General features: G+C 44.9%; 1 protein-coding gene across 4 annotated transcripts; it reads right to left on the bottom strand.

Moving 5' to 3' along the window:
- Nucleotides 1-25540: 25540 nt before the first annotated feature.
- On the bottom strand, nt 25541-62611 carry fgfr2 (fibroblast growth factor receptor 2). Of its 4 annotated transcripts, none has more exons than XM_062401712.1 (18): nt 61988-62611; nt 59706-59959; nt 52018-52275; nt 51604-51678; nt 47985-48154; nt 45640-45763; nt 41925-42115; nt 41462-41600; nt 38639-38838; nt 37830-37969; nt 35675-35796; nt 34721-34831; nt 34120-34310; nt 33234-33356; nt 32073-32143; nt 29335-29472; nt 28710-28815; nt 25541-27298 (listed from the first exon to the last, which is right to left on the bottom strand). In XM_062401712.1, exons 2-18 carry the CDS (start codon nt 59881-59883, stop codon nt 27134-27136), a joined length of 2502 nt encoding a protein of 833 aa, XP_062257696.1. In that variant the 5' UTR covers nt 59884-59959; nt 61988-62611; the 3' UTR covers nt 25541-27133. The 4 variants fall into 4 exon arrangements, with proteins under 4 accessions (XP_062257696.1, XP_062257693.1, XP_062257695.1 ...); XM_062401709.1 differs by lacking the exon at nt 41462-41600 and adding an exon at nt 40570-40714 and having other exon boundaries at nt 61988-62610; XM_062401711.1 differs by lacking the exon at nt 41462-41600 and adding an exon at nt 40570-40714 and having other exon boundaries at nt 38645-38838; nt 61988-62610.
- Nucleotides 62612-65732: the final 3121 nt, after the last annotated feature.

Below are 65732 nucleotides of genomic sequence, written 5' to 3'. Positions count from 1 at the left end.
TTACAAATAACAACACCACTTTAACATTGGTAAGCATGTAGCTATTACTTTACACTGCATATTTATTACCTATTCAAGGAAGTGTTTCTATGTTATTACCGGTGATTTTGCATTTTGAACTGCAACTATAAATCACTCCGAACCTTTTTAAGCTGACAGTAGATGATAACATCTATGAATTATAAAACTATATCATTTAACTTTTCAATAAAGTTACCAGAGAGATAAATGTTTATTCAGATATATTTTAACATTTTTACCTGTTTTATTTCCTATAGAAACAGTTCTCATTGATCAAAGTAGTGAGACAGAGTCACCTGAAATAGAATGAAATTACCTCTTATACAATAAATGATAAATCTCTATAGATAATATAATGTATAGGCTACCTTCTAAACTTACTGTATCGCAAACTTTTGATTAAAACACTACTCTCGATGAAAAAAGACAAGCAATCATACATTACAACGCAATATTCAAATACACGATAAAGTTGTAACGTAAAAGATGTTTAGAAAAAGTGGAATATCATATACTCTACTAGGGAAAACATTTTCTGATTGAAGGCGCATTACCACGCCAAGATTATTGTAAATAGCCGGACATAAAAGAGTTGACAGCATAATGGCATTTGTGAAAGTATTCAAAAGTATTGAATCAATTTAAGAGAAATACGAATGCCTTGAAAAATGGTCCACAGCAGCTTAAATGTGTTAAAGCTTCTACAAACACTGGTGGGGACATTAAACTGAAACAGGCCTAGTGGGTCTGGTATATTAATATACAGTAACTGTTATGTCTTCAGACTGGGCCTGCTGATTCAGTTTGGGGGGGGGGCTGCAGTTGGATGAGTGTACGTGAGTTGTGTGCTCTGAGGTGTTTGAGATGACTTCATCAATACATCAAGACATTGAAACTCAAAGTGTGTTCCTCCTTCTTACTCTTCCTCTCACTCTGAACGTCCTTGTCACAGTCCCTCACAATCTCAGGGTGCTAGATTGGTGTGAAATGTCTTTCTTTGGAAAACACTGTGTGCTTGTGTGTGCCCATGTGTGCTCATGCAGTATCTGTGAGTGTGTGTGTGGGTGTGTGTGTGTGTGTGTGTGTCCTTGTGTCTGGAGTTTTTCCCCTCTGCGACTCCACAGTCCAGAATAGCTGTCAACACCCGGACATAAAGCAGAAGTCAATTGCCCCATGTGACCCAAACAGACCTAAAGAGATGATTAACTGGAGTCACCATCCATACACACATCAACACACTCACACACACATGCACGCACACACACACTGGCCCAGTTTCAATGAGATTGTGTCCATCATCATTTAGGTAAACAATCAGAATCAGATTGCTTTTAGACTAAACATTTGAGCTTGTGTGCACAGGTTAGTGCGGAAGTTATGTGATCTCCCTGATTGTGAATAACCTCCAGCTAATAATTGTCGGTTTAATTCTTCACTTCGCATGTTTGTTCCTGCTACAACACAAAGTCTTTGAAGTGGTACAGTAAGAACCCTGCAGCTCGCAGCTTGTTATGATATATGGTTTATTAGATGGAGCGCTGCAGTGCATTCTCTGAGGCGTCTGATATATTGTCCAGGTTATCATGAGCAATGACGGATTACTGCAGAGGCAAGGTGGGCACCAGCCAATGGGGGCCTTTGACCTTAACTCATTGAATAATCTTTTTTTCAAATATTGGAGTAAATCAGATTTTTAAATGTTGCATGGTTATGAAACAGTTTGAATGTTTAGTAATTTAGCCGATTAAATCCTGTGAAGTCACAATGACATAGGTTAAAGGGCAAATGTGTTGCAAAGTGCAAAGCCTAAACTCCAAAAAAGAAAATGTAGATAAACAAAATGCACTTTATTACAATATTTTCCCTAAAAAGCACAGTCAGCAGCAGTGGCTGTGATAAAGGGTTGCCCGTTTGGAGACAACTTGCCTGCCAATGCCTGCACTGCTGGTCCAAATGAGAACTGCACCAGGAAGTTGGCTGCGTCTTCCCACATCACCTGAAGAGGAAACAGATACATCACAGGTGTGAGTCTTCCCAAATCACCTGAAGAGGAAACAGATACATCACAGGTGTGAGTCACAAGGACTACTCCTTGTGACTCACAGTGTATTTGCTGTCAGTTGAAGCAATGATATCGTCAATCAAATTTCATCAAAATTAAACTCCTCATAACGCCCCAGGAAGTTAACGGTTCATTCGCCTCCTCGCTCCCACAGAATGGAAGTGAAAGGGAAGTGGGTTCGACCAAGCTACATTTGTGGTTGTGGTGAGTTTGTGTCCAGGGCTTGTGGTCATGATAATCCGTCCATGATTACCAGAGGCACAACAGCATCTATGTGAGACGCCATTGTCTGCTAGTTGGAAAAACATCTTGGCCACATCAGACTTCTGATACTTTGGAGTAATTATTGTGTGCACGCATAGTGTTCTTGGTACGTCAAGTGATTTGCTGCTCATCAAAGAATTACACAGAATCATTTGGGCATTTTTCTGTAACTATTTGTGCCTTTTCCTTTTGTTCACTCTGAGCGCTGCAATTTTGTTTTATCCGGGCAACTACATTCTAGAAATCTGGAAAGGCAAACTGGTCTTCGAGTGATTTTTATTAAATGTTTTTCCAAAAAAAAAATCTAAAAATGTTATTTTGATCAGCAAAGTCTTTGACTTTTTTTTTCTCAAAGTACAATAAGAGAATGAAACCACTCCGATGTATGAAAAATGTAAATATAAAGCAGCAGCCAGCAGGTTGTCAACTTAGCTCTTAGCATAAAGACACTGTGCTTCATAGGACCTGCTGCACTGTGTAGGATTGTATGGATGATGTTGGTAGACTTGTTTTCTAACCCTCAGACAGAGCCAAGCTGTTCCCCCTTATTTTCCGAATTAATGCCAAACTAAACTCCATATTTTCCCTACAGACATATGTGGTATCAATATTCTCATCCAACTCTCAGCAAGAAAAAAAATATTATTGCACTTCCCACAATGTTAAACGAGCCTATTGTAATAAAATCTGGGCACAGAAAGCTAAAGATGTTAGCTGAGAAAATACTCGTCGTAAGTGGGAAAATATGTTTTTTCATGATTTAGGACAAAGGATCGTTTATTAAAGTAATGACAGTTACTCAGACACAATTCAATTCAATGCAATGTTGAGTGTCCCCGTTCCCCTCCAGCGCTTGTGCTCAGTGGGAAGGAGAAAGTATGGCTCCTCTCTAGGTGAGCGTTTGCTGCTCTAGCTACATGTGTAGTCTTGCAGGATGACTTCATGCCATCGCTGGGTGTTGTCATAACGTCTATTTGCTTGGGAGCCTGACGGGCTTTTCAGATTGTCTCTGCTGTCGGACTTATACAGGAACACTGGAGAGAGCGGGAGGGAGAGAGAGAAAGCCTCCGCTCCCAGGAAGATACACTTGCTGCGGGGCAGAATTAAAGATCATGAATAAACCACTTGGAGGAGCTTCACTCTAGTTGTTCTTTTTTTAGCAGATTTTCAGTCTGGCAGGGTAATTATCCCACCCCGCAGTGTATGTGTGCAGCAGCTATTCAGTGTTAATCTTTTCTGTTTGTCCTCCAACAAGTCAGAACACCTCAGTGTGTGTGTGTCTGCGTGTGTGTATATGGGTGCTAACAAGGGCTCCTCAGAGGAGTTGAGTAACAGTGCATCATGCAGTAGTTAGCAGGTGGGCTGTTGAATGCTTTTTTTCATTGTAACAAATGAATCCTCCCAGTTCATCTTTGAGCTGGAGGTGATTAACATGTCTTGAGCGTTAGGCCGCAGGTTTCCCCTTTTTATTAGTTTTCCAGCATTTAAAATGGTAAATATGCACCTTCATGCTGCATTTTAGTTTTGTGGCAGTTTATGATTACTGCTCCTGTTACTGTTGAGCGAGGTGAGTCATCCTGTGCCTACTTGTTGAAGAACCAGATGAAAGCCATGACGTGATGTGAAAGGAAAAGGCAGTAAAACAACATCTTCTTGTATTTGGTAACCGCTACAGAACAGCTACAGCTGTTGTGAAGTGAGGAAAGTAGGTTACGGAGGAGTTAAACCCTGTTTGTTCAGTCACGGCTTAACGCAGTGTTCACTTTTATATCCAACAGTTTGAGAATACAATTAGGTCTGACACCCGCCCGTCCACAGTCCAATCAGTGTCGAGGATGGGTGGACACGTCCATGTATAACGACATGATGTAAGTATTTCATATAAATCCTTTGTTTGCTCCCTAATTTGCATAATGAAACAATTGCTGTATCCAATGTAAGACATAGACCTTGGTTCAGACCATGGTTCAGAGTTTCAGGTGTGAAAAAGTTAAGTTATAGTCGGCTGGTCCAACACCATCCTTTAAATAAAAAAGTATGGTATGAGCAAAACTCCATTATTTATTTCAATTCACGTAATCCTTTTTGACATAATCTGGTTCTGCATTGACCAATCTATGACTCATAGTAGAAATTCGGTTGCAACTTGTGCTTTTACGGCCAACAAGGGGCAGTAACTCTTGCTGGATTAGAACTGTTTCAGGTGAGAGGACAATCTAATCTTCCATCCCTCCCCTCCAATCACAGCGAGCTGCCAACAAGTCAATAAAGCAGCCGGGCCTTTCCTGACTACACCCCCGGGTGAGAGTGATCTACTGTGCAGGCTAGTATAAATGTTTTTCTGTCTCTCTCCCTCTCTACTTTTCTCCCTCACCTCCTCCTGTCTGTTATTATCATCATCAGCCAGGTACGTTTGACTCATGCCGAGGGACGTGCACATTCATAAGTGTGTACACGGCCCGGCTGGGAGCAGCATCTGGCCACTGATCTGCAACATGCCTGACTTCTGTCACTTTCTGTCACAATGGCCTCAACAATGGTCGGCCTGAATGTTAACCATCACTGCAGGCCAGGACACGGCAGCACAACTGAGTCTGAGCATTGAGCAACATCACTGTGCTGCAAATCCACAGACTTCCTGTCTGTCGTCTCCAAGAACCTAAAAGGAAACAGTCCTTTGCTTTGACTTGTCGGCTTCAGGAACTACTCACATCATCTGGGTAATCTCACACAATAGAAAAGGCAGGAAACAAATCCACTGTTTTCAATGCATCTTCCATTAACTCAGGATATGGTGAGATAAGTCATTTTCAGACATGAACTCCACAAAGTGTCTGTACGATTGGGTCAAGACGTTCACATATGACCAAGGTGGCAGTAGATCCTCCAGTCAGACATGTTCAGAAAATACAGAAATCTCCGGAGCGTTCAGGCAAGGGTGACGCAGCATGCAGAGGCATGACATGACAGACCACTTCGCCTGCAGAGATCCGATTTTTTGTTTTCAGCATTTCGACACCAGCATTGGCCCTTATCTCCAAAAACTCTCCAATCTTGTTGTTTATCCAAGTTGACATTCTCTTCTATTTGAACGACACCCTTTCAAGATATTTGAGTTCTTTCACAATTTTTTTTCCTTTTTCAGTTTTGCGTCTGTCGAGCATCAGAACCCTCATCGAGGATTCACTTGCTCGCAGTGAATCCTCCAGAGGATCTCCATGTTGTGTTCTTTCACATGCTCACTAGGATATTATCCAGAGTTTACACTTGGGGGTTTGTGGGAAAAAATCTGGATAAATGTCCGCAGCAACTGACTTGAACATTTGTCTTCTCACTTACAGCCCCTCTGGATTATTTCAGGAGCTCAAGAGTTCCGTGCATGTCTGAAAGCAGCTTCAGAGAGATACTGTAAATATTAACTGAGTCATTGTTGGAGAGGAGATTCTCTGCCCTCAGTCACCCTTTAGAGGAGATGGCTTCAAACTGATGGAATCCGAAATGAAACAACCCCAAAAACCCAATCAGATCAAACAGTGGGGAAGCACGCAGGCCTGAGTGTTCAAGCACACGATCCTGCAGAGAGTTTCCAAACCGCCTGCAGAAGTATGAGCGATGAGCCCACGCTCATAAACTACACTGTTATCAATTTGTGCAGCTGGTTTGGAGCATCTTGACAACACGGGCGGGCGTAAATCACAATGAGAGAGAGAGACCGTGTGTTTTGTGGGATCAGTAAAAGTTTCATTTGCCAGCATAAGCCTTCATGTGGATTGGCTCTCTTCTGGGTGCACCAGATCTCTCGGGGCAAAACTGCTGTTTGTCAAATGAGAGACTTCCACTGTGGGTTAACTGGAAACATCAGGCCTCTGGTCAGAGCTGCGAGAGGCAGGGAAGCTGCTCCCTGGAAGACAAAACAAATCTGTGTCCAGAGAGTGAAAGGGTATTCACTTCACAGGAGGAATATGCGTAGGTTATACTTGAATGTCTGAAGGCGGCAAAGTTGTGAAGTGAATAAAGCGTTCCACCAATCAGGCTGTTGTTGGTTTAACTTAACTCAACCCAGCCGTCACCTCCTTATCAAGATTAAAGATCATGTTTCCGTGTTCACAGGCAGCTTGACCTCTTTGTCTTCACTTACCGATGAACATCTTCCTCCCCTGACCCCTTGCATATGGCCAACAACCCAGTGTCTGTGATTTGGAGGCACAACATTTTTTCAAGTTCACTTAAAGACACAAGCTGGGGCACTCTGAAACATGTTATTGTGCTTGTGTGTGTCACTGCAGAGTGCAGCCATGTTTGCCTCAGGCCTGAAAGGACAATACGAAGGAATGCAACGAGAGGCCACACCTTGACACACACCACTGTCTGCTGGCCAACCGCGGGCAGTGTGCACACAAACACTCTGCCAACAACTTGCATGACACTGGTGATGGAACACTTGACTCAACGAATCACAACAGCAGCAGAGTGTTTTAATTAAGTCACCGGTTCATCCTGATTCAGCAAAAGACAAGGAAGAAGCAAGTGTTAACTGCTGCCTTTAAATACACATGTGTAAAAGTGGTTTTGTGATCTCACCGTATTAGGTAATGGACATCTTATTATACTCTCTGTGTAAATATTATATATAATATATTAAAGAAGTTATATAAAATATATATATATATATATAATTCCTTTAATACATGTATACATTTTTTTGTTTTCATTGTGATCTTACAGGCTACTACAGCAGCAAGGTATCCTATTTAATTTATAAGTGCCTTCAGTTACCTAAATGTGACATTGTTGCTGATAATCCTTATGCATTAAACAGTAAACATATTTTTCAATAAAAGAATATCTAATAATTTTTGTATAATCTTGATAGGTTACCTTTTTGTAAATAGTACCCCCCAACGGAGCGTGTATATATATATATATATTAATGCTGCCTGTTTCTGCTTGTTGTTTGGAACATACCACAAGTCAGTGTTTAAGATGTGTATCATGCTCCAGGGTTATTGGACGTTTCTGTTTTGGTAACCTTTGACACAAATTTTCTATTTTAGAAATTCTCTACAGACATTTATGTTGCCCAGAGGATGAATTATATGACTTTGATTGATGGTTCTCTGACTTTTGCTATAGCTCCATCAAGGCTGAATTATATTATATTTTTTGTGGAATATATCAATAACTAGCCCATCAGATATATAGCCATGACATATTGTAGTATTTCAAGCTTTCCCTCAGTATCAATTAGTGTTACTTAATTTTCCATTTAGCTCCATCATCAGGTCAAAGATTTGCTTTGTCAAAACATTCACATCAACCTCAGCTACACTCCGAGCCATTTAGTAAATGATACGTTGCTAACATGCTTGATTAAGATGGAGAAAATGGAGAATATATATGCTATAGGCTCAGAAAAGAGCTAAGAGGTATCAAAGCCTCATAGAGCCTTTAGCCTCAGTAGAGCTGGTTCACCAGGAGACCAGGCGAGCCAATCCACATGAAGTACACTGTTTTAAGATTTAAACAACTTTGTATTTCACACCAGACGAATGCAGCAGGAGATTCTCAGCAGTTTTGTTGCGAGTGGTGACCAAATAGGCAGGAGGCAGCACAAAATGTATAAAATCCGCTGTGGCAAATACGTGTATTTGTTTACAGCACATCAACACCAGCTCTGTAATCTCGTTGCCTTACCAAGTTGACGTCTCCTTGTGTATTGCACCTCTTTTTTCTCTTTTTTCGCCCTGAGATATTTATTAGCTCAACATGTTTTTTTTTTATTGGACAGAACAATAAAGAGGCAGACAGATATGAAAATATCACATGCAACACACAATTCAGTTATGTGATTAGGGCCAACGCCACTCAGCTATCAGGATGCTACAGGAGCAGCACACATGGAGAGATGTGTCCTGATGTGTATTTTCTATCTTCTCTCCTCTCCCTGTCAGTTCAGCATGTGATCTAAAAACTTTGAATTCATTATCTTCCATGCTACAAACATTTGTGTCAGCTCACTCACATTCATGTGATTAGTCAGAGCCATTTTTATGTGAACCTATATAGAGTTTTGTTATTCGACAACGTCCAGCTTAGCAGATGTTTGATAAGACAGTGAGACAGTTATCTCTGAACAGGTGTTCTTGCTCAAGCATGTGAGGTCATGGAGTCATTAACAACGTTCACTAGCAAAGATGGTGTCTCTCTTCCAGGTTCCTTCTCCTCATCCTTCATCCCTGGCTTCTCCATCTGGAGCTCTTTGTGGAACCCATCTTCTACCCATTACCACATCATTTATCAATAGTAATACTTAACACTGTTTGTCTTTTCTTTCGCAAGGCAAACTTTATGATACTACCACTAACACATCCTCACTGCACACTCACACATAAACACACACACACACACACACACACACACACACACGGACCTGATCACTGTCACCCGATCCATCAACCAACTTATTTTCATGTCTGTCACAAAGCCTTTATTAGCTCTGCTGCTCTCTCTCGACCTCGCGGCCCATCCTGAAAAGCTCTGATTGTCATTTAATTTGTGGGTGACTCTGGGAGCACATTGTTTACCCCTCGGCTTCAGAGAGGGGATCCATCCAGCCACCCAGTCAGGTGCTTATCTGATGCAATGGGCCATTGACCACCTTTTACCCCCACAATGAATCAACTCTCTGTTAGCTGAGTAGAGAACCTCCAACTAACCAACCTACTGCTGCTTCAGGTTCACTAGAGCTTCACTTGTTGCCTGGCTCCTGTTTCAGACAGCATCTGTATATAATGCTACAGGGATCAGGTTCAACTGCTAATAAAATGGGACGCTACGATTCATTGGAACTGCACCGATGCGTGTTCTGAGTGACGCAGCATCAACTGCACGACAGCACTTAGCGTGATCAACCCTCCGACGCAGCACAGACAGGGTGACGTCAGCTGCAGAGAGGATGAGACAATGTCCATTGTTGCCAAATAAACTCGATTTCATAAACCATCCTGTTGAAGAGATCCCACAGGCTCATCTTAAAAACGCTATGGTGAACCTGATGAATGGCTCTTCATCTGGGCTGTAAATATTTATCCGTTGCACAAATCCAAATTCCATTATGGGAATAAACATAAACAGTTCTCTGTCTTAAGCAGGCCTATATGAAATTAAACAATTTGATGCTGACAGAGGGTTCAGCTAAGTGCCACCATATGGTCAACGGTGGTTCTCAGGGCTGCATTGTTAGTTCTGTGCGTAGTCGGTGTCTGACAACATCTTGGCTCCCAGCGGCCCCCCGTCTCCAAACAGGCTGCATGTGTTGCTCCACGCAGCCACCAGCGCCGGCCGGCCTAAAACCCCCCCGAACACAGGAAAGGTTTGTAATTTGTCACGACTGTGTCAGAAATGAACTGATGTGTTTGGGTTTGTGGAAGACAACCATTGAAAGCTGGGAGATGTGTGTGGGGGGGGGGGGGGGGTGATCACGGAGTCGGTTTGTTGTGGGAGTTAGTGATACAACACATGGCTCACTCATGCTTAGATGACGTCCACGTCTGTGACTAGGTTTATGTAACGGGCAAATAACCACAGGCCCCAGGGAACAGAGGAGCGTGGACTTTTTTTTTTTTTTTAGCAAGCCAATTATTTCTCTTTTCAATGGTGTGCAGCATTTTCCTATAAATAAATGAAATTATGCAACTCTATGACCAATGGATATAACACAGCTGTGGTTCAAGCTATAGCCTCTTATTCAAAGTTTGACCTTGTCTCTTTAAGTTTTCGTGACTCTGTCTAATAAAATGTAAATGGATTATTTATGCAACAACATTGATGTCTTTACTTTTTCACGAGTTGCTGGATATTAGAGGCACCGACAAGGTGTGTGAAGAAAAGTTGTGTTAGTATGTTCATGCTATACCTTGATAAAGTGGGTAGAAGCTCAGCTAAATGCCTGTGACAACCATTTTCACCCAGAATCAGACACAATTCAAACACTGTGCAACTAGATCAGCATGTCAAACACACAAACCAACAATACTGTTCAGATGATGTGCTATAGATAGATGATAGATGGATACTTTATACCATTGGTAACATCTACAGTGATTATTAATCATAAATCATAATTATTTTCATTTTTTATATAAATACTTTACATACTGTTATACACTATTTGAATTGAGGATGTGAACTACGTCGGAAATGTAGTAAGAACTACTGGGGAAAAAAACACAAAAAGTTTGCATGACATGTGAAGATGAACCCAGACTGAGTCCTTTCAAGACCCAAGTGCATAAGTATACATCGGTTTAGCTCTGCAGAGGAGGCAGGGGGACGTGGTCCAGGCCACATGCTACCATTTGTGTGATAAGGAGCTCATTAGTCACCACTCGGTCCATTACTGGTTCCGGGCCTTGTGGCACCAAACTGTCTGCACCCATAGCTCCTAAGAGGGTGGGGGTCTCGATGTCAGTCCCCTGTGCTCCCCTGAGCCTGGGCAGATAGCATCACGAGCAGCAGCAGCAGCAGTTAGACCCTGAAACCTAACCACCTCCTCTAACCCCCCGCCCCCCCCGACTTAATTAGACCATCATTTTACTGTATGCCATGTGGGGAGAGGGGGGTTTGGGTGAACAGGGGTTGAACAGTGGTTCCAAAAGTCCCATTAAAGGCTTTCAGCAGCTTTGCACGGATCAAAATGTCACTCATTAAGCCACAAATGTTTTTTATTTCTGCAGACATCAGCATTCCTCAAAATGATCAGTAGTTTTAGATCAATAACCATCAATTCCCACAATGGCTCTGCAACAAACTCTTCATAAACCCAAAATGTGTTTTCGCCATCAATTTGAAAAAGTGTTTAATGGCTTCCCCCCCACAGCAACACACTGAGGTGAGCCATACCGCTGCACGAATGTAAAAATGGGTAAATGGATTACCATGTCGTCCTTCATACTGTTTTCACTGGAGCCCGCCCAGTCGGCTTATTACCAGAAACAATGTGTCCAGTGTGTAAGCATTTCCTCGTCAGCGCTCGGGCAGCAGGAAGATAAATACTTGCACGCACATTCTGTTTATTTTTCACATTTTCTCACATTGGGCCACATTAAACCGAACACACAACTGGAGGTATGCGCACACATGGGTTTCCTGCGCACGCAGTGAAAACTGCCTCCTGTCAGCGTTACTCAGCAACCAATTTCTCCAACCGTTCCTCGACCTGGCAACACACACTGCGAGAGAACGAGCGAAAATGAGGAATGTGTTTCTGACCAATGGAGGGGAAAAACCAATAGTAACTATCTGTCCCTGTATTCAGACGCACAATAGCTGAAACCACACAAGCCCCAATTTTGGTCAAAAAAGTGTATTTAAATACATAATTGACAAAGCAGTAAATTATACATAGTAAATGAACGAGGCTATTGGTGGACAACCACTGCAGTAAATGGCTTTTATACTCGTTGCATTCTTTCACGGAAGGAATGTACCAGGGTGCGAAGATACCGCCAAGAATTACACGGCCTCAATCTCCCGTTGGCTCTCACTCTTTCTTTCTCACTTCTGTACTGTAGAGTGTTCTCTTTCTCCCTCATCACACTGAGTCCATCATTCTATTCTCGACTTTGTGAGTCCCAGTTGAGGATTGCACAGGCGTGTGTGTGTGTCAGTATACATACAGCTGGTGTGTATGTCACCATTTGCACTGTTTAAACACAAACACACTGCTGGTCTCCTTTATTGCCTAACACATATTTCACGACTTTTCCTGCCCGGGAGCAAGAGGAAGACCGAAACATCCTCTGTCGTAAATTTTCTCCCAGTGGACAACCTGGAGCATATGCCAAACATAACACACACACACACAGAGTGAAGGAGGGTGTATCTCAAAGGAAGATTTTTCATTTGAACTGAGAACTTTAACCATTATCTACCTTCTCATTTTTTTTTGAGAAGGTAAAAGAGAAGGGTGTAAAAAAAGATTTACACCCTTAAAGTAATTTAAACACACTCAATTGATGACTTTAGTTTATTTTCTCCACAACAGATAAAGTGTAGCTGATCACTCCCGATATGAATAAACATCATATCAATCAAAATGGATGGTGTGGTGCTCTCGACTGGCTGCTCTTCACTTCACCAGGCTAATGGGAAATCAAATCTGGGGAATGTCTTTAGCTCATTGCTCATCTTCAGGACGCCCAGCCAATTAAATGGATCCAATTCATCAGACATGATTCATCCCCAGCACAAACTCATATTTACCTCCACTGTGATGGATGAGGATCATTATGATGATTCGATTTGGTCTAAATGTGTCTGTATGACAGCTGTCTGTGTCTCGGGCTCCCTGTGACTCTGCACTGTCAATCTTTTATGTTTGTAGATGTGGCTGAAGACAAAAAAAGGGGGGGAGTTGTTAGTATTTTGTGGTTTAGGTATAGGTAATAGGTATTAGTATCGTGTGTGGTTGGTGTTTGCCTGTCATTGACTTCTCTGCTGCTTTTCCTGTGCAGTCTCACAGGTTTTGTGGTTTGGACGAGAGACAGCGGCCATCAGCTGGACACCGGAATTTGCAGTCTGCTCTTTTGTGACACACAGTTTTTTGGAGCCTTCACACACACACACAAACACACACACGTGCGCTAGCTCCTCAACAGCACAGTGTGTGTTTGTGTTGTCGTCCGGTGTTTATTTGGTTTCTGTTTGGAGTGTTAAGATATCCGTGATAAAAAAAAGGGAAAGGGGGGTGAATTAGATTTCCATCCAACACTGAGTAATACACTGTTTGCTAGTGTGACGGCATCCGTGTCGGGAAAGACCGTTTCAGCAGCGGAGTCATGGCTTGCTGTTCATTATGCTCATTTGAGTCTGTTTATTTGTCCAGGGGAAAAAGATATAAAACTGGTCAGACTGACGCCTGAAGCCTGGAGACATGCGCCCGGACTGAGATGGTCAACACACAAACACATTCATGCTCTGTGGTTACATAACATAAACACCCATATTACTGCTGCATGCATCAAAACTCATATATTTTTTAAGAAGAAGTGGAAACTTTGTTTTAAACTCGTTCGGGATTATTCTTTTACACAGACGTACACACGTTTGAATGCAAAACAGTCATTTTCAAATGTAGTGCCACGCATGCACTGTATTGACTAATGAAAGTTTGTGATATAAAATCAGATCTAGGGGGTGTTTTTTTATTGTTGCATGCCTCTTATGGGATCGTTTGCCCCATGGCAATATATAAACTTAAGACCTGCTGTGCCTGAAAGAATAAATCCCCCAGCTGAGAACTAATTGTGTGATTTAAGGAATAGTTGAAGAACTGCTCAGTGAGGCCCCACACTGACTTTCTGTGGACGTTATACAGGCTGGCCTGCACAGGGCCTGCAGAAAGAGAAAGTAAGGGGGTCAAGGTGGAGATGGTGAAGCAATACATAAGCTTCTAACTTCAAGGGAAATTATGCAATTCAATTGTGTCAGTTTTTATTTGGATGTTGATGACAGAGAGTCATTGAATCCAAAGAGTCAGACTGATTGATTTATGGTCTCAGGATTAAAGTAAGTTATGATCACCTGAACCATGTGTTTGTTGTCCAACGTGTAATAATAATCACAATCACCATCATCATCATTTACTTAAAAGTGCCAAATTAAACTTTTAAATAATAATGAACATTATTCTAAATAACAATCTTTTTCTTCTATTTGCTCAAGTGTTCTTCCGTTTTTTGTAAACTGTTCATTTTTTTATCTTGTAAAACAACAATTTTCTTGTAGAAGGAGAAAAAAAAATCAATAAAAGAGGAAGTCAGAGTCAAGAGTTTCCCAGTTTGTAAGCTTAAGCTCTCTGCAGATGCTTTCTTGTCATTCGCACCAAGCGCTGGTCCTGGAGGAGTTCTAAAGCTCCCACAATCCACCTCACCACAGTCATAGTCATGAGGCCTGGGAAGACCATAAAGCCTTTTTTACAAGGTGACACGACATAAAAACGCAGGGAGAACAGAGAAAGAAAGGGGGTAACATGGAGGAAAAAAAGAGTATACCTTTTCCATTTACTCTCTTTCCATCACAATTGTTTGATCTAGTGCTTTCTCATTGTGTGTGAGTGTGTTAGTTTGTGTGTGTGTGTGTGTCTAAAGAGTGAGTGCATTTCTCTGAGTGATTTTTGCTGCATGGCTGGCGGGAATGGGTGGGCCCGGGTGCCGTTCCGTGTCTGCCATCACCCATGTCCACTTACGCACACTCTGGGCCTCAGTGGGAATGAAGAGGGGATTATGGCTCCGACTGATCCTGGAGGGGCACACACTTAACACTACTGTAAACAACATGGCCATTTGAGTGGCTCACACCAGGCTGAACTTTAGAGGTGGAAGCTAGGGTACACAATATGACTGTGTCCAGAGGCCTGTGGTGACCTTAGGAAGATCGGAGATGTAGGGGAGAGTAGTTTTATCAAAACCCTGTCAGTGCTGCTTTTCTTGCTTTAAAGATATTTCAAGTTATGTTAACTCTGGATTTAATTTTCTGTAGTTTTGGGCATCATTCGTTTCACCAATGACAACCTTTACTCACCAAAGTAAATCAAAGAAAATTACCACATGATGGGACAGGATCAAACAGTAGTAGTAAACAACTTGTGATAATGTTGTTCCTCAGCCACGTTGCAAATACATGGTCAGCATGGTAGGTCAAAGTTGAACCAAGAACTTGGTCCATAAAGTTTAATGGGAGACTCTCTAGAGATCACTTTGACCTGCAAACCATGATGGTCACAGGAACATCAGAGAGACAGTTTCAGGATCCTGGTTAAAAGGAGTTTTAAAGACATTAATAAGTGAAGGAAGAAAAAGTGATGGATGTTTTATATGTTGAAATTAAAGTCTAAGTAAGTGACATATATTTTATTTGACCAGGTCTGTGAATGATGAGGAAATGCATATTTTCTTTAGATCACATTTAAACCCTTTTCCCCAAACGTTCTCGAAGAACTTTACTGGGGTCTACGACGTGGCTCCTCTTTTTCATCGTGAGATATTTATATTAATTGATGAATCATGACTGATAAATAGGAAACATCGTCAACACACCAACTCGCTCGCTGTGAATTGCTGTATTCTCACTTTGACATTTCTATAGGGGGCCAGCAGTAAAAGTTCTGAAAAATATATGAAAAAAAACTACAGCCCATTTGGAAAATTTCAGGAATATGTCAGGAACTCAGTACATGTCTTTTATTTTATAGCTTGCAGACCACAGGAGGTTCAACAACACTCTTCTTAATGTCATTTTTATAATGTTAAAACAAAAATATTTGAGTAGAAATTGCCATTAGAAAACATGTTGAACTTTTAGCTGGATTTGATGCCTCCTCTGTGCTCCACCCATGATCCGGACATTTTCCTGATGGGTTGTTCGTGTGTGAAAGACAAACTCCAGTAAATGTCTGGACCGAATTTCCCACAGTTTGAAAACGGCTGCTGTAATAAGAGCTCGCAGATGGATAGTACATTAGTTTGCTCTGGCAGGGTTTGCCACATTGGCCCCAATCTGGCTAAGCAGATTGTTTGTCTGAACGTATCTAATAGTCGTAACAAACTGCATGTTTATCTTGCCCTTTCAGACTATTTCTCAGGGATTTTCCAGCTGAATTACAGCATCATTATTATTTGGAGGAGTGTTATCCAAAACTATAAATCATAGACCTTACAAGTTAATAAGAAAATACTGGATTGTCATTTAATAAAGGCTTGTGAGAAAAAGGTCTTAATACTTCCAGCTGTGAAGTTTGTGAGTTCAACTCTGAGGAGGAGATGATGTTTTTATGATATATTGATCAGTGGTTCTCTTACAGGCCTGTACACGTGACTTGTTCCTGTTTTGTTTTAAAGCACGTTCTCTGAAGTGGTCTCTGCAGGGTCTGGGCTTTTTGCTCTTTTGTTTGTTTTCTCTCCCTTTCGATTAGGGAGGCCTCAAGGATTCAACATAATGGCCTCGCTCAGAGGAACGGGATAAAACGAGGCCAGTTCCAGGAGGAGGGAGAGCTAGAGATGGGGCTTAGTGATGTTTTTTGCGTGACAGAAGTTCATATAAAAAGATTTTGGGCCATAATTTGCTTGGCTTGGGCCAGCTCCAGAGAGGCAGAGGAATTTTATTCTGTTGCAGGAGTAGGGGGATGGGAGGGAAGCCCAGAAACCTGCCCCAGTACAACACCCAACACAATATGGTTCACATTCTTCTGCTTCATACTAAGTGTACCATGAATTATCTTGCTTTCCAGTTGAAGGGGGAAACTTTGATTCCATCTCATGTGAAGCAGCGCGGCTGAACTGCAGCATATGCATTCTACAGACCAAATCAGAGTGTACATCCGTCTGACTGCCAACCCGACACGCAGACTCCTCACTCCTTCCTCAGGCCTGCACTCCATGCTTGATATGTCTGGCTATAAAAAGTAAACACTTAGAACAGACATGGGTGATGGCATACAATGAATGTTTGCAGCACTGAGTACTGTGCCGATCGCTCCCTCTATCCTCAGCTGATGACAGCCAGGACACAGTCTCTCATAAACATAATACATCACTTTTGATGCGAGTGACTCATTTCACACCATTTATTCAGTCTTTTGATCAGCTGTCAAGGCAGCACATGCACAGGCAGCCAAATGCAACCTGAGCTGGTTTCTGAGTGCAATTCAAACATCATTATCGTCAACAAGCAGGAGCAGAGTCATGGGGTTGTTTTGGACGTCTAGGCAGTGAAGTTTCTAAGGCTACGTCCACTCTCCTAAATTTTCAATTGCAAACACATCAACTTCGCCACAGACATGCCTGGCGTCCACACTACTGCAGGGTCTTAAAGATGCTGAAACAGAGAAGTTTGGAAATGTTTCCGTTCGTGTTGTAGTTGGAAAACTCCAGGACTGCAGCCCTAACCCTGGATGTTTGGAAACAATGAAGTAGACACTCCAACCTCTTGCTGATTGGGTCTTCTTGATCACAATGTAGCCTCTGCTTATTGGACAAACTCCTATCACATGACACCCCTCCGGAAGAAAACAATCGGCATTAGGCTCTGCTATCAGGGCAAGTCGCAACATGCATAATAAATTACAAGTGTCTCTGAGTCTGTTGTGCAGTTAAATTCTGCATTTTACTGTGATACATCTGTCTAAATGCATAGGAGACTAAATATTAATCAAGTAATCTCTGATTTATGCTGTCACAGATTACTGTGTCCAGCGGCGTTTTCAGCCATACAAAGAATTTATGTGAGAGATCACATGATATGCATTCTCAGGATGGGACAGGGATTAGAGGGACATTTTGAAATCTCTCTTTTCGAAGGAAAACCTAGTAGTATGGATGTAACCAAGATTAAAGTTCTGTCCCTTTCTCTGCAGCTCAGTGTGAGGCCACTCGGCCCCTCTCCCATGGGAATGATCTTCAGAGTTAAGACTCCGGGGGCCACGGAATTTCAGTGAGGCACCAATGGTTTATTTTTGCAGCCCTCTGTGGAGCGTCTCATCCGAGCCTAACCAGCTCAGCCCGGCCTGGCTCTGTGCAGCTCATGGAGCAGCTCAGGAAGGGCCCGTCACTCCAGATGGTGGTTCAGTCCCTGCCAAGCGAGAGGGTCTGAAGGCCTGGCTGCAGGCCTAGAACCACAACCTCTGACAGGCTAAAGCCTCGGGCCCTTCTAAACCAGCACAATGCACCTTTTCAGGGGCCCTCTCTGCCTTTGCCCCCCCCCCTTTCAGTGCTCAGGCGGGGGCCAGCCACCTCATGGAGCCTGGGAGGGAATGTATTCACAGCAGAAATGGGATGAGGTTCAAACTACGGATTCATATGTTCCCAAGTGGGACACATGGAAAACCCCAGACAGACTTCATGATATCAGAATATAGACAAGGTCCATGATTAGAGGTATAGAAGCACAGCAGCAGTGTATCATTTTACATCACCATTAGATTGATCCAAGACTCAGATTGAAGCATAAAGCAGCAGTTTTTACTCAAAAATGTGAGAAATGGACAAAAGTGTGATGGAAGCTAACCTGCGAGTGACCCCGCATTTCACTGTGTGTCTGAGTCAAAGCCTGCAGCGCACCTTGAACTGCTCGCCTCTTTTCTCTGTGCATGTACAAACTGCCTCAACCGCAGCAGCCTGCCGACACCCATCATTGTCTCTGAAAGAAATAATCCGAAATGTTGCAACACTTCACGATTGGCGGTAAACTCAGAAAATGCAGACAAGAAACTGTAGATCTGAAGGGCTTTGAGGAACAGTAAAGTGATTAAGTCAGGAGCTAAAGAGTAATTATTCAGTCTTGCCCGGGCAGGACAGACAGAGGCGGCTCTTGTTGCTACTGAGCAGGCGGGCAGGTACAGCGGCATGTCACTCACAGCGCGCTTTTGTTTAATGACCTCCTTACAGTAGATAATGAGAGAGAGGGAGCAAGAAGAGAGAGAGAGAGAGAGAGAGAGAGAGAGAGAGAGAGAGAGAGAGAGGGGCTACATCCTTACAAGGTTTTAGTTTGAAAATGATGTTTTCAAACTAAAACAATGTCTGTCCACGCACTCTGTATTGGTTTTGAATCCCCATCCATATTGAGTCAAACTCGTATATCATGAGTCAAAGTTCGCACAAAGTTGAACTCCACGTGAGGCCACACTGCGAATTGCTTCACCGCAGGAAGATCACCTTTTATTAATCTTCTCGCTCAAACAGATTGGAATTGAACGGGATGTGAAGATTTATTACTGATACATTTGAGAATGTGTGAGAGATCCCTTACACGCCTGAAAACACACGTCACGTGCCCACTCACTGGGTATGTGCATGTCAGTGTAAACAAGAAGGCATGTGTGTGCCAGTGTACAAAGCATTTGCCTGACTAACAGCAGATGTAAGCAGTTGTGTCATTGCAAAATGCAGAATTCAACCAACAGCTGTTAGCAAAGACAACAGGGTAAGAAGCACTTGTAATTGATTATCCATGTTGTGTTCTACTCTGGGAGCTGAAGCCAATGGTTTTTTTTTTCTGGAAGGGGATCATGTGATAGGAGCCGGACGAATCAGGGAAGGCTACGTCCTGACTGAAAACACCCAATCATCTGGAGTTTTCAAAGCAAAAACAGGTTCGGCAGCGTTTAGTTGTGGACACCAGGCGTATTGAAAGGAAAAGTTGCAGTATTTATGCAGCCAGAGAGAGAGGGAGAGGAGGGGGGGAGGGTGAGAGAGAGGGAGAGAGTTTCCCTTTACCTGCCCCCAAACTGTCAGCAGCACACAATCACTCGAGCGCTTCTAGTCCGAGTGGGGGTTAGGGGCTTATGATTGACCAGGGGTGAGAGGGTGGGAGGGGGGGAGTCACGAGACACAAACACAGGCAGAGAAGAACCAACAAAATGTCGAAAGCGCATTTGAAATTGATGAATTGGACGGAGGGGGTGAGATTCTGGGTGAAGGTGAATGAACTGTGTTGGCATTCGGAGAAACAGTGCACCTCTTGTTAGTTGGAAAGAGTGATGCAGGTAAAAAAAGAAGGGGGGGGGGGTTGTGTGATGGTGATTTACTTCCCATGTGATTTATGTGCCCCCATCTGTCACCATGGCATTGTCATGGTGATCATTCGTCATTCGGATTGCGGAAAAAAAAAGTCCACCTGACAAACGTAGGCGCCAGCTTCTGCAGCTGAGTATATGTAAACCTTTCCTCCCGGACGCTGATGGGAACACGTAAGTACTTAGACCTAGAAATGTCAGGAGACTGTTGTGTAATGTGTAACCTGGAAGATATTCATTGCATTGAATGACTTGAAGTTAGATAAAATGATTATTATGGTCCCAAATCATGCATTTGACAAATTTCTCCATTACTCTCACTATTGGAGAATAAAACACTCCTTACCTCCCTTTCCAATCAATCCTGAACTCCCTTCTTCCACTTCCTGGTCCCCGCCTCCTCCTTTTCCAACCCCCCCCTCCCCCCAAACACTGGTGTGTGTTTGGACCTCTGAGAGCCGTAGCCCTGACAAACTGCACTCCTGAACAGTTTCAATTAAACATCATTTATGGGCACTCTTTTTTTCTTCTTTTTTTTTACAAGCCTTTTTTTATTGGCCTGGGTCTGTGTTTACTCGTGACAGTAATGGTGCTGGAATGGATAACTGTGCTGCATGTACACTGCCATACATCTCTATCCAGCCTGTCTCCTGACATGGAGGCCGGCCCTTGTTACTCCACCTCTCCGGGCCTTCAGTTCAGCTGAGCGTGCAAGAGGAGAGAGCTGCAGCTTATCTCCAAACGTGGCCTCGCATGTTTCCTCTGATTTTGCTGTTTGCTCTTCTTGACTCTCTCTAGACACAATTGCAAGGAACATTATAATGTTAAAAAACTTGTATGGAGTCTCCACTGTGAATCTGGCTTGATCAGCTGCTCAAGCAATGAGAAGAACAGACAATATCCCACAAATTAATGAAATGAAGCCCAATAGATGCATATAAACTGTGAATATACTTGAAATGAATTCATCAGCCACTATTTAAATTTGTAAGGCACAAACACCTTTAATATCAGTCACTGCAACCAACAGATTTGTGAATTAATCAAATCAGTTAACTGGTCACGTGGATTGATTTTCTCCTTTCTGAAAACAGATGAATAATGTGATCTGTGGCTCCTTCCAATTTGGGGAAGGTTTAAAAGATACTGGCATATACTAGGCAGAGTTTTATGGCCACAGAATAGCGTCATATTATTACGAGAATGAATCCATATTCGAGAAGAAAGTTTTACAATTACATGATTTAGGTTGTGAAGAAAGTTGCGATATTACGAGAATTAAGTTATAATTTAGTGATAAATCTAGCTCAAAATTACAACTACAATATTGCCATTTATTCTTGTAAATTGACATCTTTTACTTTACTGCTTTTCTTCTCGAAATCTCACAGTTCTTCCCTCTAAGTGGCCCTAATACTCCTACAGAGCAGACCTGATCACATTTTTGATAGGCAGGGTGGAAAATCTGGCATTTCATCTATCCTGCGTTCATTTCAGTTTCTCATGAAACGCAGACTTCACTCTGTCACACTCCCTGCCACGGGCCCAAATCAATCTTAACCACACAAGGCATTTTGTTTGTGCAGAGAAATAAAAAACCCCACCATTGGAAAACTCATGTTTGACACGTTGGCAGGAATTTCATCGGCGTGCGTCAGGGTTTATAGCTTTTGATGTCACCAGTGACATCATCAGTGCAAGACAAGACACTGGGGAGTAGGGCTTGAGTGATGGGGTGAGTGTTGTGATTGGCACAACTGGGCAGGGAGCGTTATGACGAGTTCATTTACAGAACACACCCAGAGCTGTAAAGCATGTCATGTTAGCTCAGTGTGACACACCTCAGTGTTGACTGCAGCAGAAATATGAATTCTGTGTGTGGGTCTACATTAGCTGTGTTCAGTCGACTGTGCAGTATTCAACCTACTTAAATCTGACTAAACACTATTAAGTGGGACACATTATTCTCTCAGTTAACAAATAAAATCAGTCTAGACTCCAGTTCTGGCTCCTTGGTTTTCTTCATCGAAAGAATTTAGGTTCAACTCCAAGAGCCGTTACCTCAGACTTTCAGACGAAGCGTAGTCAGCATATCAACTAACTGGAAGTGGAGTCTGTGAATTACAATTGCTCAGACACAATTGCGGCATTAGTGGATAAGGATCCTAAGGGCCAGCAAACCACACACACGTCCCCACTCGCACAAACACAGGAGTCGCAACCACAAACACACACTCCATTTGTTCATCCTTCCATGCAGAAACAGACACGGTGTCGTGCGTGCCCTTATTCAAACACAAGCAGGGCCCTGCCTCTCATGAGCACTGACCTGGCGATGAACCATTCATTATTTGCTACCCCATGCAAACGCCTTCACAGAATCATACTCTGACCTGATTGGTCAAATGGCAAAGAGTTTATCGAAGTACCTGCTTTAAATGCAGGAAATAAAACACTAGGTTTAACATAATGGGGAGCACAGATGTCTTCAAATGAGATTCTGGTTCCCTTGTAAGAGCTTCACGTATTACCGGCTGGAGTCTGGTGAGGGATGATAGGGTTACGTCCAGGATTAATCCTTGGGCACCGTGGTTACTTGGCAGCTTTGTTAAACTTTGAGTCACCCTCTAAACTGAGGCCCACCGCAGCCTCCCACCCTCTGACCCCTCCTCCTCTCCTGGGGTTGGGGTCTTATCTCAAGTGGATGTGGGCTCCTCTGGCTTCACACAAAGCCTCATGTTGACATTCCAGAAGACCGAGCCTTGTGCAAACACACCAGGCCCCACCAGATGGCTAGGCGAGGGAGGACAGGGCTACAGGGCGAAGGACGCGGAGGAGGACGAGGAAGAAGAGGAAGAAAACAGCGAGATCAGAACGAAAAGAGCTTTCAGCACTAAGATGTCAGGGTACCCCGGCAAATCCTCAGCCGGTCACAGTGCCAGATGGCAAATGAAGTGTCATGTCACTTTACTGGAGCAAAAAGCAACACATTTGTGCCTGAAATACAATTCAATCCCTTCACACATATTGTTTTTCTTGTGTCCTCCAGCTTCTGCCCCATCTCCCTAAAGTCATTCACAGCTAATTCTTCAGGGTCACTGGGTTAATCTTCAGAGCATTAGGGGAACCATGGAGGTAAAAGACCCCAAAATGAAAAAACTCATTTAAGGCTTTTACTGAGTGCAGGGGGTTGTGTTTATCAGTGGAGGGCAAGAGAGCATCACTGACGCTGTGAGTCCCCGGGGCATTTGTGCAGAGGACTACAACAACATCAGAATGCATTTTGTATTGCAGTTTAAAATATAAAAGTGACCCCCTTCTGCAAAACTGTTTGAGGACGTGTGTACATATATATTTTAAAGTATGGTTTGATATTAATATGAGAGGGAACTGTGCAGCATGAAAAGCTTATTTGTTAATGGAGAAGAGGAACAACAAATCTTTCTATTTGTCCCATGCAGCACAATATGTGTGGGTTGATTACATTTTAAACTGATGCTTCAAGTTTTAATATTGACTCAAGATGAGAATCTGCTGTATTTTACTGGAACAATTCAACAAAGGCTTTTCTGTTGTGATTTGCCTACACATGATCACTGACTAATGACTGAGGTCATAGGTAAGCCTGATCTATGACGTGATCAAAGTGACATCCCCTGAAAGAGCGAGTATAACTTAGTATTCTCACTCACATCAGATAAAGTGCGTCCCAAGAATTCAACAACAACTCAGGGGGCATTTTTCAGGGGAGCAATATAATTCTCCTCGGAGTTCACTTCTCCCTGCCTGTCTATTTGAGTGTGTATGTGTGTGTGTGTGTGTGTGGTTGTGTGTGTCTGTGTGTGTCAGCCTACAGCACAATATAGACCCATTCCGATAAAAGCGTGCAACAGTCCGTATGGATATCCGGCTGCCTTTCTCTCTGCTCCCCCCTCTAATGAGTGTGTGTGGAGCTGTGGTTTATCCTGCCACTCTTTCTTTCCAATCCCTCTCCATCCTCCAGGGCTGAACAACCCCCCCCCCCCCCCCCCATATTCTAGGGGAAAAAGAGGAATGTTTTCTGAGCGATTTTCCCCTCCAAGCCCCTTCCAGGTTCCGGAGACATGAGGGGGCACGTCTATTGGAGGAAGACTGTATGTTTATTCAGAACAAGTTGAAGCCTGGTGTTAGAGGGGATCCAGGTTTATGCTAAAGAAGACTCTTAAACCTAATATGCTCACCTTTGCCAGAACCTAGGGCTTGGCGTTGTGGCCAAAAATTCTATCGAGATAAAAGTGTTCTTATCACTTGGTAATTATCTTGATAAATGTCACATTATTATCTCTTTTAAGTTTAACGGCAGATTTATGCTCCTCTTTGAAGGTTGTGGTTTTAACTCTTAATGGACAGAGACTGACAAACACTCAACACTAACACTCAACCCATATTTTATAACTCTAAGGTAGATCATTTATGTATATATATATGAATAAATATAATTTTGTCATATGCTATTGACAAAAACTATACTGTGTTGATTATTGATATTGTTTTATTGCACACCCTGCAGAATCCATGTTGTTGTTCCCTTTTTATTGGGCTAAATGGTAGAGAATGTAAATGTTTGAATTTCAGACAACTACGCAATCATTACCCATCCAACAATTTGTTTTACTCACGGTACATCTAGAGATCTTAGTCTATAAAATGATCCACCAATGTGCTACAGACATTCATGTCCCCCACAGGACTGTAATTGCTTTGCAGATTAACTTTTCATCAAGAAACCATAAAGTCCAAATTTAAAGGTTTCCAGGGCTTCTTAAGCTCTCCCTTTAATGCCATGACCTATGTGTGACTTCATCATCGTCATACAATCGTCATGCAATGTCGTTACTAAATACACCCACATCCACGGCCGCCGCCGTAACTCACACATGCTAAAAGATCAACTTTGATTAACTTACATCGAATCAGATAAATCAACTGGTCACTCTGTTGAATTAAGTCTGTTGTGATAAGAGAAAATAGGGAAATCAATCATCTAATCAGAGCAGCTCTTAGTCGGCCAGGAGACAGACAACAACTCTTTGTCTGATCAGAGTCGGACAACTCGGGACACAGATGCTCTATCACGACAATGATGAGGTCCCTGTTCATTAACAAAATTGCTTTGACCACTGCCACAAGGTTAGGATCTTAACTCGATCACATTCACTGTGTTTGCAGCGAGCTCTGCAGTTCTGTATGAACACTCAACCTATCAGGGCAGCTGGAGTATATTTTGTGTAAAACGACAACACACCTTTTAGAAAAGTCTTGAAATGGGAGAAACGGTCTGTGTCCTACCATCCTACTGAGGCCCGGCTTCTTCACTTCTCTGAATAAATTGCAGCTATGCTGGACAATCTCCCTTCTCGTATATATAAGTAAATAATAAAACATTCAAACAAGTAGAATACTCAATAACGACATCTAAACCATCTCCGCCCATATCAAGTACAGAGAAAAATGGATTGAGCTCAGAGGAAAGTGCAGCTTGATAACACGTTCTTTCAACTCATAACAATAAAACAAATTGCCTGCCCCTCGCTGCCAAAATGCACTCAATACTTCCAACAGAGTCAGAGATGAGAACAAGAATATGTTTTTCCATCATTTATTTTGCAAATGTGCCATAAACACTTGCAAAAAAACATCTTAAAGTTGGTCCAGTAGAAAAAAACAAACAAACACTTGAATGATTTAATACTTTGTTTTTCAGCTTTCAATTCTTTCAAGTGAATTTGTAGTCTATATTTAAGTCTAAATGAGGGAGTTGATTGCTAGAAGGTTTTTTCCCATTGAATCTGTTTTTTTCCTTTTTAACCGTACATAAATATCCAGAAATCAACCTCCTTTCCTAAGGCAAAAGCTAAGAAAGGGTAAAATGCCTGGATAAAAACTGTATCAACATCTACATAAGAAAAAAGGGATTAGCTGACTATAAAATGTACACTTTTTTTTTTAATTTAACTTAAAATTCACATTCATATATAAAACTTACAAAACCTGGATCTTTCAAACCTACTAAAATAGCTGTTCTCTTCTGTTACTGTTGAAAGATCATTTTAAATTACCATAAATTTAATGGATTATTTATTTATGTATTGTCAGCATCATTAATGTCATCATCTCTGCCACATTGTTTTTGTTCTTTTTTCCAAAACTTTTTTTTCTTCTTGAATCATTTCAAAAACACATAAGTCAATAAATTAACATGCTACCTCAGTCCCTGAAAGCCAATACTCAACTGTGTTACTGAGTGAGAGTAAGACAGGTGTTTGTGTATTAAAATGTGTATAGGTGTGTGTGTGTGTGTGTGTGTGTGTGTGTGTGTGAGAGAAGTATCGTACATGTAACCTGTTAGCGTTCCTGCCTCAAACACAACGTTAAGGTAGGAAGGGATGGGGTTATTTCAGAGTCCATACAAAAAATAATTCATTGTAAATATATAATATATATTTATACATATTTGAATATATTTACAAATATACCCAGCACTATACATTATACTGTGTATTTATTTTTCTCCAGAATAATTGGGAAGGTTTATCAAGCGAAGTGAAGAAAAAAAAGCATCAATATTACAAAATAAACAGGAGAGCAGTTTCTATATGTGCTCTCCTCCTACTCCTCTGTTTTGTTAGTCGGAGCTCTGTCTCTCAGTCCGTTTTCCTATTTTGTCTTCCTCCTCTTGTCCCTTGTTTTAAGTTCACGTCGATCCATGTACATTCCTCCAGGAGCAAACAACAGTCTTGGAATGCCAGCCACTGGAATGGGATCACCAAACAAGTTAATGCCTCTCTGGTTACAAACATGAGAACCAAAATGAAAAGTCTGTGTATTTACATGAAGGGGGAGGAGGAAGAGGAGGAGGAGGAGGAGGGTGCCCGGTGAAGTTCAGTCCATTCAGTCAGTAAAAAAAAAACAGCTTCTGCAGGGTCCCTGTCCTCTCCTTTAAGACCACGTGTGAGCATGCCATGTGTGTAGTGTGTAATGTGTGTGTGCACATGGCAGTGAGAGTCTGTGACAGCAGCGCTGCCACCGGCCCAGTCCCGTCTGGGTTCTCCTTCAGTCCACTGGGAGCCAGAGGGGTGATGGGGGGGCAGGAGGTTTGAAGCATGTCAGAGAAGGGGTCTGTGCTGCGTGTGTTTTGGGGTGTTTCGCGGTAGAGAGTGCGGAGGGGGTGGGGGGCCTCATGTTTTGACGTTTCCGTTGATGTGCTGGTACTTGGAGAGGCAGGGCTCGTCTGGTAACGGGTCGTGGGAAAACACGGAGTCGTCACTGGAGGAGCAGGAGCTGCGAGTGTCGGGGAAGCTGGGGGAATACTGCTCTGCGGGGGCGCACAGGTCCAGGTACTCCTGCAGACACAGGGAGAGAGAGAGAGAGAGAGAGTCGTTTTACACTCAGACACCAGCTCATGTGTTACGAAAAGTAAAAAAATGCTTCAAAGTAGTGAGAGGCAAAAGACCCAGAGCAAACAAGAGAACATAAATATAGAGGTGAAACCCAGTCAACAAGAAGAGGGACTTTCCAGAGGAGAGTGAGAGAGGTGGAGGAGCAGAGTATCACCTTTATTATGATACTTATCTAAATCGTAGAAAATCTCCCCGACAGGATTTATGCAACGGAACAGAGCAAATAATCTTAAACTAGATACCATGAAAAAATATTTTCAGGGATAATAAGGCATAGATTGAATGTTGGAACGTTGACTGATCCAGTGCAGGATGAAGATAGCAGGGTTGACCTAATTGCGTTGTTTTAGTCCACTATATAACAGCTTGATGTGGTTGTGAAGTCAAGAACGAGAGGATATAGAAGTTTAGGCCTTAACAGCATCCCCTCACATCACTCAACTTCAATCTAAACCAATGTGACATTGGACACCGAAACGCCCGACCTAAATGCAGTAAGAGGGCTGGAAGAAATAAAGGCACTGGCAGAGGACGAAAACCCCAAGAAGTCCTGTTATTAATTTTTGACTCGGCCCAGCGCTGTTAAGTTGTTTTGGTCTACATTTTTTTTCTCCCCCCTCGTCTTTCATGGCTGTTTTTGGGAATAGTTGTGAGGAAGACGTGTTTTGGGGGGTTTTCTATTAAATGAGCACTGGCCTCCATTTTCCCCAGCTCGACACGGGGAGGCTCACATTACAAAAAACGTACAACATCTGCCAGCGGTTTGGGGCAGAGGAAAGGAGCGGGGAGGAGAAAGGCAAGAAAAAAAGCCATTTTATTCCATTTCAAATGTTCAAGCTCCATGTTGGATTTTTTTTTGGCATAAATTCACAAAGTTCCAGCTCCGGAGCAGACGAGCCCTGACAGCTTTCCATTGACGGCCTCTTTTCACGTCGACACGCGCATATTGGACAAGACAAGACAGGGAATGGAAAGAAACACTGGCCATTATAGGAAGCGAGGCATCGATGTGATGATAGGGCAACTTCACTGGGCCATAGCGGCCATTTTGGCCTGGATCAAATCATCTGGCCCTTTTTCCGGCCACCATTTGGACCTCATGTCAGCAACATGGCTGGTAATATTACTTGTGCTTTCGGCAAAATTGTGCTGAACCCCACAGGCCCTGGCAGGAGTGTGATTTGGTTTGGATTGAGGAGCATGTTACTGTGTGAAGGAATGTATCATATTATTCAGTTTTACTGTTGTGAAATACTTGACATTGCCAGGAAATTAAACTGCATGCGTAGCATGGTTCCTGACCACCCTGAATCCTGGCGCCTCGTGCGCAGGAGAACAAGCGAGCTGCACTCACCTCGTTGGTGTTGAGGGTGAGGATGCGATCCAGATCCTCTACTAGCTGCTTGAAAGTGGGTCTCTGGGAGGAGATGGCATGCCAGCAATCTTTCATCATCATGTACCTGACAGAAGTAAAATCAGTATTAGTTGAATCAAAGAAGACGAATGGATGGAGGGAGACAGAATTCAGTAGTAGGCTTTATTCAGTTTGTCCAAACTCAAGCTGTGGCGCACTCCTCGTCTGCCTTGTCCTCACGTTGGAAAATCTGTTGAATGATTAATACCTCTGGGCCCAGGAGTCTCCATATTGAATCAATGATCTCTCACTTTCTCACAGTTTGACAGGCAGCTGGTAAACACACCTCCCAGTGCTTTGTCTTTCTTTCACTGCTCTACTCTGTTCTCCAGTGTGGCACCATGGCAGAACTGGGCCATTGTCCACTGACAGACTGTGAATGAGGACACTGATAGCAGCCAGTCGCAGCTGTGCAGAGCCCCTGACAGAGTGGACACAGAGCCCCAGAGTCATGGATCTGATGGAGACTGGGATGGGGCCGACTCTCGTGGTAAGAGCGAGTGTGTGTTTGGGTCTCAGCTCGGTTAGGGAAGATGCCAGTTTGGCAGAGATGAGCAACACTTACAGTTCGTTGGTGCAGTTGCCAGGCTTGTCCATGCGATGGCCCTCTTTGAGCAACTTGAACAGCTCCTCGACGGGGATGCCAGGATACGGCGAGCCCCCGAGGGTGAAGATCTCCCACATCAGCACCCCAAACGACCAGCTGGTCAGAGAGAAACAGACATATATGTATTATTAATAATCGATTCACACAACAAGAATGGCAATGAAACAGCAGGTTTTGTGTGTAAGTAGCGCTCAAGAGCGTCCAGCGTGATTTAAATAACAAGAGCCCTGTTGAGTGTCACTTTCATTTAACCTACAGATAACTTACAGGAACTCACTGAACCAAAGTTTGGAAACAACTTCAACAGAGTGACAACAGTGGTGTCAATGCCCTCTTTCTGCCATCCGGTGGCTTGTGGCGCAAACCCAGTCCCAGTGCCATTCTGGCCCTGATCTCAATGCTGGCTTTTGTGCCGGGCTGGCCTGTCACACAGGCTGCCATTGTCTGCTCACACCACACCAAAACAAACAGCAGACCACCCACAGCGGAACAAAAGAGGAGGGACAGGTCTGGTTATGTCCAGTGAATATTAACTATTAACTACTTCCTCATAGCAGGATCCGGTAGTTAAATATCAGCGATTCCATGCTGCTGATTTTCCATTGCTGCAGACCGTGCTGCATGTTAACATCACAGACCAAGATTTCAAATGAATCATGCCTGGCCTGACAGCACGATTGATTCAGGTCCACACAAAAGGGCTGAATTATAACACCCAGACAGATTCATAAACATGAATGCGCACATGTACTTTATGGCAGCCATGGGCCATGTTAGTGGTCCAGCCAGGCAAAGACGGCATGGCCAGGCAGGTCGGCTGGTTATCAGCTCGTCCATCTGTTTACACAGCCAGGCCCAGGGTTTGGCCTGGCCTCTATCACAGGGTTGTATCTCTCCGCTTGTTGACACACTCATCTCTCCTTTCTGTGCTACTTTGTGAGTGTCTCTCAGCGCTCGTCAACCTGTCTGGACCGCGCAGCTTTGTGTCCACCTGCAGCCAACCATGACTCTCCAAATAAACAAGCATGCCAACATGCTCCGGGTCACTGTCACAGACCTGGCATTCAACCTCGCACAAGTGTTATTTCTGTCATACCTCATTACGCCCATATCTCATTTAATTAGGGTGCTCCTCTGCTGCCGATGTTGATGATATTGACCCGAAAAAGCAACATTAGTATGAAATGAATTAGAACCACTCGATACATGTGCACGCATCAATGGATCTGATCCAAACATAATGATTCGAGGCTCTGGAACGTGGCGTAGGAGCTGAAGGAACTTTTCTATTTCTCAGTGATGGGGAGGGATCAGACCTCCCACCACTAAGCCTGGTAATGACTCCATGTGTCGGGGCTTGAGCGACCACTCTTAACTCTTAACTACGCCGGCCCAAGCCGAGCCCCCGGGGCATTTGTCAAAACAACAGGGGGCGAGTTGCATTGGAATTCATGTATTCATTTAATCTGATGTCATGTATGGATCGCCTGTGCCTCTGGTGATGTTGGAGCATGAGCACACCCCCCCTCCATCCCACCCACCCGGCTCTACACCTCTCCTCATATTGCCTCTCCCTTCACGTGCCACATGAAAAAGCCAATTACTAAAAGTGAGTGATGAAACATAATTAGCAGTGAGCTGGGAGACGGGACTGCAGTAGCCACTTGGTGCCTCTTGCACTCCCCCTGTTTATTGATTGGTGCTGTGCTAAGGTACATGAAGGGCATCATGTGTACGTACACATATTATTTATGTGCACAAACACACACACACAAACATGGACAAGGCAGATTCTCTATCCAAGTCCTTAACTGGATGATTGCTAGATTCTGTGTGCTACTGGTGTATGACTCACACAAACACAAATTCTCCTTTCCCAGGGGTCAACATGTAAGGCATTTATCTAATTGCCACATGCACTTTCTGCCGCCAACTTCAAACAACACTGTCAGAATGCATAAGACTCAAACACCAAAAAGAGAGGGACGCGCTCCCTTTGTTCTGTTTTTAGAATGAGTGCTCTTCAACTTTAAAAAAAAAGAAAAAGGGACAGAGACGGGTCAGCAATTCACACGGCAGATGAATGAAATTAAAAACGATGGGGTGAAAGGAGGGAGGAGGGGGGAGATTATTTTGATAGTGGAACAGCTCCAAAAAGTGTTGCTGAATGAAGAGAGGAGAGCGAAGACGGGACGGCTGGCAGGAGGAGTTTGAGGGGGGGGTTGTAGGGAGAACGAGGCCCCGGACTGGAGGCGCTGCGGTATTGTTGCGTTTATACATGTGTGGAGGCCCAAAAGGAGGGGAGACTTCCGAGCTGAGCCGGAGGAGCCAGGGGTGAGGTGGTGGGAGAGGAGGTGCTTGGTGGGCTCTGGGCTCCTTCCAGGGCCCTTTGAAGCTGGTCAGATTAGTAACACGGCATTGACTACAAGTCTAGCGTGAAATCCTCACTTTTGCCACAGACTGGCCAGGGTTGGCCCCTTTTAACCAGTCAACCCCCTCGCATCTACCATTTACCAGCACTGCACCAAAAACACCTCACCCTCTCCTGAAAAACAACTCTCGGAACCAGACTGCAGGCTACAAGAAACAGGCTGGGCTCCACATTCAGTCTTAAAAAAAGCATGAAATAGATAGTTTACTGTGTAAGATTAAAAAAAAAATCATCACAGATGTGTGGCACTTTGTTTAATACTTACACGTCACTCTGGTGTGTGTAGACCCGGTCAAACAGCGCCTCTGGAGCCATCCATTTTACCGGGAGTCGACCCTGAGGACACACACAGGTGAAGGATTAGCCAAATTCTACACACACACACACACGTGCGAACCCAGACACACACACCACCTCTGAACACTTTCCTTTCTGTCCCGTTCAGCATATTTGAATTAATTTACTGCTAAAAGATCTCATTACTCCTGGAGAGCCTGGGGAATACAACACTAGGCCCCAGCAGTATAGAGCCTGTCTGGGAGGAGGATTTCCCAGAGGAGCGTTTAGATTGTAAATGCAATAGAGCTGATAAACAGGGTCACAGATAAAGAGAGTTTATCTCCATGTGCCATTAAAACACTGGCTGGGAAGCTAAGCACGGCTCACAGGGCAGCCTCGATCAATATCTGTGTGGCAGCCTACGGGCAAGAACACTCACACACTCAGTTATAAAGAAGCAACATCTAAATACATCCTTATAAAATAGAATTATTTTTTTAACTGCTTTAAATACGAATGAGAAAAAAGATGAACATATATTACATAACATATTATCACAGGGAAATACGTCAATAATATGATCACTGAATATGATCCCTTTCCTATTTGACTGAAGAAAAAAGTGTGACACCACAATAGCAGCATTTTCCTGATCATCAGCACCAGCAGCATCATTGTGTATTGTTGTTGTTGTTATTGTCAGATTTCAGTTCTCAGCATGACGATGAAAAGGCAACCATGCATGCTAAATGAGTACGTGCCGGCAGCGCTGCTCTACGGTGGGAATTATAGACACTTTGGAGACTCTCTCACTCTCTCTCTCTCTCTCTCTCTCTCTCTCTCTGTCTCTCTCTCTCTCTGATTCTCTTGCTGGGTAATTGTATAAATGTCTGTGGAAGCAAAGGAACAAGAGACTGAGGGATAAACAAGGCAGAGTCTCCAGAAGCACTACATTCACAAGCTGCCTGGGAACCCGCGGCTTCTGCCAAGACACCAGCCGAGGGAGAGAGTGAGACAGAGAGATGAGGGATTCAGAGAAAAAGAGAGAACGACGGGGTGGTCTAATCTCAAACTGCGTCTCCTTAAGACATCCCACTCCCTCAACGTGCCCATCCCTCGGTGTGCAGCATGCGGGTCGAGGACTCACATTGGTCGTCTTTTTATAGTAGTCGATGTTGTGGACGTCCCTGGCCAGGCCGAAGTCAGCAATCTTCATGATGTTGCTCTCTGTGACCAGGACGTTCCTGGCTGCCAGGTCTCTGTGTATACACTGGGATGGAGAGAGTGAGGAATGGGGGGGGGGGGGGGGGGCAAGAGGAGACAAAAGAGGGGAGGAGGACACGGGGGAAAAAGTGAGGGGAAGGAGAAGAATATGACAGTTACTCATACCATAAATAAATCAACTCAGAAACAGGTGTATACTTAAATTGGAATGGTCTTTAAATTGTTGTGATGCAAGTAATGCATCACAAACATTGTGATGCAGAAATCTCCTGCACAGAGGTAACACTTGACTGAATAACATGACGCCACAGCGACTGCACCAACAAGAACATGTCTGGATAAGTAAAGATTCCACACATACTTTGCTGCATACTGTAAACGGCCGGAGTGTGTGCATCAATGCGCATGTGTAAGTATGCATACGTGAGTGTGTGTGTGTGTGTGTTTGTGTGTGTGTGTGTGTGTGTGTGTGCACGCTCTGTCACATTCCAACTGTGAGAGGGAGCGTGAGGCTGCATTTGGCCAACATGGCCGTACCCCCATTGTGAAAACTTCATAATTCTCCCACACAGAGGGGCTTTTGTTGTGGAATGAGAGACAATGTGGGGATTGGGCAGAGGGTCAGCATAGTGTTTTTAGGAGACAACATTCCCACAGTGACGCACAGGAAAGCTTCCAATGCAAAAACCTCCCTGGGTAGAGCACATCAAAGCGCTGTGTGAACTGCCTGCAGAGGGGGATCTGACGTGAGGACGGGACTTTGTTTGTGTGTTTGTGTGTTTGTGTGTTTGCGTGTATCGTCCCCTTACCTTCTGCGATGCTAGGTACTCCATGCCCCGTGCCACCTGGTACGTGCAGGAGACCAGATCTTTGAAAGTGAGCTGTTCGTCTGAGACGCGGGTGATGTCGTAGGAGTATTCCATGCCAGGGGGCCGACGGGCTCGGAGGTACTCCCTGAGGTTTCCTTTGGAGGCGTACTCCACTATCACATAGAGGGGGCCTGCGGTGGAGAGAAGACTCACATTAACTTTTGAACGCGGTTATAAATTATTCCTTTTGAGAGAGAGCGGCACTGAACAAAATTCCGGGTGAATTCTGCATGGAATACATAAAGAACAGGCACCTCTTTTTTGAATGTTAAGACATTTTCTGTTCTGTTCTGTTTCAGTTCCTTATCCACTCTTCACATCTAATTAAAATCCATCTACATGACATTGAAATGGCTTCTAGCTTTCTCCAAAGAGCAAAAGCACCTTGACATACACGACCTGTTTGATGAGGTCTGATGACACACTTCAGGAATTTGTTTGAAGCATGCAGCAACATTTAGTACAATATTGTGGAGAGTTAAAGTTAGGGTTGGTAATCCTAGAAAAGCTAGCAAGAGCCGGCTACACTTGTGCTACTCACCCTCTTGTGTACAGGCCCCCAAGAGATTAATGATGTTCTTGTGTTTTCCGATCATCTTCATCATCTCCATCTCTGACACCAGGTCGGACAGGTCTTTCTCAGTTGCGTCATCTAAGAAACAGAAGAAGATAGATGAGCGTTGCCAGACCGAACTCAGAAAAAAACAAAAACAAACACACCACTCCTGTCTTCCCTTTAACCCTTTGGACTAGCGGGCTGCCCTCCCAATGCAGACAACACTCTGTTTTGTTGGTGCGTCTGAATAAGTGCGGCCGAAGGACAATGTGGGCTAAAGTTACGGCCGGGGAGCGAGGGAAGCTCCTCATGCAGACTACAGAGGCATCCTTTCAGTGCCAGGAGGAGGGAGGAGGAATTAAAGAAGCTCAATCTGGATTCATTATCTGCTGTACAGGCTACTTTTTCATGGGGCTGATTGAGGCGGTGCAAGTCAAAATGGCATAGCCTGCATTCCTGTGCACCATTACCTTACCTGAAGTGGTTCTTTCCCTTGTCAAGGTGGGTCCGGTGGCCTGTTGCTGTACCTGATCTCACCCCCCTCCAACCCAGCGCCCCCCTCCTGCTGCTTTCATTAATCACTCCAGTGCTGCTAGTGTGACTTGCTTCTTTGTGTGGGCGCTGATTGAGCTCCAGCCAGCTGCTGCTCTGAGGTCAGGTATGTGACCGCCCTAACCCTCACCTACCCAACCCACCTCCCCCAAGCTGTCACTCAGCAGCCAACAATAACGAATAATAATGGCAGCCCCAGGCTCCGCCTTGCCCTTTTGCCTGAACCCTCACTGGAGGATAAATCACCTATAAAATGTACGCAGGTTGCCCACAAAACATAAAGCAGTGTACAGTTTATTTCATCCCACTGTTGTGATGGTAAACATGAACATGACGTTTACCATTACAACCTCTGTGTGATTGTGCATCGGAACTAGAACAACATACCTTTCAGCATCTTGACGGCGACAGTCACGGCTTCCTTAGGTTTTTCCTTATCGATGCCCAGGCCCTCTGCCATTACAACTTGGCCAAAGCAGCCTTCACCGAGGGGTTTGCCCAGGGTCAACCTGCAGCCGCGAGACAGCAACACAGAGCGAAACACAAGAAAACACAGACGGGATGTTGATTAGCTGCTGGAACACAAATTAAAAAACTGTGCAGAAACAAACAGGTTAGAGAGAGAGTACGAGTGACAGAGGGAAAGAAACCAGGCACCACGCCAGTTTCTCAACCTCACCCTGTCTTTTTTTTACTCGATCGCTCTGTTTCAATCAGATTGTGTCTGTGTGAGTGCTTTATTGGCGTGGTGACTGCAGCCCGTGCCAGGGCAGTAGGTAGGAAGGCAGACGTGGCAACGATAATCACCTGATAAAGCCAGTGAGAGGCTCTCATTTATAAACTCTTTACCCTGCCCTGACATGCTCCAATATACACTCTTTACAAGGCATTACACAGGCCTTAGCTTAGCCCCAACACATTAGCCTGTGATGGATGGAATGCTGACTTTGTGTTTCCATACAGGTGCGCCTGACTTCAGTACCAGATGGGAATTTAAGTACTATTTTAATTTCAAAATAGATGGTGTGTTAAACTTAATGTCCTTACCTCATTACCCTATCTACTACAATTATCACAGTGACGGCACCAACATGACCTCATTTAGCGTTCCCTATTTGATTGACAGGTGCTGGTCCCTTCCCTAAGGCTTACATCCTGGCTATGTAAACAATCACGCCGCGCACCGCAGAGACGAAGGCCCGAGGCCGGCGCCCTGCCATAGTATCACAATCCCCTATCTGTCCGCACATGCTCGCCACGCTCAATGGCAGCCATTCTGTCCATCCAGCCACACATAATCAATGTTATTTTTCCTCCACGCAAACTGCAAACGTTAGCATTCCTCTGTGTTCTGCAATCCCAACATGATCCCTCAGGCGCTGGGATGACAGGCGGGGAATAAAGACCCAAACACAGAGATGTATTCAGCCTAGACAAAACATCCCTTTTGGTTGGTTCATCAATTAAAATCAAAATCTTTTCACCAGGATGGCATTCTGCATGTGCGCAGAGAGTCAGGATGGATTTTTCTTTTCCACTGATGAGGGATGATACAATTTATGATTCCAGCTCTCTCTTTTTTTTACAACCATTTTAACAAAAGACAGACATTCATGTTTATGCTTTGGGTTTTTCCCCTTGTCTTTCAAAACCAGAGGCCTCGAGTAAGTATTAAACTCCTGTAACCTTTGCTGTTCCATTAAATCCAGCCTGAAGCTTATCACTGGCCACTGCAACTGTGACTAACCAAAACCTCAGCGGCGCTAAGTCCTCTGGTATGAAACTGAGCAAACACTCCTCGCCCAAACATGCAGATGAAAGCAGCGCGTTGCGAACCACTAATTAGCACAGCACCATTCCTCGTCATCAGAAGCATGTGTGTGTGTGTGTGTGTGTGACTATGTGTGAGTGAGAGTGTGATGTAGCAGAGGTTGTAATGAAGAGACAGTGGGCAGGAGGGGGCCCGGTGCCAAGTTCAGGTCGTTTTACTACAGCAGCAGCCACCACAACCATTATTCAACGGGTAGTCATGATTGTCTGCTGTCTATCAGTGTTTATGACACTCTTTACCTACGACAATACTTATCTGATCATCTAACAGCTGACTTACAATCAAACTGATGCTCATCTTGTTAATATTGCCGTTATCGACTATTGAAATGCACCTTTAAGCCAAAGATAGTTGAAGACAGAGGCCAAGGGTGTAGCACTGAAAGCTGTCAAACTGTCACTCTATGCAGACCTTGAATTTCAATCTGAGTGAGTTATTAGAAATATCTCTTTGATAATCACATGAAAGTTGAGGAGCAGATCAGCATTTTAAAGACTTCAAGCTGGAGCTGAATCAGGTTCACATAATAATGTATTATGTATTTCATTAAATGACTTGCGATCAGGACAAGGCCAGATTCACTATTTTTAGTCAGTGAAAACCAGCAGAAATCGTTGCATATTTTCATATTTTCTTTAACAGACAAAATTTGTTATATAGTTTCACTGTAAAAAAATGTTTGAGTACATATAACCAATGAGCATCCCTCACCTGTCTCGGGAAAACTCCCAGCGTGGATCCTCAGGAAGGTCGTACTCAGGGATCGGGTCGTCGTGCGCCGAGCTCCGACGTGTCGTGATGCGTACCAGCGGCGTACTAGAGTTCATGGAATGGCTTGAGTCTGCCGACACCTACAGGAAAAGAAGAATTGGCTGATCACCGGAGTCTGGGTTCATAGGTCAGCTAAAGCTCTAAGACATCACCAGAGGAGTTCGGAGTAAATGAGTGAATATTTGATTGACTGTGGTATTTCTTACTGGTTAATATGGAACAATAATGTGTAAAGTATATATCCTTAATTTGAATGGTTTGACATTAGTGTAGAGTCTGGGCCAGAGATTATTTCAGTTGGCATTTAGAGGCCTCGCCTCTGTCCCGAGGCTCATCTGGCCTCTCTCCACCCTAAACTTACCTTGACACAGGAATCAAGTCTCGCCGAAGAATGAAATCCAACATTTCACCTTTTAGTTATTGAAGGAAAAGCATGGCTCAAACACAGAGAAAAAAAGCTCTGGCTGCATTTTGAGGCAGCAGTGCTAACTTGCTTAAAAATGCCTGCACGCCTTCTAAATGAGGCTGAGGTGGATTGTTTCAAATATTGTAACAGCATACTGCTCGCTAAAATCTGAGTTATATATGTTTTTCCACCCATGCAGCTTTCATTATATTTTTGCAGCATTACCCTGCTATATTCATGTATATTTGAAGTCTGTCATTGTATTTCTGCAGCAGGCCTGCAGTGCAGTGTGTTGTTCTCCTCTAGGGGTGTTAGATGCCTTTAGAACTCTTTATCTACTTTCTGTTACCTGGCGGCGCAGAGGGATCTGCTTGGTCAGTTTGTGCACTGCCGGTTGGCCACCAAAGTCCGGTTTCTTTGCCGTGTTCCTCATGCGGCACACCACCACGATGCCCACCATGCAGGCAATGAGGAAGACGCCCGCGCAGTATATAGCGATCTCCACGTAGTCTGGGGAGAAGGGCCCGGCTTTTTTCTCGAGGGCTGAGGGAAATAAAGACGGACGTCAGGAAAAGAAAGTCAGAGTTAATCACTCGCGCACACACGCACACATGACTGACACACAGGCAGATTCTTCATTTAAACACACATGGGTATCAGACAGACAAACACAGAGACAGATGCACTCGGAGATGACTCATGCGTTAATATGATCATGACTGGCGGGCGAACTCAACGAAAGGATTTTGTAGCGTCCTCCACTCTCTCTTTTCTTTGCCAACGAATACGTTTTGAACCAAACAGGCCTGTACAGGGATTAAGAGTCTAAACAGATTATAAATCTTCACTCAGGCCTGCATATGTCTGCACTCTGTGCTAACCTTCAAAACATGCAAGCATAAACACAGACCCACAGACAACAGAACAATATGTGTTCCACTTCAAAAACGCAAACAAGGGAGAGCGGTGTCCTTCGTGGATGTATATATGGCCTGAACTTCCTGTCGAGGAAATGAGTAGAGTTTGTGTGTGTGTGTGTGCATGTGTGTGTGTTTGCCATATAAATGGACTGTTCCATAATGCATAGCCCTCCAGACCACAAACCAGGCTCTTGTGCAGCACAGCCAGCCGAGCAGTCCGTCAGCAGGCCGGAGGTGAAGCTCCATATAGGAACCTTTCTCCGGTCTGCCTCGTATCTGCCGGTCCACAAACCGTAGCACACGTGCAGAAGCAACAGCCTTGATGGTGCCACTGGTGCATATAGAGCAAATCAAGGCCAATAAATATCCCTTATTACTCCAAAAGGAAATGGTTTGTCTGTGATCATTATGATGTCTTGTTTACAGACAAAACCAAACTATTATCTCATTACAATATAAAGCGAGCGTGGTCTGTTAAGCCCTGCAGACACTCATCTACTCTCATCGATCTCATTTAATACCCACTCTACTTTTGGCCAGAACTCTCGCAGAAACGTTAGTTCTGTTTCGCCTGGAGTGAACTCGAGCAGACTCCCACAGCGAGTTTGATGTATCTGATCCTTTGGTATGCATAATTACAGACCTGACATACAGCGACAGACAAAAATAGGATAAAACAAGTCGACAAATGGGAACACACACACACAAATGGACAAACATTTGCATGCATGAGATTCGTCGTGCAGTGGCAGAGAGGTTTGGCCCTGATAATCGAGAAAGTCAAGCCAACTTGAAGCAAGTGTTGAGCTTTAGCTTTCGACCTTTATTTCAAGGGGAAATAAGGATCTTAAAAGTAGGCAATTATCAGAGCCAGGAAATAAGTGGATACACATTTTGAGGCGTAAGTGAAATGCATGTGAGAAAAATATATTTGTTTTACATGCAGAACTGAAGTGTGGCACTGGAAAGTTTTCCCCAAGGAGCAGGAGAGAGATGTAACAGAGGGAAAAGAGGAGGCGGGAGACAAACCCTCCCCTGCTTCGGGAGTCTGGAGACACTCGACTTGCTCTGGGAGCTCCACTTCCGCCTCAGAGTTATAATAAGTCTTCTGCTAACTACCCCGTTATCTGCTCTGAGCTTTCAACAGCTCGCCAATCCCGATAATATCACGGAATATATGCTCCTTGCTATTACGTTACATTGTTTTGGAGGATGACTGTGATGGTTCATCTGATATTTGAGCAGCAGCTAGCAGGTGGGAGGGTTTGCCTTAGTTCGAGGTCAATGCAATTACATAATCAAACTTTTATACAATAAAATAAAAAGAGAAAGGAAAGTTTTCAAGTGTATATACCTGGAAGCACCGTCAACCAAGCAGTGTGATAGGAGATCCCAATAGAATTACCCGCCAAGCACGTATACTCCCCAGCATCTTCAAATGTTACATTGGGCAAGTAGAGAACTTCTATCTCCTTATCAGTGGTGTTAACACCTGCGGTCTGGGATGGGAGAAGAGGAGGAAGAGCAGGAGGAGGAGGAAGAGAGGGTCAAAGATAAGGAGGAAGAGTCACAGAGAAGGATGAGGGAGGACAGAGAAAGGGAAACAAAATGAGACCCCGACACCAGGAGAGAAATAAGAGGAGCTGGATGACGTCCGTCGTGGAGTTTCCATCTAGAGCAAACGATTATGGGAGTTTCCATTGGTGGGTAGGAGGAGGCTTCATATACAAAGACATGGATAGAGCCCAGTATGCCACCAAAACACAGGAAAATGGAGTCAATACACCAATAATAAAAAATAAAACCCCAAAGGTTCCCATCACCAACAGAACCTGCTAAGACCAGTCCACCCACTGGAGTGGACACATGCATAAACAGACACAGAGAACATGGAGAGCACTGCACTGCAACACCATACACCATCTTGACACAGCTTGCTACACAGGAGGAGATTGATACAACTTAAAGATAAGAAAGAAGGGAGAGGTGAGACCAAGCTGTGACAATTTCAGAGTGTAGGTATGCAGGTCGGAGCAGTGCTTCCATGGCTGAACCCAATCTCCACCATGGAGGGAGCAGCTGAAACACAAGAGGTCCAACATTAAGGGGGAAGAGAGGGTCTGTGAGCCCAAGGACCACCAAGAGACCACAGGCAGGATCACCACCACAGCACAGCAGGTCAGGGACGAGGCCCAGGAAACCACACCGGTAGGGAGGGTAGATGGGACGGGGTCTCAGGGGGTTACCTGGGATGACAGTCAGCCAGCCTGATTGGTTGGCCTCGCCTATATAATTGGAGACTTTACAGATATACTCTCCGGCATCGTCCTCGGTCACGTTGGTGAGGGTGAGCACCTCCACGTCCGAGCTGTTAATGCCTGAACGCTGCAATCCACACATACACACGTCAAGATTTCAACATGGTCAATCTAAATAAACACGTAGACTTAATCAGACAGGCATTGTGACTACAGCTACTGGATATGGATATCTGCAGGAGAGAAGAGACAGCAGGAATCACCACCAAGAGCCAGGATGGAAAATACCTATCTGCTAATAAGGAAGGAAATGTAATCATTAGTTCCTGATACAGTCTGAGCTTTGAAATTTAACCCGAAACACCTGAAACCAAGAAAATAAAAACAAGAAGGAAGGATTTGATTCTAATCAAGAGGATAAACTGGAAAAGAGAGGAAGAAAGGAATGTACCTTTAGCACCCGGACGTAGGGGTGTCCATCTGGGCCATAGCGACTGCCGTTCTGCATGATGTGTTTCAGCCACTGGATGTGAGGCTGGGCGTCGCTGTAGACCTTGCAGACAAAGCGGGCTTCCTCTCCCACATTCACAGTGGTGTTAGCCGGGAGACCAGCCTGGAGAATTGGCCGATGAGGAGAGCGCTCTGTCGATAGCGAGGAGAATGTTGGTGTTAACGTTCAAAGATGGAAAGCGTTTCAAAAATGGGTAGTACCTTCAAACAACCTGACACCTTTAACAAAGTGCAAACCGTGTGAGAACTGCAGAGCTGCATGTACTGTGATTGTGAATGTCTCCCAGCTACCCTGACAGTTAAAGACATGACTGCGCCTCGTTCTTATCTCTGAAGCATTTAAAGGCTTCACACTAGACAGAGAGGTGGGGAGCATTTTTATCTCAGAAACTAAAATAGCTGCAGGAGAATGAAGAGGACTCCTCCTGAAGCGGGGCTTATATGCTGCATATGAGTGACTAAACTAAATCATGCGCCAGTGTTGGAAGTGGAACACCTTGGTAGCACCCCCCAACATCCATCATGCAAACATTTGGCCTGCGAACCCAAACAGAGCGAGACCTGTTGAACAATGATCCCTTTCAAAACACTGCAAGGCCTTCACAACCACACGGATGAGCCCACCAACCCCCACACTGACGGCAGCCACCCGCTGCCACCCCACACGCACACACACATAATTACATCACTCAGCCTTGGGCAATGCAGTGACTTTCCAAAACAAAGCCTTAAGGCTTAGGGAAGGTGCAGTGAATTCATTTGTGCGGTGTGTGTGTATAAGGTCGGGGGTGGGTCATGGGGGATGGTCAGAGGGGTGAGGCTGTGTGATAAAGGGAGGCTGGGTTTAGGACTAAAAAGGGAGAAAGCATTAGGAGGGTGAGCCGAGGGAAGAAAGGGGGATCAACAGATGGAGAGTAGACAAAACTAAGAGCAGCGTTCTCGTCCGAGTCTCTGACCGCTTGCTTGTCTTCTTCCTCCTTCATCTTTCTCAAATCTGTCAGATCAGATGATTCCCACCCCACCTTCTCTCTCCCCATCTCCCTCCTCCTTCCTGCACATTCCTAGGACCAGCCTTGTTTATTGTCTCTCTCTCTTTTTCTTTCCCCCCTATTTTCTCTCCTCCTCCATCTTACACCGGCCTTCTCCCACTCCGGAACAGAAAAGTAAACGCACTTACTGAATACAGTCTAATAAGACATATATTTTCATAAAAACAGGCAGAAAGCAGTTCACTTTTAATGTTGTATGGAAACAAACTCAAGTTCGACAATTGTGCAAAGATATTTCCATTCTAACCATCATTATTTAAAAATCAACCTGGGCCATTAAAAGCTCCATAGCAGACAATTCAGACCAAATGACAGAGAGAGGTTGTTAAGTGCAAGAAAGTAGGCCACATCATGATTATAGAGAAACCCAACAATAAAAGTTGGTGGAGCTATTATTGGTTAAATGAAAAAGGAATTTAAGAAAAATAGGTACTTGTGTGTGTGTGTTGGTGTCGAGCAAGTCTAGTTATTTTAATGGCCCATCAACCTCACACCAAGAAGCTGCTCTTACATTGGGTAAACACAGAAAGAGAAACACTAAAAGACGACTATACATTTTTGTCTTCTCAGACTGCAGCGGGGAGCATGAAGGAATGGGGACATAAAAGGCCAACCGGTCCAAACTGAAAGAAAGAGCAGACGCTCGACTGCTTGATCATGGTTTGCTGTGACCAACATGTAGTGACCCGTTTCAAAACTGAGTCCGTTTATCAATTAAGTAATTAGAGGAGTAATTTGGCGGCAGCGATTGTGGGATGGTGGCAGAAAGAAGCATGAGGAGACAGACCAGGGGCATTCCATGGCGTCCCATGCGAGACTGATGAACTCTGGGTAACCTGACAGCTTGGCACACAGGGCCCTAAGGGTCGGGGAGGGGCAGAGGCACAGGAAGGGCGCTGCATGGCACAGGATGACATGCGGCTACTGACAAAGTGTCGCCGGGTCGCCGTTCGCCACAGTTCGGACTCAAAGAGCCTCAATGTCTGTTTGACGCGTCCTGTGTGTCTGCTAGCCGATGTCCAACTGTGGCCTGTTGTCCAGAGGCCAGTTTGAACCAGAAAAGGCCGGATAACTCTTGCTTTTAATGGCTGATCCTGCGGGTCACTTGGGCAAAACAAAGACTGATAAGAACAACCTTTTCTGTCTGTTTCCCAGCTTTCTTCTCTCTGTCTTCCCCCTCTCTGGCCAAGCCACCATAATGGAGGAAAATGAGGCAAGAGGTTGGAGGGTGCAGTGGCTGTGGAGCCAGACGTGGAGGGGGTTTACTGCTCTGCAATAAAACCGAACAAAAAACAGAAATATGCAGTCTGAAGGAGAGCTTGAGCTAACTCCAGAAGGAGGCAGAGCAGGGGGCCTCTCCGTTAGGGAGTGTATGAGCGTGTGTGCGCGTGTGCATGTGCCTATATGCTCATTGTGCAAAAACCCTCAGGTATTCAATCTCCATCTGATAAAATGAAAATAATACTCTTTATTACCATGGAGCTACTAATCAAAACAGCAGTGTGTAATTACAGTAGGCCTGCTCCGGACATTGGAGACACTCTGAGAATGAATCTACATACAGACACAGGCTGCTGACACTTGGAGTGACCACTGGTCCCCACATGTTCTGAATCAAACTGCTGCAGCCGCATGTCTGTCCCTGTTATCTCTGGATTATTGACCTGATTTCAGAAGAAGAGCTTTGTCAGATAAACTTTGATGTGTCCCGATCGCTTCTATATTGGTTCGAGTGAGGCCAAAGGAGAACTGGTCTGCACTGAATTAAGGGCAAAGGTGCACCACACACAAACACACACACGTATGCACATATTGATCTGCTATCTTTATCCCACTCCCCTTGTTGTCCCTGTTGTCTATTGATTCTGCAAACCGAGCAGAAAAACACGCTTTGCTTTCCGCGCTCCAAAGGTCACAGTGAGGGGTTGGTTGAGTTGGGTCTGAACTCGCTCTCATATTGCCGAGGTCAGCACTGTCCTCAGAAAGAGACACTCATCAATAACCTGCTACTGGTTTGAGTCGCCTTCATACCTAAGCTGACGTTAAAGGGTTGGTTAAACAATTTTTTCATTGTATTTTTTGAGGCGTGCACATCATTTCAGTTTTATAAGCCTAAATTGATGTGCTTCCAGAATTAAAGAAGCTGAACAAAATAAGTTTGAATTTCCTCTGTCCCTGTAGCTGAGTATAAAAAAGAAAGATAGATAGATAAAGAGCAGTTGCTTTGATTTTTTGAATTTTTTGATTTGGGTGAAATTGTTCCTTTCAATAAAAATGGAAAAATAAATAGTTTTAAGTTTATTTCTTCTTAGATGGTTTTGGGTTAAGGACAAAGGATATAAATAAATGAAAACTACATAAAAACCATTCACTCAAATTTAGCTTCCGTGCGCTTGGCAGCACTTCTTGGCCTGCACCTGCATGCAGCATGCACCTGGCCGATCGGAAAGCACACACCCACACATCCACACTCTCCTCACTGTGAGAACTCTTTCAGCTGGCCTCCTCTCCCCCACCGTTCCTCCACCTCCCTCTTCCTCCTTCCCCCATCTCCTCCTTTATTGGCCTCACAGGTGTCACTCTGTGCTCTGAGACTGTGGTACTCACCCACTACGTCCAAGGTGTAGGTGTGGTTGATGGCTCCGAACTCGTTCTCCACCAGACAGGTGTAGTTGCCCTTGTCCGACGGCACCACGCTCTCCATGATCAGGGTCCAGTGCTGGCTACGCACCTGGGTAGGAGAGGCAAGGGAATCTTGTTAGGAGACGCAAACACAGAGCTTCACAGAAACAAGGAGCTAGTGCGAAGAACGGTGATTAAAAAATGACACAAGGGGATTTGGCTGCAGGAGTGAAAGACGAGAAACTGATTCAGTGTGTTGGAAAACAATATTGAGTCTGATGACAGCCTGATTCAAACAGAAGGGTTAGGATTAGAAGTTTGTTAGTTAACAGGACTAAAATAATCAATTCCATAAAACCGGTTTCAGAGGGGTGGGACTTGACCTGAGGAAGAACCGTATAAACGTTGGTTTAGTTCTTCATCAAACGGGTATCTACATTTTTGTAGACTTCCCATGGACTGATTAATGGATCTTAATGGGGGAAAAAACGAGATTTACTAGTGTGTGCAATAAGGTGCAGATTCAAATAAAAATCTGGATTTAGTGAAAATAAATGTGGTTTCATAAAGGGACTTTTGGTGCTCTACTGAGTATCACTCCGGTTTTTATTTCTACAAATACAACTGCTTTGAGAGTTTAATGAAACAAACTAAGAGCACATTTATTATAAAGATGCAAGCAGCTCCACCCAGCACAGCCCTCCATACTTCCCTGTATCTGTCTAATTCTCAAATGAGTCACTGCTATCTCACGTCGTAAACTCCACCTGTCCGGTCTAAGCTGTTTCAAATACACGCTTATTCATAATGATTTGTAAAAATAGCTTCACCTGTGTGTGGAATCCACAGGTGTGAGCCAACAATAGCGTTTCCGAAGGGACACAGTAGCTGCTGCTTGCACAGGCCTAGATTTCTGACAATGGGGAGATTAGGCCACAGGGCTGGGCTCAGGTACGGCTTTTGTCCGGCACTTGTTGACAAAAAGAGAGAAACGAGCAGCCCACGGTGTCTCTGACAGCCTGACTGTAACGTTTCCGTCACACCAGGAGCTGTTTTTTGTCTACGCTGCGACGAGCCTGCTGAAATCCAAACAGAACGACACTAGCAGCTACGTCAACATGGTCCGCTCCTCAACTCCCCTGACAAGGGAGATGTGTTTCCTCATAAACCATAAGGCATTAGCCAGGAGCCTCCGACTCGTTCAGCACCACTGGATCTTTTCATAAATTAATTTCATTACTGTCTGTTTAATCTGTTATTCCACTCCGTCAGCACAACTCCAGCATACACAGTAAAACGCTGCTTGTTTTCAGAGACAAACCCAGGAATTTTGGAGCAAAATAACTTCGATCCAATCCAAATAGACTCTGTCACGGGGGAGAAATTCTTCAGATTCAGACTAGTCGTAGCTGATTTCAAGGAAGAAATAAAACATAACAAAAGTAGCTTCACTTTCCCATGACATAAAGAATCAGGTATTCTCACCACACACAAATCCGCTCAGCCCGTTTATTTTATCCCCTAATTGGAATTTGGTGAGAGATTTCAGAAGTCAAACAAAGCATTGTGTTGGAAACACAGCGCTGTCCATAGAAAGTCATTTAAGTTGATGACTGAAATGGAATTAAAGTGTCGACCACTGAAATTATCTTTATTATTGTCTTCTTTCCAGGAATCAGGGAGTGTTTGTTTGTAGTTTCATTTCTTACTCTGTGTGGTTTGCTTTATGTACATAGAGTCACAAGCTGCACAGCACATCAAGCACCTTCAGGTTAAACTTTAACCAGTTCACCTATAGTGTTTGTAAATCACATTTCATAACAGCAGAATCACATGCTGGAATCACACGGTCTCTGAGCAAAGCCAGTGGGACCTGTTCTCCCTGATTGAGTTACCTCAGCTATTCTCAACTCATTTCAACCCTGACGCTACCTACTTTCTCTATACGTTACTGTCCGTGGGCATTTAACCCTTAAGTCCCGGGCTTGAGTTTCTAATTGTTGGGGCAAAGGAACCATTTCGAGTTACAGTGAGAGACTCTGCAAAGTATCCTGTTGAGAGGAGGCGCACGGATGAGCAATTCCAATTTCACACCAGAAACACTGCTCTCGTTTCCTCTGTCTACTCTCATCCCGTCTCTCCAGTGAAGGGTGGAAAAGGGGTGAAAGGACAGCCGGAGAATGATCGGAAGATCGGAGAGCTGACGTCCCTTGTAAATACATTCACAAACTAACCAGATGCATTGTGGGACAGAAAGCAGAACAAAGCGGGAGAAGGCAGCTGGGATGACATTCGTAATAAAAAGAGTGATGTACGACTGTTTATCTTACCTTATACCCTCCCATGCGGTCCTCTTGGCGGAAAGGCCTGCTGTTTTTCAGCCAGCGCAGCTTGGGCCGGGGGTTGCCTCCTGCAGCACAGCGGAACTTGACTGTGTTGGCAGCTGGCACCGCATGCAGCTTCTTCTCCATCTTCGCTGATGAGGTCCAATAAGGAGGGCCTGCAACCAGGGAACAGTCGGTGTTCAGTCAGGGTCAGTTTCCCTAAACATGTCCTCAACAGTTTGGCTTTAGGGGTCTTGAACTGGCAAAGGCATCACTACGTGAGAGTGCGACTGCAGATGGGCCGAACCTGAACCTTTCCTATAGCTCTCCCAGTCCCAGAAGGCCTCCACCCCACCCCCACTACACCCCTGCACTAGCTGACCCGCTGTCTGCGAAACACAACCCAGAGCTCACACAGTTAAATAAAAACATACTCTTTCCCCATAGGCTCAGCGGGGTGTTGAAGGGGGGGGGGGACCTCAGCTCCAATGGGAGAATGTGCCTGGGCGTTGCCAAGAGGGTAACTAGACCATCACATCCAATTTCATCTCATTCCACTTAGCAACTTTTTTTCTCCCTCCACTTCCTCCAATTACCATAGCTCCCCTGTTTATCTGTCACTGGGCTAAATATGGACGGCCGGGCCACGGATGCTTATCACCCTCGGAAAATCATTACGTACCGTCAGGGGAGAAAATGAATGTCACGTTTAACACAGGACTCCGGAGTCATCGACGCAAACTGAAGTCCAGTATTATCAATGCCACACTGTTACAATGTCCCCTTACAGAAACCACCTTCCTTGTGTTTCATCTGTTCCCTGGTTCCCTGTTTTTTTTTCTTTTTCTCCCAGTTTCTGAATCTCAGTCAGCTGGATTTTCCTCTGAGCCCCCCCATCCGCCCGTTCTCCCTGCACCTGGGAGTGTGATTGCCTAAGCAGATGGGGCTCAGAGGGGAAGAGAAAGTCAAACAACAACCCAAACGGTCTTCCACACCATGACTTTCTCTCCTTATAGCCCGCGCACAAGCGACAGAAGGAATACCCACAGATAAGCCCTCTACCGACTTTTGTGTGACCATCAAACATAAGTTAGCGTCCCCGGGGTGTATTTGCTTCAAGTGCCCTCCTCCGACTCTCTTTCCTGCCTGTCCAATCTGCATACTATTAGACACCTCCCATCATGCTCTCTGGCACACGCAACCGGACGAGTCGCGCATTCTTGCATAGTAAATTCAGTAAACAGCTGCCTTTCCTTCCTGAATGGATGCATAGGGTAAGTGCTGAAACTATACTTAGCCATTCCCCCTTTCTTCTTCTTCCTTCTTACTCTCACTATCTGTGTTTCACTTCCTGCTTCTTCCTTCACCTCCCAGTCACCTCCATTCCTCTCCATTCTCTCTTCCTGTCATCACTCCATCCGTTCAGACAGAGACAGATTAGGTTCTAGACTGGCTCATCGCGAGCGTGTCCCTCCGCAATGACCCCTGACCCCAAACTGGAAGGCAGGTCGGAGGATGAGGTCGTGACATGAAAGGTGAGCGGCGCTGTTTCCCATGCTCTCCGTCCGGAGGGGCAGCACTTCAAACGAGACGACCCTCGAACCTCTCTCCTGATGAGGCCAAACTCTCACTTTCTCAACTGCTGAGGCCTCCAGGAACCCCCGCCACCCCCAAAGCCCTGTGCATCCGGATCCCCACTCACGGCTGTTTATCCTAAGCTGGCCCGGGGTGAGCTGAGGTTGTGTAACCCCCATGCTATGAGTCAAGATTGTCTCCCCCGCCAAGTTCCTCTGGAGAGCTTAATCCACGAGTGACCCAAAGTTGTTTTTCAGTGTTGATTCTCTCCTGTTTACCATTCATCTATACAAGCTTTACTAGTCTGCTGTGTGAAATGGATTATTAGGACCAGAAATTGAAATGAATTAAGTACTGGTCCTCTCCAACTGAGCAGAGTTCAGACGTACATGCCCAGGGTTCCATTCACACTAACATGAGGGCGCACGTCGGTCTCGTGTCACAAACATGCATATCTGACCCCAACCTCCATTCCAGTCAATTGTACCTGGTAACCCCGACATTTTTGTCACAAGGACCATAGCCGACCCCAGTGGACTGGCGGACATGGAAACTATGAATATGACTTTAAGGTCATGTCCCTGCAACATAAGCAAACAACCCTACGTCCAAATCCAAACCCGGTATATTCATATTCTAAACTATGTGGAGCTATGTCTCCTCAAATAACATCACCCGCTGTTGACTATGGACAAACGCCATGGACAGACCCTAACCCTTTTTAAAAAATGCTTGTGTTGTTGTCTCTTCTATACAAAGTCAAATCAAAATCCGCCGTTTGACAGTGGCCCGATGGCCGGCCCATTCAGAGTGCTCCAGGACAGAGGAAAAAAAGCCACAGATATAAAGCTACACCCGGCAGCCTCCGCTCTCATTCCCTCCCACGCCTAAATGCACGCTCCTCCCTCGCTCCAGTCCTCGGCTCGAGGCCAAGGCTCCACGCCATGCTCCGAGAAGTGCTGGTGCTGATCCAACAAATCCCCCATTCCCCTCCCTCTGCTCCTTCTGCCTCTCCCCCCTCTCCTCTTCTTCCCCCTTTTCTTTTAATAATAATTTCGGTTTTGAATATCCAAAAAACACACACAGCGAGAATATGCGACTGTACTGCCAGAACAGCTTTCCCTTTGTTTTCAAACAGCTTATTACCACCAGAATGGCTGGATCTTTTCCCTCTCCCCCCGATTTTTCCTCTTACCGAGTTCCTCCCTCTCTCCCCCATATTTAATGGATTTCAGGCAATTACAGTCAGCCCAAAAGTGGAGGAGGAGGAGGGCTCACGGTGAGACAAAGTGTGTGTGGAGAATTTTAACAAGATGTGGAAGCCCTCATCTTTGCTTCAGCCCCCTTTTTCTGAGTGTATGTGTATGTGAATGCACACATGTGTGCACGTGGCTACATAAACACGCGACTACCCCACATATCAACGCACAGACACACTTTCTATTTCACGCACACACTCATATACACAGGCCCATCGGGTGGGTAACTGCGTCCAGATGGGTGTCTTTCAAAATGGGTGAGCCCAGCTGACTGACTGGCTGGTTGTTTGGCTCCATGAGGCTTGACTACCTGAGAGACACTGACTGAAGGAATGTCAGGAATCTCTGTATTCCCTGGAGCCGTGGAGACACACACAGGCACACACACACATACTACACACTCACTAAGTCTCAGTATAGGCCTGCACAGGAATGCTAAGGTATAGAATAGCAGATATGTTGGTGTAGGGTAGAACTGATATGAGTTTTGTCAAAAAATGGAGTACAGTCACATCCAGTCTGAACTGTGTACTGGCACAGCTAAGTAGATTATTTCACATAGGGATTAACTCTTTGCAAGTGTTTAGTTATCGCAATCAGCATTCCAGACTTAAGTTCTGTAGACTGCCCATTCACTTTGTAGACCAGAAACTTAAAGCTTTATCTTTTAACATGTTAAAGATGTGGATTATGACAATTCTGTTTGTTTCCTCCCTGTTATATTCTGATTGGACTGTGACAGAAGGACAGCACTGCTCATGCATCACTCCGTTTCCTCCTCCCGTACTCACTGATCTGCTCTTCGTCCGCCCCGGTGTCGTCCGACCGATCTGTATCGTCCTCATCATCTCCCGACGAAATGGCATCTGCAGAGAGTAACCACGGTTACTGCCATCCCTCCGCAACCCCCATACACACACATGTGGTATTGCATGCTGAATTTGTCATGCTGTCACACACTCTAAAAAAAAATACAGGAGTGGGGAGATTTTTCTGAATCTGGTCATATGCTACTGTAAATGAACATACACACACACACACACACACACACACATACACACAGACTAGAACCTAGAGTCGCTCAGACGTCAGGAGGTTCATCCCTGATCACATCTGTGCCACGGCAACCACCAGGACCCTGTTCCACGTCTCCACACTTCCTGTCCCAACCTGACCTGTCCTATCCTGCCTGATCCCTGACTCACCTGTGACATTCACTATGAAGCAGACCGTGTCTTTGCTAACGCTGGTGCAGGCGTACAGGCCCGAATCCTTGGGCGTGGCATCAAGGATCTGCAGCACCTCCTGCTCTATCAGCGTGCGGTTGTTGGTGCCCAGCGAGCTGCCGTCCTTGGTCCAGGTGATGGTCCCCGTCGATGGCAGGGGGCAGCTCAGCTTCAGCAACTCCCCTGGGTGCACTGAGCACACCGTGGGCTTAGAAATTTGGTATTTGTTCGATGCCTCTGCAGAGCGAATGGGAGGGTTGAAGGGAAAGGGGGGGGGGGTAAGGGAAAGGTCGGATTGGAGGAGGAAGAGGGTGCACAAGAAGAAGAAAGAGAGGTGGGAGAGGAAGAAACAAGCCATAGTGTAAGAAACAAAAACACCATAATAACCCCCAATGGATGCAAATAAAATCAACTTATGCAAGAGGAGCAATACAGAAAAGAGGAGGCCCATTTTTTTTTTAAACCATCACACCAACATGTCGTTACAACAAACTCCCAGTGAGTCATCTGAGATGGAGCCCTTAGAGAATGCCATGGTTTGGTTATAAGGTGATTGGTGCAGTGTGATTGGTGTTTATAGATTCAGAGCATGCAGTCACGGTCAGAGCAGCATGTGTAGAAAAACAAAAAACAAAACACTCGATGCTTTGCGAGCCGCGTTGACAGACAACCCCCGCCCAAACAACCACCTCCCGCTCAGAGAAGATTCCAAGCAGCCGGTGTGTGTGTGGGTGAGTAGAAGCAGCGCAGACAGATTTCTTCAGACTTAAAAAAAGGTAATAAAACTCCAGCGCGTCTGCCCATCAGAAAGGAAAGCAGCCAGAAAGGTCCAGGACGGAAGCAGTTGTCAGGCAGGGGAAGGGATAAGGAGGGGGATTGGGGGGGTGCGCTCTCTATTTTTTTGGGGTGGGGGGGCTTTTCTCTGGTTTTGACTCAGCGCCTAAGCTTTAGAAAACCTTGACCTGGCTGTAGCCTGACTGACTCTTCTGTTTTCCATCTCTCCCTTCTGCATTTTCTTTCATAACACAGCAACGGAGGATCTACAATCCCAGCGCCGGATCCGCCGGCCAAGGCACAGAGCGAGAAACTCCGCGAGACTCCAAAGTGCATAAAAACCTTCGCTTCTGGGAGGAAATCCAAGTCAGCCTGTGAGTGGGTCTGTGAGTGGGTCTGTGTGTGTGTGTGTGTTCAGTGTGTACACCCTGTCCTCTGACTTGTGCGGCGGCACAGGGAGAGCAGAATGAATGTCCAACATATAAAAGTGAAGTGAAAAAAGAAAAGTGAGTGGCCAGAGCTTAAACTGCAACTCTACATCAGGAAGGATTTTTTGTTAAAGTCGAGACTGTGACCAAATGTTGAGTAATAAGGGGGAAAACCTGCCTGACATACAAGCTGGCTACTGCCACATATATCAAACCTGATTCCAGTCAGCCTGAGGCACACACACACACACACACACATTCATGGACATTGTGTACATTCACTCATCGCAAATGAACAAAAAGTCCAAAAGTTGCAATAATCAAATTTCCTCTCTTTTGCCGAACTGTGATAAAGTGTGTGTGTGTGTGTGTGTGTGTGTGTGTGTGTGTGTGTGTGATTTATTTAGCGAGGTCTAAAGGAAAGGGCCAAAAAAAGAGAGGGATTAAAAAGATTTGGGGAGGAAAATAGTAACAGTGGAAAAGCATAAGTGATGGAGGTGTACGTAGAGTTTTGGGCTGAAGGCTGATAGGTGTAATTAAAGAGGCGGTGGCACTCCCAGCCTTTCCTGTACCTCACTGCACCTTTTCAACAACATCCCACCTCCATTACAGTATGTGCTGCTGCCCTGAGTGCCTGTCTAATGTAAACAGTACACACACACACTCGCCCCAACAGGAAGGGAAAGTCACTCCGCCACAAGCCAGCGGTCCAGGCATGTGCGTGAGCCTCCCGACAATCCCTCTGGGCACATAGACTCACAGGTACACTTCCTGTATTGTCATTTTCCCACTTCTCTTCAATCCAGTAATAATTAACCCCTCCCTCACCACCAAGCACAGAGTGTGTGGTCTGATAAAAGGTGGAGCCCCCGCGCTGATGGATGGGAGCTGTCTCCGCTGCCTTATTTACGACGTGCTTTTCCACACCGGAGGCCTCTGACATTATTACTGGCACCGCCTTTTTTCCTTTATTGTTTGATTTAGACCCTTAGAAACCCGGAGATGTCGTAACCACCGGGACAAAAAGCAGCGGAGAAGGTACAGTGTGTGCAGGGGAAGCTGGCAGGTACCGACAACATCAACACGGGGGGGGTGGGGGTGGGGGGTGCCAAATGAGGCGGGGAAAGCAACACAACACCTGGAATGTACATATACGCGCACACACAGGCCACAATATCTGTCAGCAAGTCCAAAGGAAAGGAAGAGCACTGAGGTACTTCATAGAAAGAAGATACTCATATAAGGAGGGGTATGAGTCAGACGGAGAGATGTAAGGAGGGACAAGAATAACAAAGTGAAGGAAGGGAGAAGGAAAAACAGGAAGGGACTCGATCCAAATGGTGCATCTGATTAAAGAAAGCATGCACGTGTGAGTTCTGCCTTCATCATTTTCTTATCTCCGCTGTGTCCATCTGTCCTCCTCCGTCAACTTCTCCTTCCCCCACTGCTGCTGCTGCTGCTCCCTCTTCCAGATCTTTCACCTCCCCTTCCGCTCTTTCCCATTCCCACATTTCCCACCAATCCCCCCCACCCCCCCTCCCCGCACCCACCCTGTTGACCCTGCTGACCTCAGCCTGACCCTTCCCAAACCTGCAGACACCTCCAGCATGCCCGATTGTTCATGGGAACCTGTGTCATGCAATCAACACACACACACACGGTGAATGTGGCAAGAGCTTCAAGGAAAATTGCACACACTTAAGATACAGAGCTACATCTTAATAGAAGTGTGTATCACACATACACACACTCACACACACAGACACACACACACACCTTGCTCTACTGAGTTTACAAGAGTCCAGGGATGCGTGCTGAGCTGAAGAGCTGAAACACTTCACTGCAGATTTTTCATCTTTGCAAAGTTTCATCCTGCTCTGCAACACAGGAGGGAGCGGGTGCCTCTATCCTACACTCACACACATACACACACACATACACACACACACACACACACACACACACACACACACACACACACACACACGCACACACTTTTGCTCAATTACGATCAAACAGCTCACTCCCTCGTCTCTATCATCCTCATGAAGCACATCTCCATTTCAAAACCCATCTCCCTCTTTTTCCCTCTCTGACGGCTATTACAATTGTCTATCAGGTGTCATGGACTCGGGCTGTCCACTCCTCGCTACCTCTCCGTCCTCGTTCACGCCGTCTCTCGGCTGGCGATAATTACTCTCGCAGCCCGAGTCTGCAGCAAATTGGAGAAAGCAATTCTCATCCATGTCTCCTTGACATCCGTCTGTCTTTCAAATCAGAAAGATCGGAGCAGTGCGGTTGGCCAAGTGGCGAGGGCATGGTTTATAGCCCAAACTCCGATAGCCCTGGAGTTTGTCTTTAACAGAAATGTACTTCTGCAGAGAGGCTCATTCAACTGCCATCGCCTCCTTATGGCATTCGGCACAATCTACTAAATGTAATGACGGCCATCTCAGAGGCACGCACTCGACATGCATGCAGCCCAGCAGGCGACACACACCGATCCCCTAATGTCTCTTATTCCTCCTTTTTACCATCTCCTCTTTCCTCTCTCTCCTCCTCACGCAGTCTAATCCCAGGACTTTTCTCCACTTTTTTGTCCCTCCCTGTTTTCTGACATCCTTTCACATTTAAATTCCTCTTTAGCTTTTTTCTTTTCTGACAAAAGAAAAGCTCCATGGCATCCATGGCAACAGCCCCTCCAGTCTGCCCACCCCCTTCACTCCCCATCCAGGCATTCCCTGACCCCCACCCGACCTCTTCAACCCACTGACTGCCGCTCAACTCCCAAAACCTTTTTCAGGATGAAATCTCCAGCGACCCCTCAGAGATGTAATTTCCTCCGGCTTCTTGAGATGAATGTTCCAAACTGAATACAGAGTCAGTTTAATGTAAACAATAAGGCTGCGGCTATGGGTTGTTTTCAATATCGATTAGTCAGCCAATTTTTTCTGATTAAAAGTAAAGACTTGGGATTGTAGAAACAACCTCATGGCTCTGGAGCACATCTGGCTCAATGCCAGGTACAAAACCACATCCAAGGATGACGTAAGGCTGATGCAACATCCAATCTGTGACCTTTCAGATCTATCATCCTGAGCAATAAAAGGAAAGCTAATAATAAAACATAAAGAAGGTGCAGCTGTTTTTAGTAAACATGCATGCTAAAAAAAAAATTGAAGCTTCAGGGAAATCCCCATACAAATTTCTGTTTACTTTTATCAGGAAATCACATTATTCTTATTATCAGTGTTTCTGATTCATACATGTTCTGTTTGAATCAGTGTTTTTCCTCCTTTTTGCCCACCATCCTCCTGCACTCTGTCCCTGATGCTGGTTCTGATTTCTCTAGGCCTCCCGCCGCACACCGGACGGTCCACAGAGACCTGAGGCACAAGCTGGCACAGGCAGCGGCTCTTCCCAGCCTCTTATCAGACAGGTGTGAGACTGAGCTGCGGTGTGAAGCACAAATCACACACACACACACACACACACACACACATACACACACTAACAAACTTGAACCTTCAAGATCAACACCAGCCAGCAACGGCTAATAAAAGTCATTGTGTGGAGGCCATATATTCAGCCCAACTGCCCCTGGCCCCACCACCGACCAACACACTGCATTTGTTTAGAGTTCAGATCCATTGCCATCGCCACAGAAAGACCCACACAGACAAATACACACACACACACACACACACACACTCCATGTCCTTATCCAGCAAGCTGACACTTTTACACTTTTACAGCTGTTCTCCTACTGTGTGGATTGTGTAGATATGAGAGTAACAGAAAGGTACAGAGCCTGCAACTCCCTCTAACACCTTCTGTACATGCAACAGTTTACTGAACACTATATGGTTTTAATTATTCAACTATACTAAAATAAACACTCTGGTGATTATGTATCTTAATAAAATAATGCACAGTCTACAGATGGGGAGTAAATTTAGAAATATCTAGATGCCAAGAGAGCAATTAAATTAAACTGTGCCAAGAAACTCTTTCAGAAATCGAACGCCTTTCGCTGGCAAGCATCCCGTCGCTTTATTCTGTCTGTCGGAGCATGAGAGACTCGTCCCTGACACATAATGAAGCCTTTATTTACTTAACTATTTTTGAAGCCTTTGACTCTTTGCTGATCAGAGCTTTTTTTTTTTTAAGAACAGAGTTTGGCAGGGGAGTCGAGCAAAGTGCAGCAGCCAAACCACAAGCTGACTTTTGTCAGCTGCACTCACATTCAGCCTGCGTTCCAGTGCGCCTGGTGCCACATTTATTACACATTATATGCAAAGAGGGGCCTAAACAGACTGCAGAGCACAGAATACCAATGTTAAAGACAACAAACACACACACACACACACATACCAATGTGTGCTGCGATTGTTATTCAGCTCATAGTATTCTAATCACTGTGCAAATGGAGAGTGCCCGGACAAGGTAAACACTCCCATAGATACCGAAGTGGCTACAGCGACAACAATAGACCTGTTGTGGAGGCCTTAACCAGCGCGCCCGCTCTGCTTCTACTGTTACAGCAGCTGCAGGTAAACAAACTAGCACAGGCCACCAGGGGTGCAGGCGTGGGCTCTATAGAGAAACATTGATATGCAATCTGATGAATCTACAGCAATTACAGCTCCCACACACCCCCACACACACACACACACACACACACACACACACATTCAGGCAGCGGTGTGACCGAGGCTGCAGGGCAGAGAGCCTTGGAAATCCTAAACATCTCTGCAGGGGGGTGTTATTAGGACAGAGGGGGCGGGTCCAGCCAGCCTGTCTCTCTAACGTGTATGCCCTACAGGTGACACCAGAACAGCCAATCGGGAGTTGACACTGATACAATCACACAGAGCTGCAGTTCAAAAAAATATCTATGTTTGACTCAGGGTCAGACAAGCAGACCAGGATCTCTGTGCCCTGTTGATCCGTCATCATGTGAACCTCGGGTCTAGCCACTTAATCTGCAGTCACATGACTTTACCGCTGCCCGGCGCTCTGTAATCTCTCCATCTAAAGGAGAAGTCAAATTTGCACAAATCCTCTTAGAACTTTCCTGGAGGATTGTGTAACTCTGGGAAACTCTCCCCCTCTTTTTCTCCCTCTTTCTTTCACGCTCTGTCTTTCTATCCCTGCTGTGGCCGCCAGGGCCACACGGGGCTCCGCTCACATCAGCTCGGATCCACATAGTCAGAGACAGAACAACAAAAACAACGGGCGGAGGAAAAGAGTTCAGACGGCCTCTCATCAACAAAGGTAACAACGATACCTGACCTGCAGGGCAAAGGACAAGACAAGGTACTGAGTGTGCGTGTGTGTGTGTGTGTGTGTGTGTGTGTGTGTGTGTGTGTGTGTGTGTGTGTGTGTGTGTGTGTGTGTGTGTGTTGTGTCTCAAGACAGAAGGCGAAGGGGGAGGTGGCTCAAAAAGTGATGCTCAGTTGTTGCACTAACTTACAATTAGTATGCTGATTAAAGCCCGGGAACAAAAGGCTTTGGAATGCGAGTTAACATCCATCACAAAAACTCTAATTAGCTCCTCTCTGACCAGACTCCAGGACCGGACACAGAAAATGGAGAAGCCTCAAAAGAAAAGAAAACTAAAAGACGGCCCTCTCAATTAAAACAGGTTTCTCAAGAGTTTTTACAATAAAAAAATAGGGCTTTAAGATATTTATCATTTACAAGTTTTGGAGAATATGCAGTGCAGTTTGACGTGGCTCAAAGAAACGAAGCAAAACTCAATATCCGAATTTCTCCCTTCCCTCTCTGTTCGTGCGTCCTTCCCGGCAAGCAGGGCATTAAAGAGATGCCAGCATAAACACTGTCCCACCCTCCTTCACAGCCCGGCCTTGTCCTCCCTCACAGACTCACAAACCTGCCTCTAACACTCCAGAAGAAACTGTCATAAACATTAGAAAGAAAAATAACACGAGCGCAAAAACAGAGTGTCAATCACACGCCTGAGGAAAACAAGAGGGCAGCCAGTCGTTTTCCTTGAGTTTATTTGTTTAAATCACCCTCCTAAACAAAATATATACCAAAATAGAGAGAAATGGGTTTTCTCTACAACCAACTTCAGATACTAACTTGTGGGTATATAAGCAATAGAATAAAATGTGTTTTTTTTGGTTATTGTGTTACTAATCCGTCCTCAGATGCATGAAATAGTCGAAATCTTAACACTCCTCATTTAACTGGAGGCCCTTTGTGGATTTTCATCCCCTGACTTTACGTTAGTTAAGTCCATACATTTCCAAAGCACAAGGATTCTAAAGAAAGGACACTAAACCTCTATAGGCAGGTTTAAAGGTGTGTGTGTGTGGGGGTTGGACAAACTTGACAGACCTACACCTGCCCTGTTAAAATAAACCCAACAAATGGTTGCCCCCCTCCCCCCCCTCCCCTCCCCTTCCTTCCCTTCCCCCTGCTGCTGTGGCTGCTTACCTTCAGGTTCCAGAGTGGCCTCCTCCTTGGTGGCTGTGAGCGGCGGCCGGGCCACGCTGACCGTCAGCAGGGACAGCAGGACAGCGGCCAGCAGCCAGGCCCATGAGGCCATACCGTTAGTGGGGGCCAGCGCTCCCCATACTCCCCTTCTCCTTCTCCCCCTGGACACTGTTCCCATCTGAGGGGGTCCGCCCAACCATCAACTGCAGCCGGGCTCGGCCTGTCACTCACTGGAATTCACCCAATCACCTGGGCTGAGAGCGGGAAAGACAGGGAGAGGGAAGAGGAGGAGAAGGATGATAGAGGACAGGGATGTGACAGGGGAGAGAAATTGTAAATATTTCAGTCTGGCATAATGGATTTACTTTCAAATACATTTCCAAACACCTCCTTTCCTCCTACTTGTGCCCTTTTTTGACAAAGTGAGACAGATCAAAAAGGAATCAAAAGAAAGCAAGCGAGACAGTGTTCCAAAATGCTGTCAAACGAGCCATGCCACAGACATACCGAAACTGTGAGGCACCGGCAGTGAACACACAACCAACCCTGCATCCACCTCTACCTCCACTCTACAATCATATGCATTGAGATGCGTTTGAGAGAAGCCAGGAGACACAGGAGCTTTGTATGGCTTTTTATTTGCAGTCTAATATCACACGATGCGTTAAGATCGGACTCATACCAACTTTATTAAAACTATCTCCTGCATCATTTTAACACCCTGCTTCTATTCTTTACACTGACATTTAATAATAAACAATATTCTTGACTGATGAGTCATAGTATCTGGGGAAAATACCGATTTAGTCCATGCGCCAAACCTGTTGCGCGCACTGCTGCAGCCGCGTTATTGCATTTTGGTGATTTCCAAAAAGGCTTCAATTGCACGTTTGCAATAATGGGACGCACACGCACGCACGCACGCACACACACCGATCCCTCCTGCCAGACATCTGCGGATCAACCGTGCATCCCGTGTCCCTGGAGGTTCGTGGAAGTCACGCTCTCCTGCGCCACAGCTGGACGTATCGATCGGTTTTACGCGCAGAAACACATGTATTTGGACTTTTAGTGCGTGAACCTGAAAACGCGAACATCCTGGTTTTCCTCTCACATCAAACCCACAGGGGGACGCGCGCATGACGCGGAGGTGAATCCAGGAATTTATAACCTCAGACACAACAACCTGTTTACGCCCAGTGTTGACTTTCCAATTGATGGAGCTAAATCCGCATCAGCTCAGACACATGCGTCATCAATGGATTATAAACCAGTCAGTGTCTGATTCAGTCATAAAGCGTATCAACTGGAGGAAGGAGAAAGAGAATAGAATTACCCAGATACCTCTGCACGCGTTACATCAATTGTAAGAGTGAAGCGACGGCAGCAGGATCAAATCAAATCCAAAATAGGGTTATTCTACAAGTAGTCGCTCAGTTATAAAAGAAGCCAAACCTGTCCTGATAAAAATATAAAAAACGTAAAATGATGTCTTTAAAATGAGACCTGATGTTCTCCTGATTGCAAAACTCTCCCAATGTTGCTGACATTAGGACACACGAGGGGACTTTGCTCCATACATGACCACCGCCTTCACTTCAACCCGGGGGCTTTGAATGAAACCTCCTTTGGCACCGACTGAATTCCCATTGAGATTCAAATCAGTTGGCTTCTCCCACAATGGGGGCTCATTTGGAGCCGCTCAGTGATTTAGGGCTCCGGCACCAAGCAGTGAAAAAACAACTGCGGTCACGGGATAATTGGCACCATAAACGCAATGTAAGAAAATTAAGCAAAGTAATAAATAACCAGGACACTTGTTAATGGGTCCTAAAGTGATGGCGCAAGGTGCCGGAGTAGCCCCCGCCTTTCAAAATAAACATGGAGGTGTTATTGTATTAACTTAATCACATTTATCAAAAAGGATTATTAGAAAAAGAACAGGAGGTACAAAATTACGCACAATGCGTTATTATTTGTTCGATGCAAATTAAAGAAAATAGTAAATCATTAACTTTGCATCGACTCGTGAAAAGTCTCCAAACTGAGTCATTGCTTAGACGAATTGTGTATATTCAGCTGTGAATAGTAAATAGTTCTCGAGCGTGGGGAAAACGTAGCATAAACCCCCCCAAAGCGCAGAGCTGTGTCTACTATCACGTTGCCTATTTGTCATGACAGCCGAAATCCTGACAGATGTGATAGTGGAGGAGCTGGAGACTTTTTCCCAGCTGAGCTTTATCGTAAACAAGAAAGGGAAGAAAAAAAAACAGAATTCTTACCAGGGAGGACTAAAATCGTGGAGATCTCTGTTTTGGCATGCACAGATAAGGGAGGCGAGAGCATGAGCCGAATCCTGAAAGAGGAACGTCTCCAACTCCACAATGCACCAAAAAGAAAATATCTGCGAGGCGCTGCCTTCTTTTCAGCTTTCTATTCCACAACCAGCCGGCATCGAGTCAGATCGGAGGGTATAATCCACACCGGAGGAGCCGTGTAGTCCGGTGCCATGCAGCGAAATCCCACTTATCCTTCGAAAACAGCTCGGAGAACCATAACTGCGGCTGTCCCCCCCCTTCACTAACTTTTCCTCCCCGTCACCAAGTTTCCTCCGGTGCGCAAAACATGCCCCAGTGTTCCAGCAGCGCACTTGTCAAGTTAAAAACAGAAAGTTTGCAGCTACAGAGGAGTTGGCGCGAGGGGGAGAATAGTTTGTCCGATGCAAGATGACATAAAATCCATCAGTGTGCGTCCCCCCGCTGGAGAGAGCGTCTTTCGCGTCTGCGTCTCCTGTTCCGCCGACAGTTCCTCGCTCCGCTTCTCAGACGCTTTGTCAGGTTTACTAGGTTTTTTCTCCTCCTTACGTCTCCACACACTTCCCTCCTCCTCCTTCACTCCAGTGGGTGTCATCCCACCCCCCCCAAGCACCCCCAGTGTAATTCGAGCCGCTTCCTGCAAACTGCAGCGCTGTTCCCTGTCCGTCCTGCGCCGCGCCGCGCTGCGCTCAGTCACTCGCTACTCGGTCCAACGTGAGCGAGGGCCCCCGCGGTTAGGTCCCAGCGTGTCAGACCAAAGGAACATCGCCCCCCAGTGGCCGAGGCGTGACACGCGCGGGAGGGGGCGCACTGATTACGCACGCACAGGGATGCGCAGAGCATCATCCACAATGTTCAGCTCATCCTCTGCAGTGCGGTCTATATTCAGACCATAGCTCTGATGTTAAATAAAAGAGAGGGACATATGTACATGTCAAATGATACCACCATCCAGAATAGATCTATTTTGTCAGTTTTGGAAACAGTTTAAAATAAACAGCAGCAAAAGGAACATCAATATTTGTTACACCGTATCTGTGGTTTCTGTCAACCTGTCACAACCTGTAACTGTGTTCATCTCAAATCTTTTCCTCAGTTCTTTTAATTAACATCATATCTCTGAAGTAAAATAATGTGCTTTAAAAGTCAGGTTGAGAAGGAGAAACAATATAATCAGCTTAGCTAAATTTATTTCACAGCAAACTTCTCAAAAGAATATATTGAGGGGTTCCAGTAATGATAAAACAATGTCATAATATACATAAAATATAATATACACAAGATATTTCGTTACAAGTAACATTATAGATTTTGTATTTACTGCAGCTACTTATAGTTAGTTTTATACCTTAGTAAACACTCTATTACTTCCCACCAGTAAGAAGCTGAGACATGAACCCAAACAGTAAGTCTGTCAGCTTGTAGCACCGCACACAGGTCGGGCTTGCTTCTTGCTCATGGACATTTTGGGAACTCCATATTCTCAGGTAGGTTATCTCAACACATGACAACGTACAGTCATAACCTGATTTATTGGCATGGTTTATTGTACAAATTAAATAAAATGCCCTTACATATGTACTTCATGTGTAATTGGCTCCATCCCCATTGCAACCCTTAGATAGGTGGTAAAGATATGGATGGAGGGATGTTACAAGAATATAAATTATATATGTATTTTATATAGCCTACATAATTGCTACTTTATATTTCTACTTCACAACATATCAGAAAGAATTATTGCACTTTTTTACACCACTACATTTCTGTAAAACCTGCAGTTTAGTGGTCAATTAGCATATCAATAATGTATATATTATGTTATATTGTGTTTTATTTAGTATAAGTGTATATACCACAGATTCAAGTGTTTAAAATGGCTCGACCTCGACCACTCACCAAATTAAATTGCTGCTTACATTTTGATGCATCAGTAAGATATAATATACAATATAATATAAAGTAATAATCCTAAATGCACACTGTTACATTTGATACTTTGCATTTTGCTTTCAGTTTCATTTCCCTGACTGACGATTTTCATAACATCCAGTTGTGCACTCCACAGAACCTGTGAGGGCCGTCTGATGTAGCATCAAAGCACCGAGCAACAAGAAGACAAGACCTGAAGTTGAAGTAAAGGATAAAAAGTTAGATTTTCTGGTACTATGCATTGTGGCACTTACAGGAATAAATAAAATTCATCACTTTCCGACAAATCTGAGCACAGCTAGCCAGAGAGAGACTGGAAGCTGGCCCCCTGCATCTTGTCTCCCACTGCTCCAAGCTGTCTCCTGCATTGGTTCAAGTGCTCTGAAAGAGACACAGGGGAGGCTGGAAGACTCTGATGTCCACAGAGGTTTCATTTTTGTCTCGCTTCCACCGCTGAAGTCCTCTTTTTTTTAAACAAGGGAGGGAAACTGCTTCCATTCATTTTGAAAAGAGGCACTAACAAGAGTTTTTTTTGTCTGAGGCAAAGGTTTCGACCTGTGAATGGAGAGTTCTACGTCTGTTTTTCTCTCCTCTCCCATCCCTGCCTCCACCAGTAAAGCCATCCGATAACAGCGGAGCTGACAGGTTGGCTGGAAATAAAGAGAGAGAGAGAGAGAGTATAGCGTGAAATACCCCCCACTGTTTCTCCCTCTCTCTCCTCGCTTCACATTAGTCTATTTCCAACTGCCCAATTTATTTTCCACTGCTCAGGCGTCTCACAATTGAGAGAAACCTCATCAAGCAGAGTCTCATGGGCCTTTGACTGAGAACTGTGTGCACCCAGTGGCCCTGCACTGTGGTGTCCGTCAACCTGTCATTGTCTTTCTTCATCTCCGATCTTTTCTTCACTCGCCCCTCTTCCTTAATCCAGCGGCCACAGCGTTTTTGGAACCGGAGGAGAGCGTGAGAGGAAATGAAAGTGACAAGCTAATAGCTCGCCATCAGCATCGTAGATCCACATATTGATCCCTGTGCCGATAGAAATCATCAGGAGCGCAGCGGAGTGGTAGGATCTCTGATGGCACATGTTAATGGTGAGAATTCATGTTATTAATGTGATGATCGAGGCTGCGAGTGAAGTTTCAGCGGCTCGCTTGTCATTAAACATACCTCCTGCTGCTATGCAAATTTAAGATGGTGTTGAAGGGAGCTAATCAGCAGTGAGCCGTTACTCCCCTTTGTCCATGGAGCAGCTAATTGGTTCACATTCAAGTCCTCCACAAGTCTAACATGGGCTGTGGTTGCTGATGCTTCACTGTACAGAGGGATGTACTGTTCATGTAGATAATCAAACTAGTGGGAAACTTGAAAAACTTTCAAAACAAAGAATTATAAATATGCTCTGTCTCAGGCGAGGGTCGTCCACTTACCAAACGGTCTGCGGTTCGATCCCTGGCTCCTCCAGTAAACTCCTGCTCCTCCCAGACTGCCCCTGCATGGCTATGTTTGAATGATATGATCGAATGATAAGACAGCGTGTTCAATATGATTATAAAAGTTTCTTTCCATTTACCATTTACCCTGTTTTATGAGCATTCAATAGAACAGTGTTAGACGTGGTTAATACAATTTGGTGAAAACAAAACTCAAATTGTTACTTAGGCAAAATTATATTTACACGTCTTTTAACATGTCTGGAGAGATCAGCCTCATCACTTTATGATATTTGAATATTTAACAACAAACTTTTTCCGTTATGCAAGGTGATTGGTTCTGAGGA

This window comes from Platichthys flesus, chromosome 12 (assembly GCF_949316205.1).
Source record: "Platichthys flesus chromosome 12, fPlaFle2.1, whole genome shotgun sequence".
Classification (NCBI taxonomy): Eukaryota; Metazoa; Chordata; class Actinopteri; order Pleuronectiformes; family Pleuronectidae; genus Platichthys; species Platichthys flesus.
Note: the sequence above shows the minus strand (reverse complement) of the source record. Positions and strands in the feature narration are given on the sequence as shown.

Bases quoted from the DNA above. Each gene is read 5' to 3' on its own strand.
- fgfr2 (XM_062401709.1), bottom strand. From the start codon at position 59,883: ATGGGAACAGTGTCCAGGGGGAGAAGGAGAAGGGGAGTATGGGGAGCG. The intron at 38,839-40,569 runs GTATATACACTT...TATTTCCCTCAG, and splicing joins TTGGTTGACGGTGCTTCCAG to CCCTCGAGAAAAAAGCCGGG. The intron at 27,299-28,709 runs GTGAGTGCAGCT...CTGTGTCTGCAG, and splicing joins TCACCCTCAACACCAACGAG to GAGTACCTGGACCTGTGCGC.